Raw genomic sequence first — 71298 nt, 5'->3', positions numbered from 1 at the left:
TCTATTTTTTACGTACATATATTTAATAGTGTATTGAAAATACTAATAAAAATTGATTAGTGTTGATTAAATGTAAAAGAAATAGATGATTTTTGTTGTTTATAATTTTAGAAATGATGTGTGTGAATTGGTTGGAACACAGGCAGAGGATGGGTGCCAGCTGAATACGGTGGATGAAATAGCTGCTGCTGTGAATCAACTATTATGCGCAGTTCAACAAGAGGCATCATCTTTCAACGAAATTAATTAGAATTCCAAGTTCATATTTGCCCTCTTTTTCTTTATTTCTATTTTTGAAAAAAGAATCTCTATTTCTCTAATTTGTGAGTAATTTGGGATATATATGACTATGTCCATTGCGGTGTTGGATGCATGTTTATATGTCTTTGCTCTTTATTTTTGTTCACCCTAGCTAGCAATTGTGCAAAACTACCTTATTAATGTACTCCTTTTTTCTATTGTTTATTTTTTTTAAAAATATTTGGTAACCAAAGAAAATTAGCTAAAAACAACCATAATTTGTCTTATTTAGTATTTATTAATTGTTACGACAATTAATAAATGCTAAATAAGACAAGTTCTGACTTTTTTTTTTCTCTCTAACATTACCCATTTTTTTTAGGAGACGGGGACGTTATTATTGCTTTTTAAAAAATTATCTTTTAAAAACTAACTTTGATAAGATATATTTTAAAAAATAAAAATTTTATCAAACCAGCTTTTTAAAGATCGTGTTAATAATGATATTGAAAGATCTGTCTAAATTTTAATTTGTTCATTCTATAGTGTTAGGACTTAGGAGGCAGTATTTTTGTTAAATTATAGCCAGTACTTAACCATAAAAAAGAAATTGAATAATTCTACATCATTAAATGTAATTTTACATTATTAAAAATATCATTGATGACTAATTAATGACTAAAAATCACAAAATCTACTGACTTCCTAGACATTCTCTAATCGAAATTTATCTCATTTTTTAAATTTTTTTTAAAAAAAATTGGATGTAGTTAATATATTGAAATGAAAATAAAAGATTTTAGCTAAACATTTTCTTTTATACTAACATGATTCATAAAATAACTGAATTTAATTAGCTGAGGAAACTGTTGCTCATGTGGCTCATTTTAAACAACATAAGTTTCATGCATTAATTTCTTGAAAAAACAAATTCTACGGAGAATTTCTTGTATGTTCTAAATACTCTTGTGAATTGGTCTAACATTAGTTTTCATTTTACTAATTAAAAAAAAAACTAAATTAAAAAAATAGACTTATACAAAATTTAATTAAAAAATAAAAATAATAAAAAATTATCAGAATTTATTATTTATTATTATTATTTTTAACTATTAACTCAAATTTTTTAATTTAATAATCTAATAATATATTTTATCATACATTTTTAAAAGTTGATGATTAATTAATAATTAAAAATAATTAATTTTAATAAAATTTTAATATTTCTTTTAAAAAATTATAACAAGAGCACTTAAACACCACAAAATTTCTCAACTGGATGCATATGTATATCTTCCAGAACAGAACAACACGCATTTTGAGAAGTCATACATATTGGTTGGTTGCCTTGCAATTCTAGGACAAAAATTTGTTTACTTTACTGTATTAGTCACGAGCAGCTATCATTAGGGTGGCAATAGATAAAATAAGGAAATGTTTAAATTCAATCTTAATTTTATTTGTGGTTAAAATTTTTATATAAATTCAATTTTATTCCATGAACAGGTTGATAATATCTCAACCTTCTTCTCACTCGTTCTTAACTTGCAAGTGTTTGATTCTATTTACGGATTACCAAAAAGATATAATATTATTATATATAATTTGATGATAATTTAAAATAGAACTGATTTTTATATAAAAAATATATTAAATTATCAATTAATAATTTTTTCTTAATAACTAAAAATTTTTTGTATTTAGTGAGAAATCTTTAGTTCAATATCCAGTTAAAACATATTTTTATATAAATATATAGTATATACATATATAAAGTGCGAGTTAGTCGGGTAGGATTGAGACTCAACTTGCACCCTACCCATACCCCCATTCTACCCGCTATGAATCGGAATCCATGCCCTACTCAACCCGCACGAAAATCATATCCACATCCTACCCTACCGCTACGAATCGAATTGGATATTCGCGAGAAGGATATATATTACTACCCCTAGCTATCATAGCATTTTTCATTTATAATTATATATATATCATGTGCAAATTGCAATTATCCATTTTTGTAGTCAAGCATTCAAGCTGGTTTTCTATATGTATGTACCGTACCATTCCTTCTCAACATTATTTCTTTTAGTAAAACCATGCTAGAGAGACAACAAAACTGTTTCTAAAGAATAACACTGATACGATGAGTGGCGGATCCAAAAAATTTATGTTGTGGGGGCAAAAATAATATACATTACTATTATAAGATATATTAATCTAAATTAAAAAAAATACACATTAATTATTCGAATAAAAAAAAAGCCAAAAATCACATATAATAAAATAAAACGAAAGATATTTTTTAAAATATTTTTCTATTATTATTTGTATAAATAAAAAATATATATTTTAAATTAGTAAATTGATCGATTGATTTTAGAAATTTATATGCAACATAATTACATATAATAAAATAGAACGAAAGATAAACAAATAAATAATAAGGATTACTAAATTGAGAATAAAATAAAATATATAAATTTATAAAGAGAATAAAAAATTAGATTAATACCTAAATTATAATTGCTTGAATTATAATTTGTAATTGAAAATATCAAAAAGAGAAACAATGAAATTGAAAGATACATAGAGTCATAAAGAGTTATATTAAAAAAAATAGAAAACTTAAAATTTACCTTTTGATGAAGAAAAGATGACCACTAGAAAAGAAATAGAAAAATAAGGTTAAAACTAAGAAGAGGATTTAAGAGAATAAAAGAGTGATGACGGCTGAGATTTGAGAATGAGAGAAGACTAAATTTAATTAGGTTAACTAATAATCAAAATGATAGAAAGATAAAATAGATTTGAGGCTTTAAATAATTAGGCTAAATTTATTTGTAATGGAATCATTTAAAATTTAAAATAGGACAATATTATATATGTATATATTTAAAAAAAAAAAGAAGAGTGGGGGCAAATGCCCCCCTATCTCACTACTTGGGTCCGTCCCTGGATACGATGATTTGTGATTAATTAGTATAACTTAATTAGTAACTAATCTTCCAGTATGCAATTAATTATATTAAATTACTTTTTTACTCTAATTTATGATAACAATAAAAAAATTTTTACACCAGTCTATAAATTCAGTCTAATAAAATATATAAATTTTGTTATAATTTCAATTTATATATTTAATTTTATTTTTATAATTTATTAATAAAAAAAATATAACAAAACTTTTTTTATTTTTGCATATTCTTTAAATTTTATTAAAATTACTCGACTCTTTTATTATTATTCAAATAACCTCTTCATATCGCGTGGCTATAGCTTTTACTTCAAATGGCCGAAAAGTAAATTATATACATATATACATATATGGAACAAAATAGGAGTCAAACCTACTATATATATGCTTACCATTATAATTATTAGCAGTATAAATAATCAAGTACCCTGCAGAACCATAAAGAAAACATAGAATTTTCCTATTGATTCATAAAATATATTATGTTATTTATATTTTTATATATTTTGGTACTATTATACTAACTATATATAGGAAGAGTTTCTAGTATAACTGGAACATCGCTGTTTCAATTGTTTTAACCGTTTATTTAAATTATATATATATATATATATATATATATATATGCAGCTTCATCAAATCCATATGTGTCGTCTTTCACGTGTGAATATTCTTTTTAACACTTTTTCTACCTCTGTCTACTTCCTCTTCGCGATTTCACCATGCAACTATATATAATAATGATGGCTATATATGGTAGATAGGAATCGTGAAAAAGGAGGTGGTGATTTTCTGCTGCGTCCATTGGAATAATTGGTAACAATGATATTTTTCTCGATCAACCAACCTTCACAAGAAGCAGAACATGGCACAAAACCCTTGCAAATGCAAAAGGAAAATAATAACTATGCCCTAAGAGTCAACGGTCATCATTAAGGATCTAGTTGCATTGTGGGTTCTCCATGACATTGGCATTGCTAAGAAATTCAAAAGTTCTAAAATTGGTTGTTTAGATCATCACCAATTTCATTTAATTTCCTCCAATCACACGCAGAGACAACCTTGATATATATCGTTCATAATTTCAACGAAATATGCTAAATATATAGTATGCCTAACGAAAATACTATTTTTCACTAAAATTAGTCAGCAAATTAAAATTAATCACTATGTATTTTGTATATAAATATATTGTTATTTAATTTATTTTTAATATATATTTTATAGTTTAACATATATGTTATACTAATAATTAATTTTAATAACTTATTTTAATGATGATTATATTCCTAAATACCCTAAGCTAATCAATATCCTTTCCTATATATATCACAAACAAATAATATTTTAGTTTAAAACTTGAGGAATGTCAAAATAAGTGGGTTATTTATAAAAAAGGTGGAAACTCAGGTGCAGTTGACTTCATATGAAGTTGATATCTAAGAGCTGTGAGATGATTTGATTAATTTGACTAAATTTTTATCTAACGACTCTCAAATATTAACTTCCCGTGAAGTCGACTTCACCTGAATTTTCACCTTACAAAAATAGTATTTCTTTTTCCTTTTACTAATAATCTTGTATTAGATATTAAGGATATAGTGCAAGTGAGAAGAGAAGAGATAAGTGAAATCTCGGTGTGTATGCATATATAGTAGTAAATATGATTTTGTATATTGAACATATAAAGCACGCATTCACATCGAATGGAAAATATGATGATTACTCATGTAAATTTGTCTTCGTATTTTTATGGAAAATTGATAACTAAATACAAATACATATTATGTTAAATAGTTTAGTTAATTATAAGGTGGATTCTACTTAATTTTTTTAAAATAATATGTAAGTTATTCTTTATAATGTGTCACATTTTAATTGGTTATTATTTTAACTATAGTTAGGTTATTTTTTAATTTATTATTTAAGATGGATATTAATATAATTTCCTAAAATATTAAAACCCCACTCCCATTAATAATTAAAGTATCTTCGTCACGTAACTTCGGTCCTTACAAGCATCGCCGTCGTCGTCGCCGTCGTGACAAGAAGCGTCAACCGTCGTCATCTATTGCCTCTCAGACAATCTCATCCCTTAACGTCGTTGTTAAATTTCTGTCGTCAGTAGCTTTACCGTCCTATCCAATATAGTCAGCGCCGACGTCATTGCTATCTCTTGTCCTCTCACTCGATTCCTCTTTTTACCGTGGATCACCCGTTACCAACATAAGTAATGTTTAGTTTGGTTATTAAATTTTTTCATTAAAACAACCTATCTTTATTTAATTACATGATAGAACATATATTCATATGTAAAATATAATATAATAAAATAAATCTATTCATAATACTTAAAAGTATAATTAAAATCAGGAACATACAAATATAATAGTAAAATTTATACTCTAAACAATTAAACATATCTTTTATCATATATAAATTATTTTAAAAAATAAATAAATTGTTAAAATTAATAACACAAGTTTAAAATGATAAAATCTAGCTTTCATAGAAGTATTTTTTATAGTATTTTTATTCTTTTAATTTTTAATTTATTCGTATTTTATTATTTAATTAATGATTAAACAAATTATTTTTATGAGAAATCATTTTTTGTATTATCTTAAAGAAGAGACCAATATAACAGTTTAAAAAATATTGTAAAAATAATATTTTAAATAAAAAATAGATAATATTAAAATTTTTAAATAAAAAAGTAAATTGTATAGATAGATATTTAAGAAATAAATATGAAATATATGTCTAAAATAAATAAAATAGACAAAAATAATTTTTCTATTTTTCAAGAGTACTCCCATTTTATCTGTTTGATTTATTTTAGGCATGTATTTCATATTTATTTCTTAAATATTTATACAATTTATTTTTGTATTTAAAAATTTTAATATTAAATATTTTATTTAAAATATTATTTTTAAGTTATTTTTTAAACTATTATATTGGTCTCTTCTTTAAGATAATACAAAAAATAATTTCTCATAAAAATAATTTGTTTAATTATTAATTAAATAATAAAATACTAATAAATTAAAAATTAAAAGAATAAAAATACTTTAAAAAATAAGATAAGAAAGTTGAATTTTATCATTTTAATTTTGTGTTATTAATTTTAATAATATATTTATTTTTTAAATAATATATGTATAATAAAAAATATTTTTATTTGTTTGGAATACAGATTTTATTATTATATTTGTATGTTCATTATTTTAGTTATACTTTTAAATACTCTGAACAGATTTATTTTATTATATTATATTTTACATATGAATATATGTTTCATCATATAAATAAATAAAGATATATTTTTTTAATAAAAAATTTAATAACCAAATTAACCATTAATTATGTGGGTAAGCAGTGACCATGGCAAAAAGAGGGCGCTGGCTATACTGAAAAGGACAGCAAAATTACGGGCAACGAGAATTCAACCATATCGTTAAGGGATGATGCACCGAAGAAAGAGAGATGGCATGAGAAGCAGTAGATGATGACGACGTCGGCGCTTCTTGTCACGATTTGAAATGACAGAATCTACGTGACGAAGTGATAAAGAAAGAATGGAGGCGTAGAAATGTGCTTCAATTAGCGGGAGTGGGGTTTTGATATTTTAAAAAATTATACCATTACCAATCTCAAATAATAAAGTATAAAATAACTCAACTATGGTTAAGATAATGACCAATTAAAATATGGCACATGGTAAAGAATTCGATGGTCCCGGAATGTTTGGACCATTAAATGGTCCCATAACAAAACATGTTTTTTTAAGTTTTTTAATAACTGTTAAATAGTTCTTATTTAATTTTAATTATAAATTAGTCTTTTATATATTATTTAATTATAAAATTTATTTTTTATTTTATAAATTATTTTTTTATCATTCATCTATCATGTTTATTGAGAATCAAAAACTAAAACAATAATAAATTAGATCTTCATTAATCGTAATAAATATTTTACTATCTTAATCGATTATAATTTTATTATTGATCCAATTACATACGTATTGGATTGGAAAAATCGTTTTTATTAAAAATTCAATCGATTGGATGCACAAACCAATCGATTGAAATTCAGGCTTCCCAAACTTCAATCGATTGGAATTGATACACAATCGATTGAATTTTGCAAGGCATGTGAGATTTTTCTTATTCAATCGATTTGTCATATTACCCAATCGATTGAAATCATCAAAGCAATGAGTTTAGTTAATTCAATCGATTGGTTTTGTCACCCCTCAATAAATTATTATTTTCGAAAACCCCATTTTTAAATTTAATTCTCCAAATACGAGTTTTTTTTATGCAAAGCAAGTTCGCCGCACTATAATTTTTATAGAGTTTGCCTAACCCCGACGAACTTCACTTCAAATTCTAAAAAAAATGGCTAACTCAAGTTCTTAAATTTCACAATAGACAATGATAACAATTATCATCGTCTCCAGAATATATAGGAGTACACAAGAATATTGGGGAAATAATAGATTTTTTTTAATTTATAATAAGAAAAAATCCTGGTTAAATGTGCCTTATTCCCGTGTATCTATGTATTTCTGGAAACGATGATAATGGTTGCCATTAATGTTGAAAAAGCCATGCTTGTTATAGGTATATTTTTGTGTACTCCTATGTACTCTTGTAGACGATGATAATGGCTTAAAAATTTGAGTTTTGTTGGTTTTGAAAAAAATTCGAGTGAAATTCGTCGGGGTTAGACAAACTCTATAAAAATTATAGAGTTCGAAAGGTCACTATAAAAAAAATAACAGAGGGAGGTTAACTCACCCTAAATAAAAAAAAAATCGTATTTGAAAAATGGAATTTTGGAAAATGATATTTTTTTTAAATGATAAGTAAAAATGATTTTAGTGTTATAGGAAGTGTATTGGAATTTTTTTCATTGGTAAATTTTAAAGATGTCAGTATATTTACGGATATTGAGATGGATGAATAATAGTATGAGAACGATGACATTAACCAAGAAGAGTTAATATGTGACAAAGATATGATGGATAAATAATATGAATATGAACAAGATTTTGGAGATGAATTTATTGAGGGAATAACAGAACCAATCGATTGAATTAACTAAACCAGATTGCTTTGATGATTTCAATCTATTGGTAATATGATTAATCGATTGAATAAGAAAAATTCGGCATGCCTTGCAAAATTCAATCGATTGAAGTTTGGGAAGACCGAATTTCAATCGATTGGGTAGTATAAGTAATCCATTGAATTTTAAAAATCCAACATTTTAGCCATTGTTCAATAGATTGAGTAATATGACCAATCGATTGATTTTTGCGAAAACCATGCTGCCTTGCAATTTTCAATCGATTGTTTTGTGATAACCTGTAGTCTAATCGATTGAGTTATGGGAAACCTGAAATTCAATCTATTGTTTTGATAATCCAATCGATTGATTTTTAAAGAAACACGATCTCAGGACGAACGTCACGAATCAAATATAAACTTTTAATCGATTAGAATGACCAAAAAATTTATTACGATCAATGAAATATCTAATTTGTTATTTTTTTTATTTTGATTGTTAATAAACATAATAGATGAATGATAAAATAATAATTTATAAAATAAAAATATTTTTTATAATTAAATAAAATATATGAGGTTAATTTGTAATTAAAATTAGAAAATGACTATTTAGCAGTTGTCAAAAAAACTTAAAAAACATGTTTTGTTATGGGACCATTTAATGGTCCAAATATTCTGGGAACATGAATCCAATGCCATGACACATTATGAAAGGTAATTTACATGTTATTTTAGAGAAAATTGAATAGAATTCATCTAACTATAATTATTTATTTAATAAATTTTAATTATTATTTTTGCATAAATACACGTGATGAGTAGTCACTAAACTGATAATAGTTTTGTAGTCTACCTAAAAAAAGATAATTAAGTCTCTTATATATAATATAAAATAAATTATTTTATGACAAAGCTATTAAAGAAGTATGTATTCTCTCTCTTAAAGTGATGATAAAGAAAACTTTACCGATTTAATTATTAATTATATATTGATTAAAGGACAATAAAAATCAATTTAAAGTAATTTATTTAGATATTTTTTATTTTATATTTATTAATTATTATCTGAAATAAATTATTTTAGATGTAATAAAAATGTAATTATAAATATTACATACATAAATTATAGGGTAAAAAACAGAAATAAGCCAAGGGAGAAAATAATTTACGTGAATAAGCCAAAACAAAAACTGCTTCATGAATCTACCAACGCACATATATATATGTAGTTCGAACCAGCTTGGTTCGAACTCCATTACTATATAATTCGAACCAACTTGGTTCGAATTATACACAAAGACATGCACACACATAATTCGAACCAGCTTGGTTCGAATTACACACAAACACACGCACACACTAATTCGAACTAGTTTGGTTCGAATTACACATACAATAATTCATGGTATAATTCGAATTATGCGGTTAAAAAATTAATAATTTATTAAAAAAATTTTATTAAAAATTTATTAAAAAATTAATAATTTAAAAATTAAAAATATATATATTTTATTTCATACGTTAAAAAAAAGCTAACAAAATATTTAATTACGAGACTTCTTTAAAATATTAATGAGCTATCAATTCGAATTCCATACAATACTTTTCTGTCCATTTTTAATAGTTCATGAATATTTTTTAATAAATTTTTTTAATAAATTTTTTTAAATTATACTACAAAAAATATTTTATCCTATGCAAAATAATTTAAAAAAAATTGCTTAAAAAATATTAAGAGTACTATAAAAATTTGTAATGTTATAATAACTTAGGTAAATACATGCATGTACTCAAATTTTAAATAAAATATTCTACATAGTCAATAATAATTTAGAAATGAAAGAAAATATTTTATTCTATACAAAATAATTAAAAAATATATTTTATTCTATACAAAATAATTTTAAAAAATGGCTTAAAAGATGTTATGAGTACTATAAAAGTTTGTAATATTCTAGTCATTTGGGTAAATACATGATAAAAATATTTTTTCTTTAATTTCTAAATTATTAGTGACTATGTGGAGTATTTCTTTAATGTCCTAAATCATTAAGACATTGCAAATTTTTATAGTACTTCTAACATCTTTTAAGCCATTTTTTAAATTATTTTGCATAGAATAAAATATTTTTGTGTGGTTTAATTTAAATAAATTTATTAAAAAATATTCATGAGCTATCAAGAATGGGCAGAAGAGTATTGTATAGAATTCGAATTGCTCACCATATAATTTGAATCAGAGTAATTCGAACTTCCATATGCGTAATTCGAATCATGTAATATCTCACCATATAATTTAAATAATTTTATTAAAAAATTATCATGAATATTTGTTAATAAATTTATTTAAATTATACCATAAAAAATATTTTATTCTATGCAAAATAATTTAAAAAATGGCTTAAAAGATGTTAGAAGTACTATAAAAATTTGTAATGTCCTAATGACTTAAGACATTAAGGAAATACTCCACATAGTCACTAATAATTTAGAAATTAAAAAAAAATATTTTTATCATGTATTTACCTAAATCACTAGAATATTACAAATTTTTATAGTACTCATAACATCTTTTAAGCCAATTTTTAAAATTATTTTGTATAGAATAAAATATATTTTTTAATTATTTTGTATGGAATAAAATATTTTCTTTCATTTCTAAATTATTATTGACTATGTAGAGTATTTTATTTAAAATTTGAGTACATGCATGTATTTACCTAAGTTATTATAACATTACAAATTTTTATAGTACTCCTAACATTTTTTAAGCAATTTTTTTAAATTATTTTGCATAGGATAAAATATTTTTTGTAGTATAATTTAAAAAAATTTATTAAAAAAATTTATTAAAAAATATTCATGAACTATTAAAAATGGACAGAAAAGTATTGTATGGAATTCGAATTGATAACTCATTAATATTTTAAAGAAGTCTCGTAATTAAATATTTTGTTAGCTTTTTTTTAACGTATGAAATAAAATATATATTTTTAATTTTTAAATTATTAATTTTTTTAATAAATTTTTTAATAAATTTTTTTAATAAATTATTAATTTTTTAACCGCATAATTCGAATTATACCATGAATTATTGTGTGTGTAATTCGAACCAAGCTAGTTCGAATTAGTGTGTGCGTGTGTTTGTGTGTAATTCGAACCAAGCTGGTTCGAATTATGTGTGTGCATGTGTTTGTGTATAATTCGAACCAAGCTGGTTCGAATTATATAGAAATGGAGTTCGAACCAAGTTGGTTCGAACTACATATATATGTGCGTTGGTGGATTCATGAAGCAATTTTCGTTTTGGCTTATTCACGTAAATTATTTTCTCCCTTAGCTTATTTTTGTTTTTTACCCTAAATTATAGATATTAAATTAAATAAGATAACTTTATATTATTATCTTTTTAATATTATTTAAAATAATTAGTTAATTACCTAAACTTTCTCAATATCTTTGGCATCGATATTGTTTACAATTAAAAATCGAAAATTATTCACTTAATAGTTGGAAAATTGATGACTGGATGCATGGTTCCTGAAGAAGCAAAAATACCATTAAATAGCTTGGTTTTTTTTGCATGTTTTGCTAATGATAGAATAATATATAATGTGAGATAATAAAATAATCTGAATATTTTTCTTTCATTTTCACTATGAATAATGCAATGTGCCACCGCTACATATATATGACTAGATACAAATCACCAGTGAACTACTGTGTCTTTGTCATGCTAATTAATATGTGACAAGTTCAAGAGAATGTCGTGATTGCTGCTGTGGTAATTTTCTTTACTTGTAGACAAATTTCACTGTCATGAAGATTGAATAGGGTATTGGACAAGTTTATATGTATGATTATTTATTTATGAAAAAGCATAGGTAACCAACAAGATTTTTGAATAATGTGTAAACAATGTGAATTAATAGGATTAAAAAAGTAAATTTAATTAGTAGCATTAAATTAGAATGTAGTGTATTTTCATTTGATTGGTGGTTATTCATGTTGTTCAAAATTTTAATTATTCCCCTAGTATTCCCCTTTATTTATATATGGTACCTACTATATGGGTCTTTAATTTCTAATATATTGGTTGTCCTTTAATTTCGGCGTAAACTGTAATAATGCTACAACCAAAACAAATTACACGGATGATGATGTCTATTAACCAATTTAATAAACTTTCACATCGAAGTCGTGAAGGATCCATTAGATTTTGTTGTCACTTCAGGGAAAAAAAAAAAGAAGAGAACTAGTAAGAGTAAAGAGGCCCCCACTATTTGCCTTAAGAACCTTTCTAAGAGGCGACTTCACTTCTTCTTGATTAACCTTATTATATTCGAATTCAATAATACTACATACCTAGTAGCAGCTTAATTTGAGTGTACTAATAATGTTGGTGATACCCGGCTTGTTAAGCATAAGTTCATTTTATCAACTTTCTTATTTTAAGTATAAAAATCTTTTGCATGTATTTTTACTATTTTCTAAGTGAGAACGTCAAAAATCTACATATCAGTAAAAAAATCAAAACTTTCAATTAAAAGTGTTTGGACCTCAAGTTTAAATCCAAACCTAATTCGATTTTAAGTAGTGCTTCAGAATAAACGCAAACAAATTATTAGGATAAAATATATTTTTTATTTTAATTTTATCTCAAAAATTAATTTTTAATTTACATCAAATATATTTATAATAACTCATTTTTTAAAAAATTTATAGCCAATTCAGTAACAATTTTATAAGAATAACTATCAATATAGACAAATCGAAAAATTTTAGGATAAATTAAAATAAAATAAAATTTAAAAATAAAAAATATAATTTATCTTTTATTTTATTATATTGTTATTCTAATTGCAACTAGTTTGGCAACAGTAGTGATAATAAATTTCTATATTGTCTTGATCATTTTGAACCTTCGAGGGTCCCATATATATATAGTTGCTGAATCCTGACGTCTTTATGTTTAATTTTCCATTTGCAACACAAAATTGCTAGCTTGTTGAGATGAGAGTGTGGAATAATGATTTAAGCTTCCATTGGAAATTTGGAGGGTATATTTGCAAGACAGGAGTGACTGTCGAACTAAAAAGTATACCTAGGTAGGTTATTGTCGGAACGAGTAATAAAATTAAAATATAGTATTTGTCACGCATATATTTCTGCCATGTGTAATATGCGTTATTTAATTTAAGGAGTTTGCTAGATAAACAATAATTTATATAAATAATAGATTCTAAAATTTGCCTAATAAAATAAAAATACACTATATTATTAAATTATTCACCTAAATCTTAATATTAGAATAGTTATCTGTACACCTAATAAATTAAATATCTAATATATCTATTGTTCATATTATTTAATATTTTTATTGTCTATATATACTTTTCTTTAATTTAATAATTTCTCATGACGCTCTATATATTATGTGGGCTGTGACAGGAAGATTCCTTTACTTTAAGGTGGTTACTTGTACAACTTTTATTATGACGACTAACATTGAAAATTTTTCTCTAACGAAATGATGAATATTCTAAATCATTAAAAGGTTGAAGAATCTTAGAACAGCTTCCAAGGAGTAGCTAGTATCATATCTTAAAAGAGATATCATTAAATTAATTGTTAGTAATATCTATGGAAAATTTTGGAAAATTGGTCGGACTCAGGAGGGAGAGCGCTCTTCAAAGTTTTTATTGTTATATATCTATAATTGGGCCTTTAAAAAAGTGGCAAGCACAATAATGAAGAGTGGAATAGATGGCCCATTTTGTCCATGAACCCATGAGAGCCCACCAAAAAAGAAAATTCACCTTTCAAGTTAGTCAGACGAATTTAAATTCTTTAAATTTTATATTTTTATTTAAAAAATTAAAGTGTAATTTCTTATTTTTTGAATATTTTTTTATTTAAAGTAAAATCCAAAATTTTAAAAAATTAAATCCTAGCCAGCGATATAAAAAAAGTGGTCCCAACGGCTAGAATTTTCAATTTGAATGGAGTGAGAGAAACAATGTCAGAGATAGAAAGAGTTTGATTCTCCGATCACACCCAAGGGTTGTTGCTTTTTCAACATCAGTTTCTTCAACGTCTCTTTGAAAGTTCGTCTCTCACATTGAGAGAAACCCTAGAATTTGGGGCTTTGGTGTTCTTCGTTCTTCTCCTTTCTATTCTCTCGTTTGAATCATCGGCACACTGATTTTCAAATTCCAGAAAGAAGAAGAATGGATCTTCCGCGAGAGGTAGATGATTACATCAAAGAAACCATAGATGATTTCTTGGGTCTACCGATTTCGTCGAAAACCCTAGTAACAAAGCTCCGAGCATCGCGAGAGTCTGAACGGCGACTCCAAGAACAGAACCTTTATCTTCTCTCCAAATTGAAGCAGAAAGACGAACTCGTCGAACGAACTAAGGTTTCACTTTCATTATCTTCTCTCCAAATAAAATAAGTTTTACTGTTTTCTATTTTTTACTTATTTCTTGGTTTGGAGCAGTGTGAATCGAGTATGAATGCTCAAGCCCTGAAGAAGTTCGTTGAGGAGAATCAGAGGTTGGCCATGGAGTGTGAGAATTTGCTGGCCAAATGCCAGAATTTGGAGAATGAGTGTGTACTGTTTGAGCACGACAGAGAGGCGTTGATGGAATTTGGGAACGATGCCGATGGAAGGGCGAGGGAGGCTCAGTCACGTGTCCTAGATTTAGAGCGGGAGCTGCTGTTGTTGCAGGAAGAATTTAGGAAATACAAGACTTACCATGAATTGGTACTTAATACTTTTCTCTTCTATATATATATATATATAGAATTTTTTTGTTGAATCTGTCAGCCATTGGTATGCTTTTTTCCTTCTAACAATCCTAATCAAGAAAATATTTTAATGCTAATTAACGGGACTGTAGGGGATTTCAGTGCTGAACAACATTTTTTTCTTTCAATCATAGCAGCTGTGACTTTATGAGATGTGAGTATAATTGTGTGTATGGTTCCTTAAATTTCTGATGTGGTTGGTGGCTAGATGATCATTCATTCATAGTTGGGTTGCTGCAATGATACAATCTTGTGATCAATGTGCTTTATCAGTGTGTTATACAACCTATGTGTACTAGTCAATCTTACTGTAAATCAGTTAATTTTCTTGTTCTTAAATGGTGAAACTCTAGTACCTTCTGCAAATTGCTAGTTCTAGTTCCTTTGGTTGGCAATGTTAACCCTGTATATTTGCTTTTCCCATGAAGGCTGATACTTCTTCTACATTCACACTTGAGGAAGAGAATCTACTTGACTCTCTTTTTGCAACTATTAGTAGTGGAGATGATTACTGTACATACACATTTTTGGAAGCAAATTCTAAGGATGAATACTGTAAGAAGTTGCTGACTATGTGGGACTGGTGAGCCCCAAACCTCTACACATTCTTCTCTGATATGTGTTCCCTTTTTTTTTCTCATAATTCTTTAGTCATTAATCTCTGTAGCCAGTTTTAACTGTTATATCGTGGCTCGTTCTAGTAATACATGCAGCATAAATAGTATTGGAATATTGGACTCACATACTGTTGAAGTTATCTTTTCATTTTTGCAAATTCAGTTTTTTGAGCTTGATTTTTTTACTATGGATTTGGTAGCTTAAAGCCCTCAACCCAGAAAGTTTTGTCACTAGTTGCCAAAGTCAAATCACTTGAGAAAGATAAGGAGCATCTGACAACCAATCTTCTCAAAGCTGAGGAGGAGGTAATGATTGGTTGACCTTTTGTAATTGTTGGATGTTTATCATTCATTAGTATCTAACCTAGCTTTGTATGCACAGGTCAAATTACTTTTTAATGAAAATAACACCTTGGAGAAAGAGAACAAAGTGCTATTGAAGTATTACAAGGAAAGAAACCATCCAAGTTCTGGTGAGAAACATACCAGCAGTGCATCTGCAAAGGTAATACATTAATAAATTCAGTCTTATTCATTTTCACTATACTTGTGATATGCACTATATGATTGACCTAATTATCTCTCTTTTAACTCTTGTTTTCAGTCAAACAAGAGGAAGTCTAGTCCCAGAACAAGTAACCCGATAGACAGGAAGCTTGATTTTGATGATATAGATTCAACACGACAACCATTGTCGCCCTTGCGAATGAACTCGCCAGATTGTAGAATGCATAAGAAATAACAAAATAGACCATTGTAGTGATTTGCCAGTTGTATGTGTCGGTCTTGGGTTTGGTATGTAATACTAATAGTCACTATGCAGGCGGGGAGAAAGATTTCTTTCATTCTTGCCATTGAAGTTTTAAAAAGGAATTTACTAACATAATTGGTCAGAGAAAAGAAAGCATGAAAATATTTTATTGCTTCTCTTGGAAAGCTAAGTGGACTATTCGTTGTGTTAAAAAAAATGACTTCTCTCTTAATATTACTATTTTTTTTTTATCACATTTCTATAAAATAAATACTTTTAGAAATAAAAATCTAAATATAAAATAACTTATTTATAAGTTACTTTTAATAGAACCATTTATTGTTGGTGGCTACTCCAATGAAGATTTTATCATTGTCACCATGTGAAGATATTTCATTTTAACCATTGGATGATAAATTGTGGGCTTGATTTTCAGGGCTTGATTTTCATATGTTATAAAAGTGGGACTTTTATTTAAAGTGTGGCCAAACAAATAAATTACACTTTTTAAACAAAGATCATCATAAAAAGATGTTTTTGACATTTTCATTGGAATAGTTGCCTTTGTTGTTTAAGCTATTTTTTTAAAAGAAGTTTAATTAAAATGTTTATCCAAATTGGGTCAGTATTTTCATTCTTGCTTATGTTGTGGTTGTTTTGGTACTTTTGTCAGTTGAGTTAATGTTGACGTTGCATTTTTTATGTGTGTGTTTTGATTGTTTTATGCAAAAAAACAGCAAAACCTTATGCTTGCCCTTAATTATTAGTCTACCTAGCATTACCCTTTCTATTTATACGTGTTTTAGTATGAAAATGCGAGACTTGTATTGTGACAGGAGCATGAGAAGGAATTTTTACTTAAAGACTTGACAGTAGAAAATCTGGTTGGCGGCGATAGAAGATTAGGTGAGAGGTTTGTTCAAAGAGAGTGTATAGAATTCTAATGGCTGGTTTCTTTTCGCGTCAATCATAAAGCGTAATAGAGCTTTCTAATCTTTTGGGTAATGCTAGGTAGACAAAAAATACAGCCAGAACTTGCCTTATTTAGCATTAATTAATTGTCGCAACAATTAATGAATGCTAAATAAGGCAAGTTATGGTTGTTTTTGGCTGATTTTCTTTGATTACTAAACATTTCCAAAATAAAAAAAGGACAACAAACGAAACATACTGATTTGCTTGGATCCATAAAAACGCTTAACAAGGACTTCCAAAGCTTTTAAGTTTTAACCTATTCATAGAAGCCAAAGTGATGAACATGATAATATAACTGAATGATTATCATGTAGTTACTAAGATGAGGTTCTTAGCACTGTAAAAAGATGTAAAAATCACTCACCACAACGATTTCTTTATTACATTACGATCAACATTGTCCTTTGGAACAAAGGCTCCATTTGCACTCACAGATAATCGAGTTAACTTCTTTCTGCAGTTAAATCAACAAATAACCAGCATTTTAATTCCTCTTTTTTTGGGGGGTGTTTGGGGTGGAAAAGAAGAAGGGGTGCGTGTAACTGTATTTCTAAAGAACAATAGGATAAACTGATAAAGCACCTAAATTGACAAGATGCCAGGCTGCCTGTCAAGCCAACAACATGTTCAGCCAGTTCAACCTCATCCACACACTGCCTGGAATGAACTTTGGTGAAATGAGTTGCTAATTTTGCAAGCACCTCCAAGGTAATTTAACACAAAAAATGTAGATGTTCAAACAAGGATCATTGGTGAAGATTCAAAATAAGACTTTATTTCTGGTGAAAGGTCAGTTCCTCAACCTCCTCAACAGGCGGACGCCACCAACTGCTATATTTATCAGGATTCTTGTACTTTTTCTGTTCCCTAAAAGATCATGCAATCAATGTTATTGGGTGCCAGAGTAATAGGACAAACAGAATAATGCAACTAAAATTTAAAGATGAGAAAGGGGATGAAACTGATCACAATAATTTATCTGTAGACAATTTTAAAAATATTATGACTATGTGAAAAATTACAAATTTTTAATTATAAGAAAAAAATTATAACACACTTTTATATGTGTATAAAATAACACATGCACTCACTAAAAATGTATTACACTCACCAATTCACTTTAGTTACACACACTCACCTTCTGACAAATACACACACCTCACTATTATACACACACACACACTCTTTTATACTTGTTGCTCACTCGTTTTTATTCTTAATTCTTGTGCACACACAATAATTTATTCTTAAATATGGGGACAATAATACATCCTTCTTTCATACCTCTACCATCCAAAAAAGAGATAGAAATATGATAGAGAAATTAAAGGATTCTACAGAAAATTGGGTGCGTGGGAAAAGGGATATTCTCAAGCTTGTAGCAGGTCACTTTCAGAATCTTTTTAAAGTTTCAGAGAATTTAGATATGAATATTTGCATAAGCCATATTCCTGTTAAATTGACTGAGGATATGAATGGGGAGCTCATGGAGGAGGTTACTAATAAGAAAATCAAAGAGACTACTTTCAGTCTGGAAAGTCTTAAGGCACCAGGACCAAACGGTCTAAATAGTCTCTTCTTTCAAAAGTACTGGACAACTATTGTTAAAGAGGTATGTGATGTTGTTAAGAGTTTTTTTATGACGGGAATTTACCAAGCAGCTTTGGGAAAACTTTTATAGTTTTGGTTCCTAAGACTAATCACTCAGAAACTCTTAATCAGCTTAAGCCGATTAGTTGCTGCAACTTTATTTATAAATTATTTCTAGGGTGTTGGTTATTAGGCTTAGAAAAATAATAAATAAGATCATATCCCCTATTCAAAGTGCTTTTGTGGGAGGACGCCTGATTCAAGATAACTTGGTAATAGTGGAGGAAATGTTCCATGATTTGAATAGAAAAGGGACGAATGCTTTCAAGAACTTAGCCATTAAGATTGATATGAATAAAGCTTATGATAGGATGGAGTGGTCATTCCTAGAAGCAACTCTAAGGACATTTGGGTTTAACCCGCATTGGATAAGATTAAGATTAATGGACTTTTGTCGACGACCATTGAGCCGCAGAGGGGACTTAGGCAGGAGGATCCCCTATCGCCGTACCTTTTTATCATAGCGGCTGAGGTTTTCACCATCCTTATGGATAAGGCTAGAGAAGAGGACAGAATTTCGGGAGTTAAAATCGTCCCTACTGCACCAGCTATTTCACACCTCCTTTTTGCGGATGATTGTATAATTTTTTCAAAAGATAGTGAGGAGGAAATTTATCAGCTCGTTACTATTTTGAACATGTACACCGAAGCCTCAGGACAGAGAATTAACTTGGACAAGTTTGGGATCACGTTTGGAAACCAGATTCCTATTAGGAATAGAGTAGAAATAGAAGAGATTTTGGGTTTGTCAGCTTAGGATAAACCAGGTAAGTATCTTGAGTTTTTGGCTCACTAGGGAAGATCAAAGAATAGAGCTCTCAGTTGGATTGAGGACAGAGTGGTGGATAAGCTAGGAGGTTGGAAACAAAAACTCCTTAATCAATCTGGGAAGGAGGTCCTCATCAAATCAATAGTTCAAGACTGCCTATACTATGAATGTGGTTCTTTTTCCTAAAGGGTTTTGTCAACGGCTTAGTAAGAGAATAGCCAAATTTTGGTGGGCGTCTTCAGGTAAGGAAAGAGGTATCCATTGGAAGAGTTGGGATAAGATATGTGCCAGTAAAAAGGATGGAGATATTGGGTTTAAAGATTTATATAGTCAGAATATAGCACATTTGGCAAAACAAGCGTGGAGAATTTTGGAAAATCCTAAAGCAATTTGGGTTCAGGTACTAAAAGCTATTTACTTTCCAAAGGAGGATTTTGAAGATGCTAAGGCAGGAAGGGCAGCATCATGGATGTGAAAAAGTATTGTACATAGTAGGGATTTTCTTTTGAGAAATAGAAGATGGTTGACAGGGAATGGAGAGAGAGCTAGAATCCTGGAAGATAAGTGGATAATGAACATGGATAAGAATCTTGTGGTTAGAAATCTTGATATTAAGTTTGTGAAGGATCTAGTTGTTGAGGGAGAGGGGTGGAATATGGATAAGTTAAAGATGTATTTTGATGGAACTTCGGTCGATAAAATCATTAGAACCCCAGTAAGTATTTTTGGAAGGGAGGATAGATTTAGCTGGCCTTTCAGAATGGATGGCAATTACACTATCAAGACGGGATATCATGTTGCTAGGAATGAAAGGAGCTTCGGTAATAATAATAGCCCATCTACCAATGAAGACTTAAAGTATTTGTGGCAGGAGATTTAGAAATTAAGAGTTCCTCAAAAAATCATAACCTTTTTATGGCGAGCTTCGCATAACATATTACCTGTTTTTGGAAATCTTTTTAATAAAAGAATAACTATATGTCCTATTTGTTTGCAGGAATCAGAGACCACTGAGCATGCTTTGCTGCTATGTCCCTGGACAAGGGCAGCTTGGTATGGAGCCCAAATTCAATGCTACCCTACGACGCTAACAGTTTTTTCTTTTAGAAAGTGGATGATGGATCTTCTAGGAAAAATGAAGCTGAATACAGGGGCTAACTATGATCTTTGCAGCAGTAAGGTTGGTTTTCTAGTTTGGGAGGTGTGAAAAGCAAGAAAGCAGTATATCAGAAGACTAATCCTAATCCTATAACGGTGATTTGCAAAGCTAAACTAATGGAACTAGAATTTGCAGAAATGACAGAGGAACCAACAAAGAATTCAACTAATGCAAGAAGAACAGGCAGCAGGATTACCTGGAGACCGCCACTGGTAGGATGGATCAAATGCAATGTTGATGCAGCGTTTGTTGAAGCACACTCTGCAGGAGCTACTACAGTGGTATTTAGAGACCATAACGAAACCCTTCTCTCAGGAATTAACTCCACAATAGTCGCCACTTCGCCATTAGCTGCGGAGGCATTAGCGGTTAGGGCAGCTTTAATTATGTCACAAAATTTTCAAATGGAGAAAGTTATCATAGATTCAGATAATCAAATACTCATTTAGCACTAAAATCACATGCATCAATTGCAGAAATTCAAGTTATACTAGAAGACATATTGTATTTAGTAAGAGGCATTCCAAATTGTGGCTTCACTTGGGTGCCCAGAGAAGCAAACTCATTAGCGCATGAAGTGGTGAAGTTCACAGGTCAGGTACTCTCCACTAGAATTGGATCATGTTTAAGCCATTGTCCATCAGAAACATTCTCCGAAAGGATCATTTTGCCATCTCAAGATTGGCAAACAGATCGTGACTGACGACAGAAGCTATTTGGGAGCTGAGGAGTTCTAATTAGGTTGCTGTGGAGGACAACTCGATGCTCTAGGTCACAGTGCGGATAACAGAGGCAAAGCTTGGAGATGAGGTAGAGGGGGCTAGGAGGGTTGCTGCATTGATGGAGGAGTTTGCAAAGGTGGGCTCATTGACATTAATCTAGGGTTTTGAGATTGTGTTATTGGTAGAATGACGAGGTTGTGTCTGATGCATGTGCGGACAACTACACCGAAGGGAATGAACGCAACTGGAAGGATGTGATGAGGCGTTGTAGACGAAGTGACTGCGGTTAAAGAGACGGTGAGTTAACAAGATGTGCACTGCCGCTGCTGGAAGACGGGGGGTTGTCGATGACGGCGTTGAAGATGCAGTATGGCTGGTGCTAAGAAGACGAGACTGTTGGGGTGATGGACTAGAGACGAACGACCTTCAACGATGTCACTAGTGCTTCAAGTTCCGTTCACTGCGTCACAATGCTGAAGTGTTGAAGCTGCTGCGATGGCCACCAAGTCTCTCGCGCAAAGGGGGTGGGGAGCGTGGGTGGGTTTTGGGTCTTTTTTTTTTTTGGTCTTGGGCTAAGCCCTTCAACCTTACCCAAACCCAACAACCCACCCACCCCAAATTCAGATCCCCTTTTTTACATAGATAGTTAGACTTTAATAACTTAATTCCTGTGGAAGTTGAAAGTAGTGAAGTTGAAAAACAATGCACCCATGACCTCCTTTTCATACCGGTCTTCTTCTCTTCAACATCTTCTTTTTTTTTTCTTTTTTTTTTTGAGATCTGAATTCGATGCTTGGATGATTGTGCCGGTTTGTTCAGGTCTCCTCCGCTGGCAGCGCCCTTGATAGAAGCTCTGTTGCAAAGGGTGAAGGAACCCACAATTTCTCACTGGGAGTTCCTCTCTACTAAATTGCTCGATTCCGATGTATAATCCTTGTTTCGGATTAAGCTTGAAAGGTAAGTTGATTGTCTTTCTCGTTTTTCTTGCCGTATTTCTGTCTTTTTTAATTTTGTACCAGTTTGTGACTGTCTTCTGGTTTAAACACATGTTGCTCCTCTGTCCGCTACCCCCCTCCGGTTCCTTCCCTGACTTCAATGACCACCTGATTGGGTACTGTTAAAACCCGGTTTTTATTTTGCTCGATTGCACCTTCGTGATGTATAGGTCTTCCTCCAATTCTTCTAACTTTCTCTGCTTCTCTTCTCAATTGGGTTTCAATTATCACTGGTAATCTCACTGACCAATTGCTTGAAAGTGTACCTGCTGCTCTTTGTGTTGCTATGAGATGCGCTAAATGATTTCCCTCCCTTGGAGTCCAGATTATCCCGGCATCTGGTAAATCTTTCAAAAGATGTACTATGTCCTTTAAATAAGCTAGTATTTCGCCTATATGAGATTTTGACTTTATTGATTGTATTAATTTTAAATTATCTGACTCTAGTAAAACTTTTTTCAACTGCAGATTTTTTGCCATTATCAATGCTTCCCTGAGTGCTAATGCTTCAGCTTCAAGACTGGAGAAAGCCTTGATTTCTGTTGCTGATCTTGTGATAAATTTTCCTTGCCAATCTCTAAGAACTGTTGCAGTTGCTCCCTTCTTATTAGATTTTCTGAAGCTTGCATCCATATTGATTTTCAACCAATCATTTGGTGGAGCCCTCCAGGTAACGTTTCTCATCCTCCTATTTTCTGCTCTTTTGTGCTTCATTTTTACCTGTTCGATTGCCGATAAAAATTTAATTTGCATTACCTTTGCTGCTTGAATTGTTCTGTTTGGACTGATTTCTTTTCCTTGAAAAATATGATTATTCCTTTGTTTCCAAATAGCCCAGCACATGAATCCTAAACTTCCTATCCGTTGTTCCTGCATTTCTCTGCCTTCCTGTTTTATTTTGTTGATTATTTTCAGCATCCATTGAGCAAATGTTCGAATTGAATTATTCACCGGTATTGCCTGAATTTGTGCTCTGAACTAAGTAGGTCTTGTCCATGGACATAATAGGATAGCATGCTCCACTGATTCTTCACCATCCCTGCATATCCTCCATATTGGACTGTTAGTAATTTTTCTTTTTCAAAGATTATAATTAACTGCAATAATATTGTGTGAGGCCTTCCATAAGAACAGCTTTATTTTATTTGGTATTTGCATCTTTCATATCTCACTCCATATTTTCTTTATATTATCACTAGAAGATGTTCAATTATCCTCACCAACTCTCTCTTCATATTTGGTAATGTAATATCCTGATTTTATAGTATAATTTTCATCTAATCTGTGTGGCCAGAAGAAGCCATCTTCCTTATTGAAGAGACTTATAGGTATGCTTAGGATCTTTTCTTTTATATTAGGGGGAAACACCTGTCGTAATAACTCTTCATTTCATCCTCCCCCTTTCACCAATAAGTCTTTAACCAATGATATTCTATCATCCCGGTAAATCTTTAAACTCCCACATTCAATAATCTAATTGTCTTTTCATATATCAATATTACTTCCATCTCCAATGCTCCATCTTCCATTCCTTCTAATAAAGTCTGTTCCTTCCACTAAATTTCTCAAAACCCAAGAGTCTCCATTTTTTGCCTTTGCCTCCCAAAAATTTTCATCCAAAAAATATATTTCTTTTAAATTTTTTGCCCATATTGCCTCAGGATTCTTTACAAGTCTCCAAGCCTACTTAGCCAAATATGCCATATTTTAATTCTCTAAATTTTTGAATCCCATCCCTCCATCCTTCTTACTATTAGTCATTCTTTTTCAACATATCCAATGTGTTCCTCTTTCTTTCCCTGATCCATCCCACCAAATTTTTGCTATTTTGCTTTCTAATCTCTTGCAAAAACTCTTTGGCAGCTTTACCACATTCATGACGTATGACGGTATAACTTGAATCACTGCTTTAATTAGGATTTCTTTCCCAACTTGATTAAGGAGTTTCTCTTTCCATCCCTCAATTTTCTTATTAACCTTTTCCTCTATTCATTCTAGCGCTTTTATCTTAGATCTTCCCCATTTCGCAAGTAGGCCCAAATATTTTTCTGGATTATCCCAAGTAGATATTCCAAGAATTTCTTCAATCTGTACTCTTATATTTATAGAAACTTGATTCCCAAATATTATTCCAGATTTATCCAAATTTATTCTTTGACCGGAGGCTTCTGTGTAAGCATTTAAGATTTGAATAAGTTGATACATATCCTCTTCTCTAGCTTTCGAGAAAATGATGCAATCATCAGCAAACAAAAGACGGGTTAAATTCGAAACATTTGGAGATAATTTCATACCAGTAATATCTCCTTCTCTCTCTGCTTTATTTATCAAGATAGTAAATACTTCAGCTGCAATAATGAACAAATAGGGTAAAAGCAGATCCCCTTACCTTAAACCCCTCTGTGGTTTAGTTTTTTTTGTTAGTTTTCCATTCACTTTAAACCTGTAATTAGCTCCTGTAACACAACTCATAATCATCTTCACCCATTTTTAACAAAATCCAAAGGTCTTTAATACCTCTTTCAAAAAGTCTCATTCAAGCCTATCATATGCCTTATTCATATCCAATTTTATTGCTAAATCCTCCATCCCCTCTCTTCCTTTTTTTATAATTTTATGAAACGCTTCTTGGACAATAACGATATTATCCTATATCATTCTCCCTCCCACAAAAGCACTTTGAATTGGGGACACAATAATATCCAAAATCCTTTTTAGCCTGATTACTAAAATCCTATATATTATCTTATAAATAAAATTGCAACAACTTATCGGTCTGAGATGATTCAAATTTTTTGGATTATCCACCTTAGGTATGAGAATCACTGTGATTTCATTAATATCTTCTGGAATTGTCCCATCTTACACCACTGCTAAAACATCCTTTTGAATAATATGCCAATATTTCTGATAAAATAAACCATTTAAACCATCTGGTCCTGGGGCCTTTAAGCTTCTCATGCTAAACACGGCCTCCTTAATTTCTTGCATATTTATCTCCTTGTTTAGTTCTTCATTCATATCATCTGTAACCTTTCTTGGTATTCCTTTAATGCACTTTTCAAAATTTCTTCTTCCCACCGTAGTGAACAGCTCTCTAAAGTGATTTTCGATTAAATTTAAAATATTTGTTTCTCTATGAATCCATTCTCCTGTTCTTCAACCTTTCAACTCTATTTCTATCCCTTCTCTGAATGGTTGTAGCATGAAAAAATGCCGTGTTTTTATCTTCCCATCTCAGCTATTTAAACCTAGACCTTTGTCTCCAATATTTTTCCTCTCTTTTTGTTTGGGGAATGGATCTTCTGTTCTAGATCCGGGCTAGGCTGTTGGTCCGAGTCCCCATCCAAAAAAAAAATGAGGTTATTCATAATAATGATATATAAGATATACAGTATTCAAGAATTTGAAAAAAATAAAAGACAACAAAAAAATAATTCAACAATATAAAATTTTATTTTGGATTTTGTAATTGTTATTAAAATAATTAAATAACAATAAATATTTTATACATAAAATTATAAATATTAAATAAAATAAAATAATTTAATCAAATATGAATATATTGCAGTGAAGCATTGTGAGCAAATAAAAATGATGGTTGGGAAAAAGCAAAACCCCTTATCTTTCCAGTTTCCCTGGCATTGGTGAGTGAGTAGTAATGGCGCTACTCTCTAGTCTTTGCATTCCTTCAACGACTCACCTCTCTACGCACAACCATTCTTTCTCATCATCCTCCAACATTCACATCCATTCCATCACCACCATCAATCCATTCTCTTCCTTTCAACCCCTGCAATTATCACTTCCTCATCACACCCCAACACTCCTCACAACCAAACAAAACCCTAATTTCACTCTCAGATTTTCCCAACAGGCTCAGGCTGAGGCTGAAGCAGCACCTAGTGTCTCCACCGACGAACATGCAGCGCAAGAGGTTTCCCAGACGAGGTTGCTCGCCCAGAACGTGCCATGGACAAGCACCCCTGAAGACATTCGTTCTTTGTTCGAGAGATATGGAAAAGTGCTCCAAGTTGAGGTTTGATTTCTTCTCCCTTTTCTCTATTTAGGGTGTGATGGAGGAGTGTTTTATGCTTATTTTTATGGTGTGTGTGTGTGTTGTGTTCTTTAAGCTCTCAATGTATAACAAGACGAAGAACAGGGGTTTGGCATTTGTGGAAATGAGTTCACCAGAAGAGGCTCGTGCCGCTCTCCAGAATCTCGAATCGTATGTAAGCAGCTGCTATGCCCTTTACACTCTTCTCTTTTCAAATTTTTATTGTTTGGTTTGGTAATGTTTTTCCATGAACCAGAGTTAGATACAGTTCATTTCGTTTAAGCTATGATTTGGTTGAAAATTTCAGATACAGAAATGTTTGTGTGGCTAATTATTATGAAACTCATTTGTGCTTATCATCATAGGGTTATTATGGTTATGGAGTGGTAAGTTAAAGAAAAATAAGTATTCATATAGCCAAAAAAATTATCTAAACTGCTTTATATAATTAAAAAAAAACATTAAAAAAAGGTTTGCACTTTAGTATCAATAAAATATCAACATATTATAATCTATATAAAAAATTCTATACGCACACACACACATGTCCTTCTGTCTAACAAAAGTTGACATTAGCACGACCGTGTGTCCTGTTGTGTCGTGTCTCATGTCCGTGCTTCATAGCTATTACTACTCATTTAGTTTTGGTGGGATAAGATAACTAAATGACTTGCAGCCAGTGTTTGTTGGTTATGAAGATTGAAGGAGGGGAAGAAAGAGATTGGAAGGGCTTCAGGTGTTTAGTCTAGTTCATCTTACACTCCAATCCCTTCCCTTCCCTTTCCATTCCCCCTAAAACCAAAACTTACAAACACTTTGGTATGAGCAGGGAGTTCTTCAATTAACATAGTTTATGTTTAGTCATTGAATTTACTTTAGAATTTGCATTTGCTGTTTTATCTTTTAAGAGACCTTTACTTGATGTACGTTTCTTTTCTCTGATTACTGTTTAGGAGTTTGATGGCCGGATATTAAAACTCAATTACGCTCATATAAAGAAGAAGAAAACTCCACCACCCGTGAAACCAAAGCCTGTGACATTTAACTTGTTTGTTGCAAACTTGCACTATGAAGCAAGGTCTAAAGATCTCAAGGAATTTTTTGATGATGGAAGTGGTAGCATTGTTTCTGCAGCAGTTATATTTCATGATAACCCTAGAAGGTCATCTGGCTATGGTTTTGTGGCCTTCAAATCCAAGAAACAAGCTGATTCAGCACTTAATGAGTTCCAAGGAAAGGTAACTCTCAAGGTTTTGTACTTCACTTTATTTACTTGAATTAGGATTCTGAATATTGGTAGTGCTCATTCTTGTGATTTTTTTTAGTTATCGTCTTGATTCTTGAACTCGTTTTAATTGGAGTGTTGTGGGAAATATTTGTTCTTATGCAGATCTTTATGGGAAGACCAATCAGGGTAGCTCGTGGTAGGCAATTTGTTAAAGAACGAGCAAAGGAGAGTGAAACATCCGAAGATACGGCTTCTGAGTTGAATGGTGAAGAAGCTGACAAGGCTGATTGATACCATGGTGTCCCTGCAAGATATCAATATTGTGAGTGATGGTATTCCCTTGTTTGCTCATTCTTTCAGCTCATGCTAAATCTTGATTGATTTAAAGTCGTTTACAAGTGGTTTACTTACACCTTTATAGACTAGAGGTTCAAGGGATACAAGAAACCAAGAGGTGTAAGCATATTCATGAATGGATTGTCATCGTAAATGAACGAGTCATTTGCATCTCTGTCGAATCAAGATATCTTCATTGCCCGATGTAAACATTTGTTGGAAATACCTTCAAACAGCAACAAACATATCAGTATTAGTGATACATTTTGCAATGCGTCCATTCTTTTGGTTATGAATGTGGTCTATGTAAACATTTCTTCTGTAACATTTGGGGAGACTCAGAAGAAGACTATTTAAAGAAGGGGAAGACAAAAACTCAGAACATAAATGTAGATTGACATGCTCAATATATAAATAAGTACATAGGTGTGTTCTGTGGCTTGCTGCTAATGCATCCCCTTCTACATTGAGATGTCAATGTGTCTAATTAATCATTATGTATTGCTTCTTCGTGAAGAATCTCACTCGAAGTTTCTTGTGCATTTTTGTGCTCTTCAGCATAGTTGTAAAAGCTATTATTTGTAGTATTATGTTATTCAGTTACTTAAAACCTTTTCTGGTTGCAAGTGCATTATATTTAACCTTTAATTATGATTGCTTTCCAGTACCATCCATTATATGTTATGCATTAAAATTTACAAAATTAGTAATAACATGGTATACACTCTGCAAAAGTGACACAAGGGATGAAATATATCTTCTTTTCCTTCATAAGTCTAGCCTAATCGTTTTGGGGATTCTGGGTGGTTGGGAAACAATCTAAGACATTGATCTGCTAGCAACTTCACTCTAGTATATGCAAAAACCATGTTATATGTGAAATTGGTTTTACCCTAAGCTTAATTTAATTTGGGGCTATGTAATGTTATGCTTCTATTCAAGCATTGTTTCCTTGACTGATGACTGTTCCCATGACATACATCTAGATTCTAGAACCACTGTAGTAGTTGGCCAGAAAGCAGGGGACCCAACAACCTCAACAATATAAACTTTATTCTCTGTTACACAAATGGAATGATATAATATATATGCTTTTTAATGAACAAGATGAGGCCTGGGCTGGTTGTTTCAATCGTGTTATTGTGTTTGGTATGCAGTTAGGATCAAATATTTCGTATGTCACATTTTTCCCTAAACTCCAAGGAAATTGCCGCGTTAGCCACATTTTTTCTCTGCTGTCTTCTATTTACTTACCTCTAAAGGGATCTTAGAAAAGGACTAAGCTTTTGCCAAATGATACTCGAACCTTTTCTCCACTTCCTCGGTCTTTCTCATAAATATTGTTATATTTGTATTTTGTTTTTTAAATATATATTATTTTACTCATAATGTGATTACTAGTTTTATGATTTTTTTATTTTTCCTCAAAATGGTTCACATCAAGGGAAGGAAGATCTCCTCCGTCCACGTACATGTTCAAAAGAAGATTAATGCATATTTTAAGGATAATAACAAAGAACTACGCAATTATATCCTTCATGCACATGACAATGTTTAGTTAATTATGAGTTAAACCACTATGGCACGGCAAATATTATTTGGAAAGTCGTTGATTCATGGTAAAGGATTCAATATTTTCTATTAAGAGCTACTTTCCTATATGCACCACAATGAGTAGGTTCTAAGTAATCATTCTTCATTATCATGATTCATGTTATGTAATTATGCATGATATTGAGGGACCCCAATACATACACCCTTTCCAACTATATAATCGGATAGAATAGTCTCACAATTAGAAACATGTGTTTTAAGTTGTATTATTTAGACTTACTTTTTCTTAGCCAAGTAACTTTTATAAGTGAACAAAACATGATTTGGATGTAATTATAACCAAACATTATCGTCACTTTATTGAAGAGAAACTCGTTCTTTTCTAGGTTTAAAATTTGGGAGTCACTCAAATAAAGACGTTGAAAACGTTTTTTTATGAAGATGTTTTTTAATAATTAAAATTTAACACATATAATCGATTAAATCGTGTTATTTTTGTCAAAATTAGGTTAAATAAATTGATCTGACTGAAAAATAGTTAATCAAATCTTAAACTGGTCTAAATTAATATTATTTTTTTTATAAAAAATGACTATAATACCCTATTATAAAAAATGACTAAAATAATTCTATTATATATATTAATTTTGAGAATCCTAAATTTCAGTCCTTTATTTTTCTATCATAGGGTTAGGATTTAGAATTTTTAAAAATATATATATATTTTAATCATTCTCTATAATATAATAAGAATATTATAGTCATTTTTTATAAAAAAAATAATATTAATTTAGATCAGTTCAAGATTTAATTCACTATTTTTTTGGTTAAATCAAATTGTCTAGCCTAATTTTGACAAAAATAACATGATTTAATTGATTATATATGTTAAATTTTAATTACTAAAAAACATCTTTAAAAAAAGACGTTTTAGGCGTCTTTACCTGAGTGGCTCCCTTAAAATTTTACAAGTCGCATTTTTTTATGTCTATTTTAAATACTACTTTTATTATTTTATATTTATACAAGAATTTGTTATTTTCAAACATCAAATCTAAACTTCTCATATGTTATCTAATCTAATAGTAAGAGAATTTAAAAAAATGTACTAGCATAAATTTTTTTTCATATGTTTCCATAAAACAAAAGACAATAGAATTGAATATTAGGCAGCGAAATGAGAGGGATATAAAACTAACATTCCCTTCAGTTTTCATCATTAACAGTTCATTATAGCACCCATCGTCTTACTTAAGCTGTTAATTAAAAGTGAAGTCTTATTGACATATTTTGTCAACGGCATTGTAATTTTCAATATAATAATTCCATCAACCACTACTCTTTTCACCTCATCAAATAATTTGGAGTAGGAAAGAACACAAAAGTGAAAAGACCCCACTTCTTTTTTTTTTCTGGTGATTAGGTATGAAGTGTAACTCAAGCCATCTTCATGCAAGAACAGAACAAAATGGGACCAAACTCTAACAACTCCAATTTCCTTTTCCAAAATTATATATAAAGCCAAACCCCATTTCCCAAACTGCATTATCAAAACCAAAGCATAACTCTTTAATCTGTTTTCCTTACTTTTTCCTTCCCTTGTCATTTTTTCTTTCTCTTCAAAATGGTTTTCTCTAAAGCATTGGTTTTGGCACTCTTTCTAGCAATGAACATGGCCTTGCCAACCATTGCAACTGTTTACACTGTAGGAGATACCTCAGGTTGGGCCACTGGTGGTGATTATAGCACTTGGGCTAGTGGCAAGAACTTTGTAGTTGGTGATAGCCTTGGTAAGAAACTAAGAACTATGGAGAAAACTAGAAAAGTCCTTTTGTTTTTTTGTTTGTAATTGAGCAACTATTTAGAGATAATTAAACACATTTTACTTGCTTTTGTATAATTTATGTCTCTATAGTTTCTCTTAATTTCAATATTCAAGCATAATTTTTTTTAGGGCAATTTACGTATATAAATTGAATGGACGAATTGTTTACCCAAATACAACAATACAGATTTCATTACTTATATGTCCTGAAACAAGTTTATGTAATCTGTGGAACCCTCCCACGTCCCACGTTTTATGAAGGAATCAAACTACAGGGAAATCGTGGTTCCCTGCCACGGATTATGAAAAAGGGAGCTTGAGCATAGTTCTTAGTTTCTTACCAAAACAAGGTTTATGCTCAAGCTCCCTTTTTCATAATCCGTGGTAGGGAACCACGATTTTCCTGTAGTTTGATTTCTTCATAAAACGTGGGAGGCTTTCCTGGTTTATATACAATTTGTAAAATGTGGGAGGGTTCCACGGATTACATAAACTTGTTCCAGGACACATACGTAATGAAATCTGTATTGTTGCATTTGGGTAAACAATTCGTCCATTCAATTTATATACGTAAATTGCCCTTTTTTTAATAAACAAAAGTTTAGGTGAATTCGACACAGATATGATCAGACAATGCTGATAATAATATTGATGAATATTTTTGTTGATATGGGATAGTTTTTAACTACGGATCCGGGCACACGGTGGACGAGGTGAAAGAAAGCGACTACAAATCATGCAGCATAGGGAATTCCATTAGCACAGATAGCAGTGGCGCCACCACCATACCTCTCAAGACTTCAGGCACACATTACTTCATTTGTAGTGTTCCTGGACACTGTTCTAGTGGAATGAAGCTTGCAGTTACTGTCAAGGATGGAAAATCATCATCATCATCATCCACTACTCCTTCTTCTTCTTCTTCTTCTGGGAAGGGTTCACCACCTTCCTCAACAACAGCCACACCAAAAGCCAATGCATCTTCTTCAGTGAGTAGGGTCACTCCAATTGTTGTGTTGATTGTTTCTTTGATCTCATACTGTGTTTTGAATATGGTATGAGTGTGTGAGTGCTTAGAGATCTATAGCCAGGTCAGAGGCAGTGCTTTCCATGGTTACTTTCTTGTTTTCTTGTGTTATTCATTGTTATTCTGTTTTTTGTTTGATCTATTCTGGTTTAATTCTCTGATTATATTGTGATCTATTCAGGTTCTTGTAGTGTTATAGTTATATATAGTAGGAAGTCTTGTTTGTTATTCTTGTTTATAGTTTTGGTTTAGTATATTGAACATTACTCCTTAGTAGTTAGTACTATTATTTATTATATATAAATTCTTATCTTATAAGCATTACCTAACATTTTAGAGGACATTATTTACCAATTTGGCTATCTAGCTATTCATGTTGACCTGTTAGTTTAAATACTTATTAGATAATCCTAATTGTCTTTGAATGCAGGTTTCCACCTTAATAAGTTGATAGTGTATTTATTTGCATACTCAAATTTTAATGTATATTATATACTTAAAATTAAATTAGATTCCTTGATTGCCCTGCTTTTGCATGGCAGTCATCTTAAATATAATAGCAGCTCATTTGGAGGATGATGAAGTTACAAGAAAATATAATAGCAGCTCGAAGACTTAAGCCCAGTTTGGGTAAACAACTTAATTAAGTTACTTTTGAAGAAATAGCTTAAACAATAAATGCTTATATTAAAAGTAGCTTATAAATAAGTAATTTTGTGTTTGATTTTTTAGTTCTAAAAGTACTTATTTTAAGAGAAAAGTGATAAAAAAACTTTTTATTAAGAGAGAAGACATTTTTTTTAATTTCTCCTTAAACACCTAAATAACTTTTTAGAAAGTTGTAATTTTGTTTTGAAAATTGTACCAGACATTAATACTACACCTTTTCATAAGTTAAAAGTTAAAAAAAAGTCACTTATGAACCTATCCAAACGGATCCTTAGTTTATTTAAATTTTAACTGATACAGAATTTGTATTTGATAATTTTACGGTGGGTATTATTTCGATGGATTTGGTAGTTATGAAATTTTGCCATTAATTAAAAGGTGTGGCTAAAAAAAGGTGAAAATAAATTCAACAAATCTTAGTTAGAAGTCAGATAGAGAAAATCGAAATTTTACGTGAAATTGAAAAAGTAAATTAAAAAACGTAAAACAGAAAATCTTAATAAGATTTAAATGGTAAAACCATTAGAGTTAGTACAAATTTTGTAAAATTAATAGATTTTATTTATTCATTCTTGAGGACATATTATGGGTATTTATTTGGTCTGGGGGAAGGGGGAGGAGACAACATGCAAAGAAACTGGAAGCTCTTCTTTTTCCTTTTTTTTTTTTTTCTGAGTCTGTAACTGTGGAAATTCTAAGAGAATCATCCACCAAATAACACGAGTCACAACCATGTCACGCAGCAACATCAAAAAGAATAAGAAATGAAAAGCAAAAGAAACCGTCACCATTCACCAACTATGCAAGCCTTGAAAATGAGGTTAAGAAGAAAGCCAAGTGGCTGAAATTCCAAGGGATGCTCATATTGCAATTTCATGTTGGATAACATCAATTCCCATCATCACCACTAATGGATTGATTTCGCAGAAGTTGATCATGGTTCTATTTCGGAAGTATAATTATGAAAAAGAAGAAGTCAAAAAGTCATGAGGAAAAAGGAAAATAAAATTTTTATAAAAAAAGAAAATAAGAACCATTTATATTGACTTAACACTTTTAGCCAGCATTACAATATCTTTAATTTAGCAATCTAACATGATTCTTTTACCTACCACTTTTAAATATTATTGATTAATTACTGAAAAAAAAATTATATAGCATTGTTTATTTTTATTTATCTAAGTAGTTCAAAATAATTAACACTAATATATTATATATAAGCTCTTCAAATTCCACGCATAGGATTCCCCCTCTTATCTCTCTCCTACTCCAACTACCCTCACATGTATATGCCTAACCCTAAAGGGAATTTTAATCACGGACTTGGGAAATAAAATTTTCTACCCGGGCTTTAAAAACATAGGATACACTACTTTTCCCAATCAACCCATTCAAGTAATAAGGAGTAAATTCCACTAGAATATAATAATTGTGTATTAGACAAACCATATAATTGATTTTGGAATTAATTTGGTTTTGTATCTTTTTTAACTCCCAAGGCTAGGTGCCTAGGTCTAACTTACTTATGCAGTTAGCTATTTCTATCTCCAACCCACAAAATAAGAGAGTAAAGTGCATTTAAAATTCCACAAATAAATAGATAAAAAGAAAAGCCATAACCATTCTGAGCAAAAAAAATAGTCATATCATTTCATATTTATATTATTCTAGTATCGGTCGCAAAGCACATGCTTCCGTGACACAGCAAGGCCCTTAACAGTTGTTTCCATGTGACACCTGTTCCACCTTTTCCCTTCATCCAACAGCATCTCAAGACCCACCTTTTGCCCAACTCTTCTTTTTTCCAATTCATTAACACTCTCATACACTTTAAAAAAAGTTCACTAAAAAATTTGCATTAATAAATAAAAAAATAAAAGCAGAGCAAAATTTAACAAAAAAGAAAGAAAAAGGAAATTGGTAAAGCCAGCTGTGGATGGCCCGTGTTAACAGAGCCACAAAACACGACAAGAATTTGTTGCTTCCTTTCTTCATTAGTTGCTACCTCTTCCTTTGTTTACTCAGATCAGATCCTCTGTGTCTCGCGCACGCACTCACTCCTATATACTAAAAACAATAAATCTCTCTATCTTCCGATAATGAAGGATTTTATTTGCGACCATCGGAACAGATCGGTAACACAAATTAAATTAGGTATGTAAATAATAGAATAATATATAATAACGACGATCCACCATGAATAAAATGCTAATAATAATAATAATAATAGTCTAAAGTGAATGAAGCTATCCAAATCATTCAAACCCTAAAACAGAAGATCTCGAACATATCACTGTCATCAACGTCCATGACTAAACACAAATCATAATCAAAATATTAAATACTAAAAAAATATTTAAAAAAAAACTAATGTCCAATAATAATGTATCTAAATCGAACTGAACATAATCTCGAACTGAATAACAGTAACACTAAGAAGAACCATGCCCTAACCATACACAGAAACTAAGGTTTCAGATCTACATCACAAGCATGACAACTGCAGCGGCGACCACAGATCCGGCGACGGAGACTGTGCGGAGTGGAGCGGCGTTCTTAGTAGTGGAAGAACCGGGGCCGGAAGCCGGTGGAAGGCCAATGGAGGGGCCGTTAGCTGCGGTGGGGACAGTGGCGGCGCCGGGAGAGGCGGAGGGAGAGGTTGGAGGAGCTGGAGGTGACTCGGTAGGGGAGGCGGTGGGAGAGGCGGTGGTGGGAGCTGAGGCCGGCGGGGAAGCGAGCTGAGGTGAAGGAGCGGTGGAGGTGGCGGTGGGAGGAGCAGCCTTGGGAGACGGAGAGGTTTTAGGGGTGGCGCGTGGAGCGTGAGCGGGTGCTTGTGATGGGGCTTGACCAACACAGACGGTAGCCAGTAAGGCGGCGAGGAGGAAGAAAGCAAGGCGAGACATTATTAAAGTAAGCTGAGAGAACAATAATAACAAGAAAGAATTGAGAGAGAGAAACAAGGTTTGAAGGGTTTAGAGTGTGAAGAAGAAAAGAGAGAGTTGGTGGGAGGGGGTATATATATGTGAGATGAGAGAGTGAAAGAAAGGGCCTTTGGAGTTTGGACTTGGAACACTAGCAAGCAAGCAAGAGAGTGCAAGACTCTTGCCTCTTCATGTTTGGTGTGTGGCTACAATTTTATTTTTCTTCGGTCTTAACCGTGTCAACCTTGATTAGCTGAAAGTCCAAAAAAGTCTCGGTCAAATTCTCAATCCTAATCAAATCAAACTCGTGTTTCAATTTATTTCAATTTTGAAAAATGGATTCTCTTCGCTTTTAATTTTCTTGTCAAATAATATTATTTTTAAGTGTGAATTTTTATTGCATATCTTTTTAGTAAAATAAGAAATATGTAAAAAAAGTATTGTACAATAAAAAATTAGTCTTGACAATATTAATCAAAATGAAATATTGAAAAGATCAAATCCCTTATAAATGCGTTGGACGTATAAGATTTTAATTTATAGTTGACTAGTTGTCATGGCATGAGTATTTATATGGTATGTGGTTAAATATGTATTATTATTAGAGTTATGTTAAATGTATATTAAAATCAATTATCAAAGTCAGTTATTTATATAAAATATATAATAAAATATAAATATACATTAAAAATAAATTAAATTACACATGTATTTAATATAAATATATTAGTAGTTAATTTTGATGTATAAATAATATTTTTGATATTATTAATTAAAATTATTTCTCTTTAAAACTTTAAAAAATTGAAAAGGAATTTCAAATAATTGATTAGATCAATCTGTGATACTTGAAAATGAAAAAATATAGGAGAACAATGTATATAATGAACAATGTGAACAACAGTTTAAAAGAAGAAGATAAATTTAAAATTGAAAATCAAATTTTTAATTAATTAAATAATTATTATCAAATTTTAAAATTTAAAAACATTAGGATTAACACCTAAACCATTACGTACCGTTATACATTTATGTATTATACGTTTTGCACCTCATCCCTCTCAATGCAACTATCATTGTTGTCGTCGCAAAGGTCTTGACATCGCCGCCCCCTTACTGCCGCAGTAGGTTCTCTTCCAACCCGAATAATGATGCTTGTTTGCACCCCTTACCGTCGTCGATCTCTTCCATTTCCGCCAACTCTTTCTCATTGGATGGCACCATATTGTGATAGAAATTCGTGGTGTTGCGGCAGTACCAACATTTTTTCGACAAGACCACACGGCACATGTTTCGCCGCTGGATTGGTTCTTTGATCATCGCTTGTATCTACATTTTGCGCGTATACTTGATCCAAGGCTTCTACATCGTTTCCTACGACTTTGGAATTTATATGTTCAATCTCCTCATCGATTTTCTTTCTCTTTAGGTTGATCTCAAAATTTAGAAATTTTACGACTCTTCTCACCAGAAGTTCCAACGAGAAGTTAAAAATTATTTTATAATAAAATAAGACTAAAATAAAATTTTTAAGAGAATTGAACTAAATTTTATATATAATTTATATAAAAAAAATTGAAATTTAGGGGATCATTGCCCTCCTTTCTCACCGTGAGAGTCTGTTCCTGTAGATAAACTCATAAAACAATAAAACAATAAAAAAATATATTATTAGTCAATTTAAATTAAATTAAATTTATCCATAATTTATTCAAATAAACAACTTCTAATTTATATTTTAGTGATAGAATTTTAAATTACTTATTTAAAATAGTAAGGGTGTCGTAGTCTGCAAATCCAAGATAGTTATACTTTATGAAATATTTTTATTTAGTGAACTATGTTTGAAATTTTATTTTTTATAAACAAAAGATAAAGCTTTATCATATTTAATCAACCAACTCATTCTTGCCAGCCACCTTTCTTGGGGATGATGATGTCGTAAATATCCCCCTAAAGCTTACTAAATATTTCCACCATCTTAGCATTGTAAATTAAATCCGTATAACTCCAATGGGAAACAGTCCAATATTTCTAAATTGCTGCCAAGAGAATTATTAAAATTGTCTCTAATATTTCATTAAAAGGTATTAATTGATAGATAATAGAACAAGGAAGGAATTAAGTTCGGAACATTTTTTAGCTTTAGCGTCGTGGACGGGGAACTTAGACTACCTTAAATAAAAGAATGAATCTTATTTAATTTAACTCGAGTCAATCTCGCAAATCGCAATATAAATATACGCAAGAAAATAGATATAGATTGATAACAACATTTATTGAACTCGATCATCTGAACATCTTAACATCTTAACCTGACTTTCTATTATAACCTGACTCTATATAATGCTAAATCCTGTAAATCATATTAGTTCAGGATTTGCAGTCTTATTACTATTCTTCGTCTTTTCTTTTCTTCTCTTTTTCTTTTTCTTTTTCTCGGGTGCCTATACATCCGGCCTTTATATAATACAAAATATAAATCTCAGATCAAGCTTATGAACCATTTCAGTATCTGAGATACGTCTATGTTAATCACATTTTATTGTACAATTGTGAGAGGGGGATTCTCCAATGAAAACTTGGCCTCAAGAAGAATGGAGGAGTATGGTGCAATGTTGTAGGTGTTTCCTTTGCAGGGGAGACCATCAAGGTTAAAGTCATCGGGAGAGACAAGATTAGTATCCACCTGCATTCGCGTCAAGAATTCAACTTAACATGAGTATAAAATTTATAAGGAAACAATTTGCTGGCAATGGCATCCTCTAAAAAAAGTTGATGTTAGTGCTTAACACAAATTTCATGCTAAAATCTTTATTTGGATGGGTACTAAAAGGAGGAGAATTGAAACTTACCACACGAAACCAGCTCCTCTTAGTTGGAGGTGTTGGAAGCATAACCTCAACAAAGAAGTCATGAGCATTAAATGCCAAATAGATGTCTCCTCCATTGTTGTCATGAAGACTGTATACACACGCAATGCACAGAGAAAATGCAAAGCAATTAATGTCAGGTCATTCAGTCATTGTCTTTTTTAGTATTAGATTCGAAGTACATTCCAAGACCAAAATGTAGTTTGCAGCAACACTGTTTAGATTCATTGTGTAAAAGCACTACAAAAAATTCTTCCAGGATTTACCAAACCCAATTCCTTATCAAAGATGTACATATATTCTTACGTGAATGCAAGAAATTTGCTTTCATAGTTGTCCCAATTGTGTTCATGCCACGTGATATCAGTCTGCCAAGAAAAAAGAGTTCCATAAGCACAAATGAGGGTGTGTGCTACCATAAGATTTGCAGTATTAGTTTACATAATGTGAAGCAAACAGATCACCTTGCTGAGAAAATTTTCATGACTGAATACTTTATGTGCATGCCGGTACTCTATAACTTTGGAGAAAAACCTAAAGTGGTCATTCTTCCGTGCATCCAACTATTGAAAAAGAATATTATGCTGTCAGTAAATAGTCAGTAAGAAACTGTCAAAAGTGAAATCGGCAGGTTATAGACTTGCCTGACCCCACAAGAAATTATTAATAGAAGAATCATGCCCATAACTATTGTTATTTCCATAGCGAGTGTGGCCATATTCGTCTCCCATTAGCATCATAGGTGTGCCCTGCAGTCATTTCAAAATTCTAATTCCTACTTTGCCTTGAGTGGTAGCATAATGCAAATCAATAAAATCATACCACATCATCTCGAATTTTACTTTATAAAACAAAATAAGTTGAAAAGGTGATATAGTGCTATGGCCTGAAATCCTGAATTGCATATACTGTCTGAGAAACCCATGGTTTACATTTGGTGATTAACCTGTTTAAACACTTTTACATTTGGCACAATGCCCTAATTAACAAAATTGAAGGCAGGTTATTGCATTTTATATCTCTCTAGTTTATATGTATATCAAGACATGCAACTGGGAAAGATGTGGAAATTTGGGAAAGAGCTCCTCTAAAGTAGGTTTGTCTTTTAAGACTTACGTGAGAGAATATTCACTTTCTTCCTTTAAAGACAATGCTGACTTCAGAAGAGTTATATACAAACAAAATGATTACAGAATTTCAAGCACTATTTTCTGCTAATAAACAACTGAAATATGACTAACTAGTTGGTATGTGAACCTGAGATATCATCAATGCCAAATGGAAGTTTTTCATTTGTCGTGAACGTAAAGCTTTTATGCTAGCATCATCAGTTTCCCCTGTCAAACAAATAGTTTTTTTCCAGTAAAATGATAATAATTAAATAGGCAGAATTATACAGCAAACCGAATATTGCTCACTTATCAGAATTCAATTCCTTTCTCAAAAATGTCTACACAAAATGAGAAAGAAATAGGGAAGAGAAGCAATCCCAAAACAAATCAATGAGATAATCAGTTTGGTACTCAAAATGTGTGTGTGATGACGAACAAAATACAAGTCCCAACAATTGCTACCAATGACTGCAACATGGTTGCATATCAAGGACATCCATGCTTCAGAAAACAATTAAAATAACACTGCATTTTACAAACTAGTGATGATAAAATATGAAGCCTGTTGTGTCATAGTTGGATAAACTTCATTGATTTTTTTAGGTGGGGAGTTACAAGGAGAGCCAAAGGCCCAGAAAAACAAAAATCTAGGAACCATGGATCACACGGGGTGAACTTCAGTCATTATGGTATGCACTACTTGTGACTCGTAAGTGTTCTTCAGACATCCAGATTGTAGTACTATTATTAGTCTTGGGTTTCATGTTATACAATTATATCATTCTATATGCTGGAATAATTAATCTAAAAGAAAAAAGGCCATTGTAAAAGAAAGAAGCAAAGGTAAACAGTGTAGTGCAAGAAGCTACCTTCAAAACCACAGTTCCAACTAAAATTGTCATTGCTTCCATCCATTCCACCTTCGCCATTGGCTTCATTGTGCTATGAAACCAACAACCAAGTAAGGTGCCAAAATTTTGATAAACAGTGGATATTTGACCAGAATTAGGAGTGGTGGTACCTTGCAATTGTATGACACAAGATCATACAAGGTAAACCCATCGTGTGCAATAACAAAGTTAATACTATGATATGGTCTACGGTTGTTCACCTGTAAGATAAACAAATGCAGATGGGAACATTATTATAGAATTATTCATATAGCAATTTTAGAAACTGAAGTGCTGGATATGGTAGTTTGACTGTTTAATAAGGATGCTAAGATATTAAACTCGATGAAGATAGTTTACATGGTGACAAAACAAACGACTTCAATGGAGCAATTAGTTTGATGAGTGCAAGAAAAATCCTTAAGTTTGATGACCCTTGTGATGAGCATGTGAAAAATGGCCAACTTAGGGACTCAGGGTACATGTGTTAATGTAAACTACTGTGAGTCAAAAGTAATTCCCATTAGTTTAATCTAATATTCTGCCACATAAGTTCAACTTCATAAGTTAGAGATATAATACCATTCCCAAAACACTCTCAATAGCATAAGCTTTAGAAGAGTTGGTCTTTGACAGGGAATATAGTAGTGATGCTTACTTTATAAAGATCAGAAGATCCAGCAACCCGAGTTGCAAAACTCCCCTTCATACCAGCATCACCCTAGAACATTTTCAAAGGAAGAAAATAAATTAGCAATAAATTAAACAGTTCATAAGTCAAATCATAGAATATAGCAAAGACAAGCAGTAGTCCCATCTGATTATTTACGTAGTTTCTTGTTTCTCATATAACATTATAGAATGGGTAGTTCTGTTTGCCTAAACTACCTATTGCAAATCATACCATTAAAGGTCAGGTAATTTGAGGGTCTAAATTAGGTTTCTTTTTTCTTTCCCTCTTAAAAATTACCTTGAAAAATTTCCGCAAATCATCACGGTATTTCCCATTCCATTCAGCCCATCTATGTCAAAGAAAAATAGTCAATAGAGGAAACAGGTTTTCTATTTTAACAATAAATGAATCTCTCTAGAGCAGAACCCCGTTCCAAGAATGTATGTGGATATCGTCCTTGAAATACTCTTTTGTGTTCTAAACAAAACCATATTTATGCAGTTCAGATGAAGATTTTGGCCATTGGAACAGATTACATAATGCTGAAGTGATCATTTCATGCTGAAGGGTAGAACTTAAAACAACTAACATGTCATGCAACCGTTGGTGAATTCAATTGCAGAATCAGAATAACCCAATTATCATGTTAATTTTTGTCACAAAACTAGCAAAGTTGATACTTGTCAGGGGGTGAAAGCCGGAATCAAAAAGCAAAAAAAAAAAAAAAATCTCAAATATCATTATAGCAAGCCACTGAATTCAATATCAATAATTAAACTAGAAACCTAAACACAATGTCAAGATTAAAAAAAAAAAAAAAGTCATGAAGGCTTCATATGTGGAATGTTGTGTATTGTTTGCTTCCAACTATAAAAACATGAGTGAAATTGATATTTATTTATGAAACAGTAGAGCCAACCTCCTTACAACAGAAGAGGTCGACCTCTGAGATTCTTCAAAACAAATAATTATGAAAAACATACTACAGGACAATGGGAGACCTGTGGCCTCCCTCTCTAATTCTCACTTAGTACTTGTTGTCTACCTCCACACTTCCTCTTTCCACTTTTACATTCACATTTCACACCCCAAGTTCCATCCCTAGCGAAATCAACATTCAATGATGCTTCTTAGGCATGAATCTTCCAGTTACTTTCACATTATGTCCTCCTTATTCTCATGCGAAAATCCTCCATCACATCCCTTTTTTGTAGCATAAGCATTATAAATGGAAGTCTAAAATCACCCAAGCATGTAGTTCATCAACTTTCATGATTTGTGGATTGTATTAAAGAGTATTCTTAGAATGATCATACGTACTTAAACAGTAAAAGTTCTAAGAAAATAAATTACCGATCCCAATTTGGGAAACTTCCAACAAGATAAAGACCTCCACAGTCCCAAGGCTCTGCGATAATTTTACATCTCGATAAGACTGCATCTTTAGCAATTGCCTGCAAAAGAATAAAACTGATAGGATCAATTAATTATAAAATAAAATTTGGGCCAGTTTCCTAGCTGAGATAGAGAATAACTAGCACTCAATGATGTCTTCAAATTTAGAAACTGTAGAAGTGTTTAAAACCAAAGTACCAAACCAACAAAACTAATCAAGAACTTCTGAAACTCAACTACATCCAACTATGTCTCTCAGTTTCGGTTGGTAGCTCAGCTCCCATTGGTTTCTAATTTCTAAACAATTCATTCAATTAGACCGGGTTTTGAAATAATCTGGAGGTCTTCTTTTCTACCTGTTTACAAGTTTAGCATGATAAAGAGGTGAAATCATGCTCAAATCCTTACCCAACTTTTTTATATAGTGCTCTTCATGCCTGTACCCAAATCCCAGTAACAGATTCTAAGCGGGTAAAGCTGCAAATTCGTCTGGCATTGAATTAACAGTCTTTCCTGCTATTGCTTTGAATGTTATTAATGTGTTGTGACAAAATCTGAAGTCTTAATTTATCATTTGAATAACCATTAACCAAAGAGGTTATCTGTTTATACTTACATAAGCTACGGGAACTCTTTATATGCCTAAAATCCCTTGAACCAGACCGATCTAAATTGACTGTTACGGTTTAGATTCATTCAATTAGATACAACATGTGAGTTTAGTTTCATCAGCCCTGTAGTTTGCTAATTACATTGGTTCAACGCTAAGAATCATGTACCCTGACAGGAAACTACAACATTGGCAAATCTAGTATGTCCAGAATTTTGTGTTGCTTTTATGTCTTTAACAAAATGTCCATAGCTTGTCAGGCATCCTTTTCAGATAATATGTGAAATAGTGAAATGGTTGAACCAAATTTATGAACTTCATACCAGCATTCAAGAAAATGCCCATCATATCTATATCCTAGGATATAAATTTACCCTAATCAGAGGGGGAGCGTTAAGGGGGGAACCATCAGTTCCTCGACAAAGGACACTTGCAAGATCAAATCGAAATCCATCCACATGATATTCAGTGACCCTACAATAAAGTGAAACCCAAAAAAAGAATTGATGATGCTAATTAGTTACATAAGCAAACAGAATAAATAGAATTTACAGAACAGAAAATAATGCTTCCACAAATAGAAAATTAAAAAGAAAAATTATGACTAGTTTTGAATTATTAGTACTGCTAATGGCATCACAAAAGATGAGTTGTTAATATAGGTACTATTGCCTATAATGTAGGTTTAGCAATTTTAGGACCATCAATGATTGGGGAACATGGATCCATTGGCAACTCCTTTGGAAAAATTGTGGAATAGTATTTCTTTCCTGTATTTCAAATACTCTCATTGTGTAAATATTCCATTCGAAAAAGAGAAAATTCAAAACAATTGGGAATTTTCAGGAATTGGATGCAGTTATTAGTTCATGATATGAGTAAAAGCACCAAAACTGCTCAAAAAATTTTAAAGCACTAAAGATAGGTAAACATTACAAGATTCCCATAGAGGCAAACTGATGTTATGGATTAATGCTTGGCTAGAAAAGAATCATGGCAAAAGCATAAGGGAAAACAAGTATAACGTTAATGTTTTATAGAACATCATGAGCAACTGAACATGTAATGGATTAAGAAACCACAAAAATTTTATATTCTAAAGTATCAAGCCTGTTTGAGATAAATGAATAGGGAGTTGTTCTTAGATGAAATGAACTAAATTGATCAAGATATACACAACTGGCCATTGTATAAATATCATATTTTATGCAAGTAGTCCATACCAGTGTCTTAGGCTGTCAAGGATGAGCTCCATGACCACAGGATGGTTACAATTCAATGTATTTCCTGAAGAAAAATATTTACTCCAAGTGAGAGTACTTATATTGATATAGGTCTAGTATTACTAGATGAGATCACCTACATAAACCAAATGATGCATACTAAAATTTAGCTGCTAGCAATTAAATCAAAGGGAGCTGTTTATTCTCAAAATAGTGAAAAGAGAAAAAGTATTGCATAACAAATATCCTCAACACTCGAGAAAAATGTGGAACAGGTAATACATTGAATTGTTGATATAAAATTTTGATAGTAAGACAAAGATAAACTTACCACAGCCAGAGTAGTTCAGTAGTTGACCATCATTGTCCAACATGTAGTAAACCTGTAGAAAAGAAGAAATTTTAGAAGAGTAAAAGCAAATCAACAATCTAATATAACTAAACAAACATAGGCTGATTAGTGAATAGATAATACCAACGACAAAAGGACAACTTGAGAAGGAAACTAAGCAGGAAATGCCTTTGTAATTTGTAGCAATGTAAATTGTAGTTCTAAGATCGTGCAGAACTACTACATTTCAAAGGCCACTAAATCCATGTATTGCTTATGTCAAGAATTTGAATCAACCGGATACCTTACCTCCTAACTGTGTCGCATGGATGGTATTAAACACATTATCTGATATTATTACTTACACGGATCTTATTGTCACCACTACATTTTTCATTAATATACATAATGCTACATTTCTAGATCATTTCTTTTCTTGTATACACCTTGTTTTCAACCTGTGTACAATTCTTACACTATGCTATTTGGAGTCTTATAAAGTAAACTTCCTTAGTTCCTTTTCCTTTATCCCAAAAAATAAAAGATGATTAAAAAAAAAAAAAAGGAAAGCCAAATTTATAAGAACGCCTGACCATAATGTATGGTATTGCAAGTATTGAAGTATACCAATGCACAAATAACACACTTTGCCAAAAAAATAGAATTACCTTATTATCTATACCACGAAATGAAGTAGTGTAAGGATTAGGATCATCTGCCTCATTAGTATGATTATAGACAACATCCAAAATAACCTAAGTGTGCATAAGATTTATTGCAAGTGAGATATGAGATATCAGATGTTATAAAATAAGGTAGAAAAGCAAAACAATATAAAGTAGGTTACACTCCAAACTAAAATCAGTGGAATTCAAAGTTACCTCTATGCCAGCAGAATGTAAAGCTTTAACCATTAACTTGAATTCCCGGGAAGCATTAACTGGTCCTCCACCAGCACTAGCATAGCGACTCATAGGGGAAAAGAAATTTATTGTTGAATAACCCCATGTATTGATCTTGAAAATAAAAAAAACAACAATGAACTGTCAGTACAACTGTATAAGCCACATAATATGTCAAATTCATATACACTGTCACTTAACATATCACAAACCCTATTTGCTTTTCAGATTTCTGCACCAGCTGAATGAGAATGAAAACATAGTTATTCTACCTACATGTGTGTTTATGCTATTACATATTTCTTCAGAATTCGTGGGTAGACTACCAGACAGAAGAGTGTTATTTGTTTACTGGGACTCAAAAATACACTGTAAATAATGAAGAGATTCCACACAAAACTATGCCGCAAATAATAGATCATGATACTTTATATTACCATGTGATCTCTGGGGTTCGGTCGCCTTTGGAACTCCAATTCGTCAAACTCAAAGACAGGTAGCAACTCCACTGCATTGATACCAAGCTCTAGAAGGTGTGGGATCTTAGAGATGAGAAAAAGATCAAGTTAAAATGACAAGGAAATAAATATTTTTACAAAGGATATAATAAAGCATAAGCAGCATTATTTCCTAAACTTGGAGACACCAGGTAACAATATAGGTCTAGTTTCAAATTTGAGCTTGTTTTAAATTTCAAGCAATTTTAAATTTGGACAGAGAAAATAATATAGGTCTAGTTTCATCACAATTCTTTGTATCGCAATTTAAGTGTTAAAAACAACTGCCTTTCACTCGTTTAATAAAAGGCTGAACAGAACTCTAGGATCTAAGTTATTCACATTTTTCAATACGCAGACATTTTCATATATGGTGTTTAAATATTTGTTGAACCATGGGTTGTACAAAATATTGGCTAAATAACAAGAATTTATTATGATGTCATTATAACTCTCTTTAGGAACTTTCAACTGAAAATCTTAAAAGGGGAACTCTGCCTTCTATTACTTTAAAGCTGCTACATAACTTCCACATTTCATTGGAAAATTAATATGTTGCCTATATTCAAATCCACACCATTGTCGGTGACATTTTCTAGAGGACCCAAAGGAGAACTTCCCACAGATTTAATCATACTATGTACAACATAAATACGTTGTTAGTGTATACTGGAAACCAAGCAATGAGCACTAAAATTAAGGGCGAGTCTAGTAATATGAAAAAACACGTTTAATATGTGTCCATTTTTAACACTACACTATAGCAAATGCTATGTGAGCCAAGCTTCTTGTTACAAATATATTCAACCCAGATCCTCCAAGTATGTAACTCTTAACACTTCTTATATTTTTTTGACACTAGGTTTCATTTGGTCAAACTTGAGGGCGGGCTTTACTTACAGAAATGGAATATTTTAAAACATATGAACATAGTATTGCGTCAAATTCACCTTAAGAATATAAAGAATAACACAAATATTACCTTCTCAATCACGCCAAGATAGCTACCACGAATGTTATTTTCCAGCCCACTAGATTCATCACTTGTAAATGCACGGACATTCATCTCATATATAACAAGATCTTTCTGCAAGTGCATCAGTGAAGCATATTGAGAATCAAAGCAAACATTATACATCATTCAACCAGGAAGACAAAATGAGCAGTAAAATTTAAAGTACTAGACAACAGCTTTAAAAGCGTATATATACAATAAACATAAACCAGCTTATATGAAGCCTTAATACAAGGACAATAATGTGATAAGTATCGTTTAGGAGCAACAATAGACATTTATGCAGTCAAAAGACCCAAAAGACCAAACCTCAGGAATATTTGGAAGCTTGTAATTTTCTCCCCAGTCAAAAGGTAAGCTGTCAAAATCATATGTGCCGAGAAACTTAAACAACTTCATGCTAATGTCCCCAAAATATCGCCGACCTTCTATTAGTTTTGCATAAGGATCAACAAGCACAATGTTGCTGTCAAATCGATGCCCCTTACCCCAGTCTTGAGGCCCATCTATGCGATATCCATACAGAACATTGCTCCGAGGCAGATCCTGAGCATTGAAAAGAAAAAAAATATATATTAAAATCAAAATTGAACTTTGGTAAAACGGAAGAAATAAAAATGTATATCACGCAGCTAGCAGCAACAATAGTCCAATAAAATCCAATGGCCTTATCTCATTTAGTTAGGATTTGTACGGGTAAATTAGAAAGTGTTAGGTACATTTTTGTTCCAAGGATGTTTGATGAAATTATCGCAAAATGAGTGTCCAAAAAAAAAAAAAAAAACCCAAAATGCATCACCATTCAACACCAACATATATCACACACAAACCAGCCGATGTCAGCATCCAAACATAAAAGCCATTTAATTCCCTACATCACAGTCAACACTTTGTGAGGAAACAGTGCAGTTATAATAAATTTCAGACTTGTCTGTTTAATCTGACATTTCAGCCACAAAAGTAAAACACTGTAACAGGGAAAATATTGCATATTAGTACAATATTAGGAATACTATTTTCATTATTGCATTATTGCTATATTTTTAAGGTTGCGATTTTAACCAAAAACAAGGCAAAGCTGAGTTTAGCTTCTCAGGCAGTTGCTAGAAGATTTACCTCAATGCAAATGTGCCAAACGTCCCCTGTTTTGTTTAAACGAGGATCCAAAGCCAATTCTATCATGCTACCATCCAGTGCATCCATGCTTCCACTAAAAATTAAAATAATAAAAAAGCATGTAAGACAACTATATGTTTCATGACTATATTAACCCTTTGCATAGATTGGTAAATTGAATAGATGGTATGAAGGATGAGAAAGACAGCCTCTACTCGTAAAAAATTTACAGATCTTGAATGACAGGGATCTTTGTCAAAATTTGACATAAAAGACAAGGAACTAAAACTACATTTGACTGAGAGCAAGAAAAAATGAATTGTACAGAAATGGTCAATGAGCTATCACACCTTGTGAATACACTTGATCCAGAAGCCTAAAACTCTGACAAGAATAATATTAGGTTTTAGCATTCACTTATGTTGCTCCTCATCATAAGGATCTAACCCAAGAAACAATGTGAAACCGTTCTCAAGATATATCTCAGTCTAGAATTCACAGCTCAAGAGCTTGCAGCTTTCAAAATTGATGTGAAAATCAGTGCAAGTCTTGAATCCTTATTAATAAGGTTCTTTCTTCACGTTTTATTTTTTGAGCAGATTTAGAAAGTCGCTAATCATTGAAACAAATTGCAGTCTGAGAAAAGAAAGACTCCTGAGAATAATCTGTAAATGTGAATTAAATCAAATTGAACAAAGTACATTTTTTATTTTTAAATTTGATTCATGCACTGGGAAGAGTGAACTAATGATGCAAAAAGAATCTAATTTACCTCTCAGGAGGGACTAAACAAAGTGTGACAGCAGTTGCATTCTGTGAAAAAATAGCAAAATTGATCCCATTGTCAACTTCTGATACACCCAATGGAAATGCCTGGCCTGGAAAGGTTTTCCATGATGGTCTGCTCTCAATCACTTGTAAGGCTTCTTCCTGAAATTGCAAAGTGAAGCATTTTGATGACATTAATCACAGTAAATCTATATTACACCATAACAGTGGCATAGTTTATTTCTCTTTTTTTATGTTGGTAGGGGTTGGGTTGGGACTAGGGAGTGGAGGAGTAAGTAAGAAAACGTAAAATCTTGTTGATCTTGTTGATGATGGTGATTTTTCTTTTTGATATTTTTTCGTCTGCACCATGGTAGGGCAACTTTGCAGGCATTTCTCCCATCATTGGATTTCTCCTTTACAGCAGGGGACTTGAGTTTAACAACAAACAACTATATTACTAAACTCCAGGTTATTTGCACTGCAGTTGCAATAGATAGCAAACAACTTCATCTCAAAAGCCATTACCGTTTCATTCTCCAGATATGACAATAAATTGCATATCCAATAATTTGTTTGAAAATAAAAAACTCACTAGTTCATGAAGAGACAATAAATAAAATTCCTTGCAGTTGCACAACCTAGCATCTTAATTGCTAACCATCTAAGTTTTCATTTTGTTTTCTCTTTTAATTAATATTTTCTCCCCTCATATCTGATGTTAAAAGAGCCCTGTTGGTGATGATCACCAATCATATACCAAAAGTGGTAGTCTGTATGTATGGCTCTAGGTATCATAGATTTTTTTTTTTTTTTTTTCAGGTTTCATTCGATGAGGATTCAGATTAAATGGGGAAAATATATCCAGGTTAGCTCCAAGACTTCACAATTGAAGACAAATCAATGAATGCTAGCAAACCAGCATTTGATAGTGTATAGTGATATTGAGTTGCATGACCTACTAATATATCAGTTTGCATTCCATGTTTATCCAATTGTTATTACAATCATTCTGTTCGTTTTTGTAAGAACCAGAAACTCTTTAATCTTTTATAAAAAGCCTGTAACGCAAAAAGGCGCACACACCTCAGTTACACCCTCTGTTGCACGAGCACCGTGAACATTACTTGTCCTAAGTTTGCCACTGTTCCTTCCCTAACCAATGCCAAAGTTCCAATCAAAATTCCACAAACAGCTATCTATATATGATGAGAAATTGAGAACACACACACACACACATAGCAGTGGAATACTTGATCGCATTACCTCGTTGAAAACTCCACGAGTTTTATTTGATTTGCTTCCCGAAGCTTGCGTGTTCAATTTCAATCTAATCAGATCCACGAGCAATGAATAAATAAATAAATAGAAAAATGTTAATCCAGGAACAAAAGCATAAGAATAATTAACATGTGCAATAGTACCCGAAGTGACCGGGGAAGGAGTTTCCGGCGAATGAAGTGCGGGAGGCGTTGATGCCGCCAGAAAGTGAGGAAGCGAAGAGTGTGGAGTGAGCGGTGGTGGCAGCTCTTGAGCCGCAGAGCAAAGGCTGGTGAAGCATCGAGGTGATGATTGAGAGAGAGAGAGAGTGATTGGAATTGTTTCGGTGTTATTCTATTTATTATTGTAGAAATAAATCTAAATTTATAAAAAATAATGGTGATGAGGAATTGGGAGTGGAGAGTGGAAGAGGAGCTTGGGACTGTGTTGCATCTGCATATTTTAAAAGCAGTTAGCGAGGCAGCTGGTTCAAGGGGATGGGACAAATGGACAATCATATATTCATATTCATCAAATCAAGCCTTTCATTAATTACAGGACAACTTCATTTTTGTGCAATTTTTGGCTGCTTTCAACAAGTGTTGATTGGATTTCTTATGTAATTTTCCTTCTCTTCTTTCATCATTAGGACTAATTATTATGTTTTTATGCGTGTTTTCCTCTCTTCTTCCAAAATTATGATAAGATTAAAAAAAGCAGCACTGCGAATTTCATGTACGTCACGTGTACTTGGATTAATTTGTAAACAAAAGTAATTATTTATTTTCTTTCTTGAAAAATAAATGAAGGATCTAAACGTCATTTTGGATCCCCAAAAAATAAAAAAAAAAAAAGGCCTGATTCAGGAACCCGCCACAGTGTCACTTCTTCTCCCTCACTCCAGCATTTCTCTTCTCAGTCTGCCGCCGCCGCTGTTCTTCCCTTCCTCGTGCCGGCCGTCGTGTGGTTTCCTACCCTACGCCGTCCCTTCACTGGTTCGTATTCTTCTCTTTTTTGTTCCTGTCTGTTATTTTTTTTTTACCTTTTCTTTTTCTTTTCCCCATTTTTCTGCTTGTTAGTTGCTTTTGTTCCTTGCTTCTGTATTTTTTTTCTTTTGTTGCTTCTGTTAATTTTGGTCTCTTCACTGCGAACTTTTGCTTCCGTTTCCGTTCCTTCTAATGCTCCTGTAACTTAGCTTCTGTTGCTTCTATAGTTATGTTATTTCATTGGTGGTTGCTTCTGCTATGTTGTGGCTTATGAATTATGAAATTCTTGATTTGGTATGTTAATTCTTGTTGATGTCATGTTATGAGCTTATGGATTTGGTATGGTTGCTGCTAATGGTGTTATTACTGTGTTAATGACCTTGGTTGATGGTTTTGAATTTTTGTCTGAGAGCATGTTTGTGTTTTTGTGTGTTTATTCATGATTTTATATGTTATTTTAAAAAAATACAAATTCTTAACTAGGGGAAAATAAACTCTCAATGTGAATTGTGCAGCTCCCCAACAGGGACAAAACAAGAGTTTGAGTTGTTCCCAATCTCAGGTATGTATTTTTCTCTGTTTTGTTCTGCTATTCCTTGTGTATGCAATTATCTCATTCATGTGTTATCTTCATTATTGAAGAGGAGAAGAAAAGATGCCTCTAGGGCTGATCCTAGGCATAGGAAGAGCTTTTCGAAGGAAGAGGACTTCTTCATTGGATATTCTGTCATCAAAACGTGCTCCACGAGGTTACTACAAGGGCAAGAACTGCAAGCCTACTGGTTTCCATACCCGTAAAGGTACAGTTGACTTTAAAATTTTCTTAATTTCGTCTTAGCCTTTATAAATGTTATCTTTTGTCCACGTCCACGGATGTCAGAATCGACAATATGGGTTCCTGCTCTCCGAAGCCATTTTGATTTATTCTTCCTTCATTTCAATTGACATTGTTTGTTCTTCTAAAAAATTTATGAATTAGATGACCCAGATTTGTGTTATTTTGTTTCTTAATCCTTTTCACTCTCTTCAGTCTCATAAGAATCGCTATACCTTCCCTTTGCTGTTATTTTTTGTTTATACAATTTGAAAGCTTCTTAATTCTTGTGAAATGAATGAATTTAAATGTTTATGTTGTATGAAATTTTTTCCTTTCTTTGATATTGATGTATAACTTGGGAACCTTTTTTTCATTTTTTATCATAATTTTATGTTTCTATGACTTTGATTTGCTGATGGCTGCCATGAAATAATGCTCAATTCTTCACGTGATAGTTTGAGAGATTGTAGTTTACTCAGCTGCCAGCTCAGTCAGTTAGAATTAGAAGTAGTTAGAAGCTGTTTAGTTAGTTATACTAGATGAATATTTAGACTTAGCTAAGTGTAACTCATACATGTATATTAGCATAACCTGATAATACAGTGACTGTGCATTGATTCATTTTATCGTTTTTACCCTTCTTGTCACTCTTAGCTTGCTTTCTCTCTCGTTCTCTAACTTTATCACAAGCTTTCGTGATACCTATACTGCATTTAGAAAGTTTGGCTCTGTCACGACTCTAGATTCATTACTGAACTTTTAGTTGGAGAGATCAGTCATATATTTATTAGTATCCATCAATTTTTTTGGTTTTCTTTTTTCATAAATATATTTGCTACTTTCTACAGTTATTGTCAATAGTTCATTTTTTTCCTTTTTGCCTGTCAAGTTGAATGTAAATTTGCACTTTGTTGCAGGTGGGTATGTGGTGGTGCAAGAAAAATTGCCAAACTATATAGTCCCTGATTTGACAGATTTTAAGGTTTGAATTGTACACCCAGTTTGCATTGTTCACTGGTGTTTTGTTAATCCGTTTGTTTTCAACATGATTACAAATTTGCAATGCTGAGATAAGTTCCCATGGAAAATTTTGTGCCAAGAGATGGTTCTCCTGGTGGCTATGAGGGAAAAGAAAATGAAGATATCTGGGGAAGGAAGGGTAAAGGAAGGAGGGGGTTAGAGAATTTCATTTCATTGATTAGGGAGTTTAAAACCCTCATTGTTGGGGAACTCCAAAGTAGCATTTGTTTCTTATCTTAGGACAAAAAGGATGGAGACTGAGGTAGCTGTAAAGGAAGGAACACTAGAGATGCATATTTGCCTTCCATTCGTTCGGGTAGTACAGAAATTTGCTTAAAAACTGCCCGCGAGTCAAGACATGTCTCGTGTCTCTATTTTAAAGTATACAAGTTATCTTAAAATTTGTCTTGACACAGGGACAACATTAAGCTTTTGTCAAGACATGTATTTGTCCCCAATATTTTTTTATCACCTCTGTTTTTATGACAAGAACCAAATGCTACTTAAATATAAGTATGGTTTATAAAGGGGTTAGTAAAAGCTCGCTCTAAAGTGCCTGTTAGCGTTTTCACTCTAATAAATCTCGGAAACAAGGATAAGTGCTCTTGAAGTCTCTTCCTTTTCTCCCTTCCCCCTCAAAAGCATAACTCTCAAACAGTCAAACAAGTACTAGTAGATAATTTGACATTGTTTCTTTGTTAAGCTCTTTAATTCTTCTATCTTTTAAGCTTTTCTAGTATATCATTATTTATGTTTCTTCAGCTTCCTTCGCCCTTAGCTTAGGTGCATCCCGATACGTAGTAGCTTTGTGTGAGTGGCTTTAATAGTTAATAGTTTTGGGACTAACATGGAACAGTTGGTCAAACAATGGCTGGTTGAGCCTAATAGTAATATTATAGGCAACATTAGGATCCACAATGGCAATAAGTATTCTTGTGATGTGGTTATACCATTAAATTGTGTTGTGTGATCTCTTTTATCATAGTAGTACATTTTTTACTTCCATAGACATTGTCCAGCTTAAAATGTCTGCTATGGTGATCTAAAGGGGTGCAAAAGTCATAATCCCTTTTATGAATGATCAAAGTCATAATCCCTCACTGATGAATTTTAGTCCATAACTGTCAGTGCTGATTAGCATCATTCTTTCTTTTATGCAGCTCAAACCATATGTATCTCAGTGTCCTAGAGATGTCAAGACCTCAGAGGCTTCTGCATTGATTAAGTAAACCAAATGGAGTAGTGTAAGGTGTTTTCTTTGTAACACTGCAGACTATTTCTTTGGAGAAGAGTTGGTAGAAATAGTCCTTCGTTTGAATGGTCATGCTTTTGTGATTATTACATTTGCCGTATTGACTGGCCCAAAATATCTCTGTTATGTGACAATGATACTACACGACTTAGACTATCAAAACCATTAATAAATTTTTGCTGTTATTTTCCTATGGTTTCTTTAGTATTACTGTACTTCTGGGTAAAAGCGAATCAAATAAACTCAGCATGGCAACGCATGAATTTATATATTGCATTTATATGGATTTGAATTTCCACAAAGCCAGAAAATTGAGACCCATGGAGAGATAATGACTCGTAAAAGGTCAAGAAGCAAATTTTACCAGACCATAAAAAATATAAAAAAGCAAACTCCCAAAACAACTAGAGCAAAGTACCTTTTTTTTCCCCCCAAACATCACAAGGATGTTTCTTTTTTTTTTTTTTTGTCATCCCCTGTTATGTCATAAATATTCTGAAAGTGATTTAATGTTATTCTTTATCTTTAAATTTGTCAAAAGTTTTGATAACGTTCTGAGTGCTTTTTAAATTAATGGATAATCAAATTAAAATTAACAATAAGGGCAGAAAAAACACATTTAAAATGAGACTTTTAAAGGTGAAAACTAAGGCTATAGATAAAGTATTTCATAAGAAATCGTGATTATGATGTATTTTATTAATTTAAATATAGTCATACTATTATTATTATCTTATTTCTCTAACAAATTCATTTTACAAAAAGATATACCACAAAAAGTTTTAGCTAATTAATATTTTTTATATTTAACTGATTTTTTTTTTAATTAAAAATACTTATCTCTAACATTTTTCGTGTACGGAGTCCTTGAAGCGTGACCGGTCAACAATAAGAAATTAAGAATTGCTTAGAGGTTAGCTTGGTGGATTCGAGTGCTGTTATTGTTTAAGAGCTTTTTGGTGGAAAGCAATATATATCATATTGACAATAAAATACGGTTGATATATTTAATAAATAAAGTTACGCCTTAATTTTAAAGTTTATCCAATTTACCAGAAAGAAATAAACAATAAAAGCTTATCTTTTCATAATTAAGGTGTTAAATACATTATTGACAAACGTTCAATAAATTTCAGAATGTTTTGATTTTGATACACCAATAATTATTAAACTCGTCTAAATTTCAACATAATAACAAAAATGAAAAATAATAACACATTTTTTAAGTATATTTGATGTGTTAAAAAAAGAACAAATTAAAATTCTAAAAATTGCGTATTAAATTAAATTAATTAATTAATAATTTTTAAAAAAATCAAAGAATATACAATTAGTTTTCATGGAATTAGGAAAGTTAACAGAATCTTATTGGTTGAAGAAAGTACAGTTATCACATATCACAGAATGTATAAGACATGGCAACGTACCATTGGTTGTACTGAAAGTAACCAGTGAACCACTCTTCCCAGCCAGTACCACTGTCTCAGTGGGCCCCAAGCAAACTTATTCTTTATATTTAAAAAAAAAAAAAGACGGAGAGATTAATAAAATAAATAAATAAATAACCTCAGAAGCCAAAATCTATTGTCTTTCCTTTTTATCCGCAATAGTCAACAACATTACAAATTTACACTCACCACCAAAATACAAAACGACTACGTTTCAGTCGTTTACCAGCACGGTTGCTTTGATTTTGTCCACGCCGCCCAAGCCTTTTGCGTTTTCCACATACTCAACAATCAGCGCATCAAAACCGTCCACTTAAAACACGTGTCCTAATCCAAACCGTCCAATTAATTCCAAGTCCATTTTTTTTAGTCCTGTCAAAAAGAACTATTTTGGAGGAAGCTCCCATGAACTATCATGGAAAGTGAAACACACCATCACCACCACCAGCACCACCACATTCATTCATGTATAAAAATGTAGGAAGAGCGATGAAGCTTTTGTTGCAAAAATGGCGAGCTTCAACCTCAAAAGAGTACTTACCAATAACAAGCAGAAGAAGAAGAACAATAATAACGAACGAGATGATTTTGGAAGATTCAAACCAGGTGGTGGTGGTTGCAAGAAGCATCCGAAACACCACCAATCCCCCGGCGTGTGCTCTCTCTGTTTAAACGATAGGCTTCTTCAACTTTCTTCTTCTTCTTCTTCTAGCACTTCTGTTATTGGCGGCGGTTCTTCTTGTTCTTCTTCTGTTTCTTCTTTGTCCTCGTATTATTCTTCTTCTTCAGCTTCTTCCTGTGCTTCTCCCGTATCGCATCATTTTCCTCTTAATTCTGAAGGAAAACGAAGCTCTACGCTTTCGATCTTTCTGTTGAGTGGTGCCAAGCATAACAATAATAACGGACTTCTCAAGAGTAGGTCAATGGCGGTTGATCAAGATTATCATCGTCGTAGCAAGAAGAAGAGTGGATTTTGGTCCAAGTTGCTTCCTTCTAAGAGCAAGAGAATAAACACAATGGAGGAAAAAGACGCTAACAAGGTGGTGGTGCTTCGTTCTAGCTCTATGAGAGAAACAACGGTCACCGTAGCTAGCTCATGAACATTATTATTATTCTTTTTTTTTTTTCTTTTATGAATTTTCGGTAGATTTTTCATTTTTGGTTTTTTTATTCTTAGGTTTTCAAATTTCTTCTACTTTTCTTTCTTTAATTTCCTTCCAAACAAAAAGGAAATAGAGATCAGATCTTGTATTGCATGCATTATAAGCAATCAGCTGAGCATGTGTATTATAATTATATTCGATCTGTACATAACTATATTCGATCTGTTAGAATATAATTATGATCAATTAAAATTATTTAGTATATCTGAATATTTATTATAAAATATTTTGTTTTTATAAATATTTTATAAATAATTTTTTATATTGTATCATTTCACACAACTTGATTATATACTCAATAATACACAAAGAAAAAGTCTAGGGCCAGCAATTTTTGTATTTTTTTGTCAGCACTTAACCATCAAAATAAAAATGAGTGATTTCCGACCATTAGATGTAATCTTACACCATTAAAAATACTATTGATGGCCAATTGATAGTTACAAAACACCAAAATTACTGGCCTCTTAGCATTCCTCATACACAAATTCTTTTTTCAATCTAATCTCTTATTTCTAACACGATATACCTTTCTTTAATTTAGTCTCTTATTTCTAACCGATCTACCTATTTTTGAAAGAGAAAACAAAAAGAGAAAGTACATATACATATAATATTTGTTTGTAGTTTTGTACAATTAGAGGTACGTATAGTTTCACGGATATTCAATATGCCAGGGTCGTCGTTATTCAGGAGGGGATAATAATAATAATATAAGAATAGTGATATATGACGAATATTAATTTTTAAATATTAAATTATTTTAAATTTTAATAATATAAAAATAAAAATTAGTCAAAAATATTAATTAATATTAATAAAAAATATTAACCTCTAATATTTTTCATAATTATTTAACTCATTATTATTCCATTTAGATTATTTGATTCTTCTATTATTTTTATTTGCTTGTGATAATTGAATATTGTTGTGGCGGTTATATTTACACATACATAAGAGAGAGAGGTCATCAAAGAATAATAGAATATTATTTAGAAGGCGCAGATCAGAGGTATATATATATACTGGCATGCCTTGGCTGTATGTATGTATGTATAGATATGGCTGTAAGTCTGTAACAACTAACAACCAGCTAAGGCTGGTCTCATAAATTTATAACATATAGTATGCTAATTTAATGAAAATTTCTCTTGGTAGGTTACAAATTTCAATGAAGTGGTACGACTTTGAATTTTCTTATACATTTTATCGAATAATGTTAGAACTTAAAACATCGTCAGAATTTATTATTTTGATCAAATAATTCATCTTTTAACATTTCTTCATTTATTTGATTTTACGTGATTTCTATATTTGGTCTTTAGTCCTTTGCACATGCGGAGATTAGTGGTATTACGAGCGAGGAGTAATGTTATTTGATTATCCCAAAATAAATATCATTATAACATAATTTGAGAATACAAGAAAAGAATTTTATTGTTAAATTGACTTAAAAGAAGAACGAAACATGCTTCATAAATATATGAATATCGCTTTTATTTTGCAATGCATTTTAAAATTGTGAGAAAAGATCATTAAAACGAAAAATATCATTACAATTTACAAACAAATTAATTGGAATATCAACGTACCAACCAAGACCTCTCCCTAGCTATTAGGGGTGTAGTCGTAGACAAGGTGAAAACCAGGTGAAGTTAACTTTACGAGAAGTTGATATCTAAAACCGTTAGATGAAAATTTAGTCAAATTAATTAAATTATCTAACCGCTCTCAGGTATCAATTTTACGTGAAGTCAACTGCACCTGAATTTTCACCCGTAGACAATACCTCTCTTTTGTGACACAATGAATAGGTATCTATATGAAAAAAATAAAAATTAAAAAAATAAAAACTCAAGTACAATCAACTTTATACGAAGTTTATAACTAAAAATGATTAAATAATTTAACTGATTTAACTAAATTTTTATCTAACGATTCTTAATTATCAACTGTACCTGTTCACACAAAAAAATAACAAATCATGGAATTAAATGAAAAAAAAAATTGCGTAGAAAATGCATAACCCTAGTTGTACTTGACAGCATAATATAGTTGATATCCGTGGGGCATACACGTTATTCCTGGAAATTTCGTTTGCATGCGTTGTAAAGTAGAAACAGCTGAAAGTTAATGTCTTCTATCTCGTGTCTGGAACAAGCAATTAAAAATTCAGCGAAAGCAGAAAGAAGACCCAGATCCAATCTTCACGCCAGTTTCCAAGACCACAAATGCAATTCTTGTTTGAATACTCTATTCTTTGTTCTTTATTATGCAAAAGAAATTAAATCACTTTCACATATATAACCACACATTAACAAGAGTTTATAAAATGAATAATTAATATAAATTATTGTAAATCCATCAAGCTCGTTTAATTTAATTTGTTTTCTTCTAAAACTTAAATTTAAACTATTGATTATTGTGTGTAAATTATTGAATATACATATATATTATGGCTGGATATTGTTTGACTTTTCTACCAATACAAACGGAAAATTGGTATTCTATTTCTGGACTAATTTTTTAAAGAAAAATGAAAAATTATTACCAGTGGTATGTATATGTATATACAATTGTATACTAATGTTTTGGAATAATGTTTTGAAAGATATTGAGGCACTCGATCGTTGATGGATGAGAGGTTGGGTTATTTGTCTTCGATTTTACTAATCAGATAATACCATAAGTTATAGTTTAAATGTCATAATTTTTTTATAATTTTATTATATTTTTTCTACAAACTACTGTATTAATATTCCACGTCATATATAAACATATATTGGATGTCATCAGAGGATAACTTAATGATAATAATAAAAAAAATCTTTTTGTTAATATACTTAATTTTCTAAAAATATTAGAGGATTAACATTTTTAGTAAAAAAAATTGGTTTTAACTGTAAAATGCAAGACGAAAACAAGAGTCGCCTATTTTTTTTTACTATCTTACCATTTTCAATGTACATATTAACATATTATATTATTATCTTTCCTTTGCCAAAATTTTGAAAGCACTACACATTAATGCATAATACTAATAGTAATGTTGGTCGTTGGATTTGCCATCTTTTACAGTAATCGTGAATGGCTACGGTGCAAACCAAAATTTTTGCACCAATATAAAACTCAGTTGGAAGCCCACTTAGTCAAAACAATCCAGAGAACTAACGCCTTTAATTTCGTCCTCCACTTAAGCCCACTTTTGTTTAATTGGGCTCCTCACATACCAAAACCAAAAATGGAACGCCCTTCGCCCTTCTTCAGTATGATGAAAGGTTCAAAAACCAAAAAGGTTTAAAAACAAAAAACTAACTTGGTTGTTCGAGCTCATTCGTCCACTTAAAAAGTAGCCTGTGGCAATCATATTGCCTGTTAATCAAGCTACACCAAATTCAAACTCCAGCTGAGACTGAAATGAGATTTGAAAAAATTTCAAAGTGTGGGTGTGTGGGTGTATGAGTAGTGTAATGACCAAAAATAAAAAAAAATAAGTGTTTGAAGTTCGAATTTCGCCTTGTAAATGCATCAACGCATTTTAAGGTCACTTCTATGGTACAATGATATATTAGATGGCTTAGCTAAATAGGAATAAAGTATTATTTTAATTTTTAATTTTTAATATTTAAATTAAATTTTAATTTAATTTTTAATGTTTTATATATTTTATTTAAATTCTAAAATGTTTTAACTATAATTAATATTATTTTATAGTTAAATTTAACTAGAATAATTAACGAAAAAAATTATATCTTAGTAATTATTGATAGATTAAATATATTTACATACTAAAATTAAATATTATATTAATTCTTAAATATATTAATTATTTGTGTCAAATGTGAATTAATGTTAAAATAATTTAAAATTTTTTAAAATTAAAATAAAATATTTAAAATATTAAAACATAAATTAAGATTGGATATAAATATTGGAGACTTAAATAATATTTTACCCATTAATTAGTGGTTGCTTATATTTACGGTGCGCATCATAATTCCTTCACCATAGGCGTATTGATCGCTTATTAGGGCCTTTCCATTCGTTCAAGACCAAAATGTTTCAGCCACTAAAATTGCCCAGGCAATGATTATAGGTTTGGCCCAAAATCAGGAGAAAACGACACCGTTTCTTACCTACTACCAACTCACTTTGTGAATGCATCACCCAAGCTTTGCACTTGGAAGGATAGCTGGCCTCATGTTAGGCCTTGATGCTATTGGGTGTTAAAGACTCTACAAACATAAGAATTAAGAAAAAGGAAAAAAAAATATAACAACCATTAGAAGATAAACACGCTTAAAACACTTTTTTTTTAGATATTTTTTAATAATTAAAATTTTATATATATAATTAATTAAATTATAATTAAAATTTTATATATATAATCGATTAAATCGTATTATTTCTATTATAATTAGATTGGACAAATCAATTTAAATAAAAAATTAATAAACAAAATTTTAAATTGGTCTAAATTAATATTTTTAATATAAAAAATTACTATAATATTCAAATATAAAAAATGACTATATATATTTATATTTATTGAGAATTCTAAATTCTAACCCTATTATTTTCACTGTGCCGTCACGAGGTTAAGATTTAGGATTTTTAACATATATATATATATATAATAAGAGTATTTTGTCATTTTTCTATAATAAGGATATTGTAGTTATTTTCTATAAAAAAAATATTAATTTACACCGGTTTAAGATTTAGTTCATCGAATTTTTGGTCAAATTAATTTGTCTGATCTAATTTTAAAAAAATAACACGGTTTAATCAGTTATATGTATTGAATTTTAATTATTAGAAAACATCTTTAAAAAAATATTTTAAACGTCTTTATTTGAGTGACTCCCAAAAAATATTACTAGTGTACTATTGTCATATTTTTGTATTTTTTATTTTAAAATATTTATCTTATTATTATAGTATTTTATTTTATAATAATTATTGTATGAATTCCAATTATATTTTTTTAGATTTTATTTTGAATTATTTTATGTAGAACTGCACACGGATTGAATTGGATACAATATCTACATTTTTTAGGTTCGGATCCGGATCGAATATAGGATATATCCCGTTAAAAAAATTTAAAAATTCAAAAGATAAATAAAATAATTTTACCACAAGACAAATTGTAACACCCTACTACACAGAGCTTTACGCTTAAGGCATAAAACAGAGGTGGTGTGGTATTACGACCTCTAAAATAAAATATGTACATATAATAGTAAAAAGAATATAATAAACTAGGAGCCTTAAAAAAACAGGTGAAACAAAATCGCGAAAATAAAAGCGCAACGCTCAGGAAACAGGATTATTTGCGGACTAAGAAACCTAAAGATCATAGGTGTAAGTAAACAGAAAGTGAGATTAGAGAGTCAAGGATACAGAATAACTAGCTCCTGACACAGCCTACGAAGCCAAGGTTGGCCGGAGGATATTTACATATATATACATGTCCAAAATCCAGATTTACATAAACAAAACCCTATTTCTCCATAGACCATAAGCCTCTAAGAGGATCAAAAGAACAGGTTGTCCAGAGAGGAAACTAAGTACATATATACATAAATATACATCAAAAGGAAACCCAGTAACCACTCTGCTTCAGAAGTCCAGACGCCTAGCGAGGTGCCTCTCAACCTGCATCTGAAAAACAACATAGTATGGGATGAGAACCAGAGGTTCTCAGCATGGTAAAGATGCCACGCATATAAGATATAAGGTCCTGGGAATACAGAGGCAATCCTAGAACGCCGACACTCAGATGTAAAGCTTAAGGAACTAAAAACAGAAGCCATAAATAGGTGGTCATCTAAAGGTTCTCAACCTAACTAAACTTAACCTATATATTGAACTTTTTCCACCTTTCCTCTGTACCTCCATCTCCCATGTTTGCACAGACAAACAAGCAAAACAAGGCAAACGCAAGTAGTTCACAAGTAGTACAGATAACAGTTATAACAAATAGCAGGCTATAGTCACATAGGCAATCCCACATAGTTCATAAACAAGCAAATCAGACAATATGCACATGATGCATGTCTGTCCTATGGCTGATGAGTCTCATCTGTCGGTTATCAAGCCAACCTGTCAAGTCCGGTTTGCTAAACCCTTGGACTATCCCCCGTCGCGCATCCCCATGAGTCTATGCATAGCTTTTTCTCTTTTATTCATAAATCATACATTCATTTTTACTCAATGGGGGTTACCATTCCCGGGAATTTATACGTGTCCGGTCACCCTTATGACGTAGGGTCAACAGAGTATCGAGTTTCAACCTGAAACACGTGGTGGTAAGCCACGGTACTTTACCCAGAAAAACTCGTATCTCAGATAATTTGAATGCTTAAGCCAAATATTATACATAATCATTTATAACGTTGCATACTCAATTCATCACCTTTTTAGCTTTACTTCACCTCCAAGTTATCTCCATTTCTTAACTTCATCTAATTACCAGACTCATTACTATTATTTATGACTGGAAGAATGAAAATAGAGGTTTAGAAGTTCTAAATAATTCTGAAATTACAAAAATATATGTAGTGAGAAGCAGCGTGTGCGCGTATGCACACATGTGTGCGTGCGCACACTTGCATATTTGTATGCGTACGCACACTGGTGTACGTGCGCACATCTGCCGAGAACCCCATAGTGTGCGTGCGCATCAGAGTGTGCGTACGCACGTTTTCTGAAAATCATAGTGTGTGCATGCGCACAAGAGTGTGCGTACGCACAAGTGAAAATTTGGCCCTGCTCAGAGCGCGCACACATACCAGAAATTCTTGTTTTTGCCAGAACTAAAAAAAAAACAACTTTTTGTTCAAATTTTCTGACGCCCATAACTTTTTCGTTTTAAAACATTTTTCATCCATTCTTCGAACGACGTAAACTTCGCGGATCCAATTTTAATATAAAATAAGTTTGATATCATTTGGGGGTTCGGAAGCTAAGTTATCGCTCGCCGAAGTTCGGCCAAAAACTAATTTTTCACAAAACTTCAAAACCTCCACTTTCCAACAAATATTCTTTCAAAATCAAATTGTATCATGAAAATTTAGCCCTAACTCGTACAATATTATTTCCCTCACTCCACATTCAATCACCATCCATGAACCCCAATTTTAACAATTCTAGTACATTAATTTCCTACCTACAACAACATAATCATCCATACAAGACCATCACCATCAGTTTGCCAATCATTATTAACACATAATCCAACATTCGTTCTTCCATACCCAATGTCAAACAACAATCAACTTCTAACTTAATTCACAATTATTCTCAAGGCACTAAACAATTTAACATACATATGCATTCAAATCCTATCATATGGTCATCTAGCCTAAATTTTCACAGAACATTATATATTATATATATGAAACCTAAACCATACTTTGGCCGATTTTCGCATATTGTCCAAGGCAAAATCACCAAACCAACACAGCCCTAAAGTCCAAAATTCACCAAAACACTAAAATTCCAACATCCACAATTTCAAGCTCCAACTACTTTTACACAACCTAACACATGTACACAACACATGTACACCCAAATTCATATATCCATATATAAAATTCAATACTCATACACCAATTCAATGAATTAACTTAGGATTAATAATCCTTACCATACCCATGGACAAAATCATCCAAGTCCGACAAGCTCCGCAAGCTAAATCGAACCTAAAATACCAAAATCAATAAAATCTCAACATAGGTATTCATAATTTTTGAAATTAAGGGGGTAGAAGAACTAGAATGATAGAGTGGCTTACCAATAAAATTGTTCCGGTAAATTCGTAGAGCTCGACGCGATGAACGTGTGGTCACAAACGATGCGGAGATCGGAGCTCGGAGCAAGAAGTTACGGTGGATTGATTTGTGGCGTTAGGTTGAAAAGCTTTCCCTCTTCTTCCCTGATTGTGCAGCGTGAATGAAGAGGAAGAAGAGAGGGGAAGCTGGCTTCATTAATGATATGTGGGCTGAGTTGGGCTCACAGGCCCGATTTGGACCCGGTTCAACCGGTTCGGCCCGTTCTGCCAAATCTTGGGCCAAATTCTTTAAAATTAGTGTCAAAATTCTCGTTTTAATGAGCTCTATCCTAATTTAATATAATATTGACATTTTTAATTTTCTTTATTAAAATTAATTTATTGACTAATTATTCGCTAATTTTAATGGGATTTACACAAACCCTAAAGCAAATAGTTTCTAATTTAACTAGAATAAAACCATAATAAAATTTGAATCATAAAAAAAAACAATCAAAAGAGGGATATAACAAAAAAATTGTAGAACACAAAAAATTATTGGTATTTAATTTTTTTTAAAATTATCTTTTCAAAGCCTCTATCCGTTGCTTTGTTAATCGTCGTCGTCATTATTCTTCTGGTTGCCATTCCAGTTGTAGATCTACTTCACTTTTGCAACTTTGATTCAAAGGAAGAAAAGAGGAACGACAAGAACAGAGGCACGGTTCAGTAAGGCAGCGCGACAGCGATGGATGAAGCAGAGAGAACCACGATGAACCACGATGGACGAGGCAGAGAGGAGCGTAAGGAACGGAGGAAGAGAGGAGTTCGAGTAACGTTGAAGAGGATTAAAAAAGGAAATAGACGTGGTCCGAAGAGGCGATAGAGGAGACATGACAATGAACGAGATGCCGGTGACGAAGGAGAGCGGTGGTGATGGATGAGGTCAGAAGTGAGTTTTGAGAAAGGGAGAAGCTCTGAGCCTGATTGAATAAGAGAGGCGAATTTGGGAGTGGGTGAGAGAAGAGAGCAGCGCTGCGTATAGATTTAGAATTACTGAATTGGGGTTTGCATTTTTTAACTTTGGTATTTATATTATTCAGTCATATATACTTAATTATTAAATCTGCGAATCTACGGATCGGATATGCGGATATAAACCCAATATCCGCTATCCGATCCTATCAGAATGCAGATTAGATCGTATCTGATCTGATGACTCTGCGGATCAGATATTATCTGTAAAATACGAATCAGATGCAGATAAATATGACAGAGTTGTGGATAAATTATTTAATCCATGCGCAGCCCTAGTTTTATCCAAACTAGTAAAGCAAATTGAGTTTGAATAGGTGATTTATATATTCTTAATTGCTTCTTTGTGTGCTTCTAAAATAGTAGCTTAAGGTATCTATATGAAATTTTAATGTCATAATCAAACGTTAATTTTTACAAAATATAATTGAAATTAGATTAACAAATTACCTGAGTTAAGGTGATATTTATAGAGATAATAGTGTGGTTGATTATTTCAGAATAGGAATTTAGCTACAAGCCTGCAACTTAGGTAACGATTATTTCCCTCATTGTTTGGGCAGTTTAGCATAGTGAGAGGTTACTCCACCTGTATACGCGGGATCTGGTAATGAAGAGCTTTAGTCTTTAGAGATGTCCCAAATTAGATTGTCTATCGAGTCTAAGTGATCCAAGTTAAATCCAGTCGCGTGTGGGAGACCCTCTTTGTTCATTGGGTTAGGTCGAATCAAGATGAATTTGAGCTATTCTTAATTGAACTCCCTTGGAGTATGCTTTGGGGTTAATTCCAGTTAAAAATTATTTTGCCTATTAACTCCCAAATTAAATATAGTTAAATATAATAAAATAAAATATGAATATAAAAGAATGCGTCAAATGATAAGATTGTCTTTCCAAATCTGTCCTACACAAAAATTTTACCATTTTTATTTATGAATGTCTAAAATGCTAACAAAATTATTTATAAAAATGACATATTCAAAATGACATATTTCACATCGTTGTTTCATCTTCCTTCTTTTCCTTTCATCACTAGATATACTCCTTATTCATTTTAATTACTCTGTTAGTCCCTATAGTTTCGTGAAATTTTCAATTAGGTCCCTATAATTTTTTTCTTATTAATTGGGTCCCTGTACAAATTTTTTTTTTCAATTAAGTCCCTCTTAGTAGTAATTGGCTTAATTTTATAGGGACCTAACTAAAAAAAAAAAAAACTGGTACAGGGACCTAAATAAAAGGAAAAAAAAAGTGTAAGGACCCAATTAAAAAAAATTTGGTGCAAGGACTCAATTAAAAGAAAAAAAAGTATAGGGACCTAATTGAAAATTTTGCGAAACTATAGGGACCAGCAGAATAATTAAACCTTTCATTACATCATGTTCTTCTGTTTTATTTTTTTATAATTCTATTTATTTCCTAGGTTTTGAATTTTTTGGCCTTCAATTTTTTTATGATTTTTGTTTTAGTGTCTTTTTTAGGCTTGATTTTTTTTAATTTATTTTTGGGGCTTGATTTTTTTCAATGTTTTTTTTTTTTTGAGGATTTTCAGAGGATCATCTTCTACCACTACTGCTTTTGGAGTGAACATAGAAGAATAAATTAAATCACTGAAGGTTTGTGGGGCACCAAAGATGACGTTAAAGTGGAGCATTTGAAGGAGGGTTATTGATGTAGTCTTCTTGTAACTGCTAGGATGTTTTGAAAACATTAGACTGCATTCTTAGGCTATGACCACGAGAGCTTTTTTCTTTGTAGTGCTACTCCCCACAGGCTCCACGCTACAGGACAAGAGAAGAATAAATGATAAACGGTTTTCGGGGCAGCTGCATAAAATACACAGCTTTCCATCTCCTTCAAAAGTAGGCCACACTTGCTAAGTTTCTCTCTTGTGTTCAATTTTTCCTGTAAAACAAACCAAACTAGAATTTCTACATGCGGTGGAACTAAGTTTTTCCATACATGATTTATAATATTGGACATGTGTTGCTTTTTGGCTCTCGCAATGCTCTTTTGTATTGTTTCTATGAGGGACATCACTGTAAACTCTCCAGACCTTTTGTAATACCCCGTTATCCTAAGCCTTACCTCTAGCCGTAAAGCAAAGGATAATAAAGTGCCACGACAGTCCTAAAACTTATAATATATAATATATATCCAAGAATTTATATAACTAGAAGCCCAATGAAGGAATAAAAGCTCAAAGTTGCATAAAGCAGAATTACGAAATGCGAAGCGTTCACACACGGTAACTAAACGCGTAGGTACGAACAGAACAAGACATAATACATATAAAACCTTGTAGATAGCTCCAGGATACACAAGGTAGTAATTAAATTAACAAGATATATATATATATACCAAAAAGATGACTAGTCATAGCCTGCGGAGTTTAGGCCGGCTAGTCAAACTGAAATACAAAAGAGTTTCGGAAGTTTAAAACAACTTATACAACTTATCTCTCAAAATCAAACCTCTAAGGCCAAAAATCTAAAATAAAAAGGTGAGAGAAAGTACTACAACAAGAGTAAAGTGAAATAAAACATAAAGAATATCATACTCCGCTCTGTCACCACATTCGCAAACTCACCATGGTAGGTTGTGACCTGCATATGAAAAATAACAACAATATATAGTATGAGAATCGAAAGTTCTTAATATGGTAATAGTGCCCAATATGTAAGATATAAGGTTCTGGGATGCTAAAGGCAATCCTAGAACTTCACATCAAAAACAGATATTCAAACTTAACGAAAATAAATAACTAAAACCATAAGCCATAAACAGGATTATCTAGACTTAGGAGATTTCTAACTAAAACTAGTCACACCGCTGTATCCCACAGCCTTCGCCAACCTAACCTCCATGCGATCTCATCGCCACCGCCTTCCGTTCCTCCTCAACGCCAGACAATCACAAGTATATGCAAACAAGTAATACACAGGTACTATTCATGTATAGCAAGTAATTAAAGAAGCAGGTAGGCATATTATACAATTAGGCAAACTACAAGTAATCAAAGCAAACAAGCACATAAGAGATGCATATGATGAATGCCTGTCCTATTGGCTATGATATCACATGTCGGTTATAGTGTCAAACCCGACACAAAATCCGATCGGCAACTCTCGGATTAGTCTCTCTGTTGTGCATACTCAGGAGGAATAATTCCAAGGGATGAGTGCCCTACCAACTTCCTCTGGATATCGCATGTCAACATAGATGGGAGACTGCCACAGACCCTACGCTGGCACCATTACCGCGACAAGCGGGAGACTGCCACAGCCCTTGCCCGAGGCGTATAGTGACTTACCAAAACAATGCATGTCACGTGAGTGGAAGACTACCACACCCCTCACATCCGAACGTAGGCGGGAGACTGCCACAGTCCCTAGGACGGAGAACAATGCATGTCACAATCACATAATCCATCTCAGAGGCCACTGCTCATAGCACACTTTCGTTCATACTCATTCCATTAATCGTAATCATTCATTTTCAACTTCCAATATCATCATCTCTTATCAATATCTCAAGTTCCTCAAATACAACATAATCATTCCAAATCTCAATCTCGTCAAAGAAATATCTCACCACACCACATTAACTAATCTCTTCCACAAACATTCCAAAGTCTAAGTCACCGGCTCTAAACTCATATCAAAGAAAATCACCAATTCAAATTAATTATCCCATCTTCACTAGTCTTAGAGTCTAATTACTAGCCATAACTTTTAAGAAAAAGTTATGGAAGTTTGGAAAGCTAGAGAACCCCTAAAAGCATAGAAAAAACACATTTTCAGCAAAATAGGGGTTGTGCGTACGCACACCCCTATCGTGTCTACGCACATGTTGAAAAAGGTACGTCTGTGTATGCATTCAATACGTCATTGGGCCGTTTCGGGTACGCATACCTGGGCTGCGTACGCGAGAAGGCTTGGCAGAGACGCACGTCCATGTATAAAGGTGCCCGCGTACGCATGTTTCTCAGATTGCAGAAAAATGTCAAGTTTTACTAAACATTGAAACTTTTACTAAACTGGTTTATTCTAAACATTGAAACTTTTACTAAACTGGTTTGTTCTTCAAAAACAAAAATGATATTCCAAATCAAATTTTTCAAACAATCAAATTTTTACTAAACTGGTTTATTCTAATTTCCTATTATATTGACAAAGATGGCTTAAAATATCGGGTACAAGATGCTACCCTAAACTGAACTATATCACCCAGACGATGAAACATACCTAACTAAATAAAGACTTCGATAGCCTTACTGTTGATCAAACCCTTACTATTATTCTCTCTGTCTCCCATTTTTCAGATCAGTCTAAAAAATATTTGATCCTAGAGAAGCAATCAAGTGAAAGCACTAACTAGAACAACTACTACAACAAAGAACCAAAGATAACACCACCGTCTTCTTCCAACAAAGCTATCTACGCCAGTGTCCTTTCTTGTGTGCATTGATAGAGCTTTTCTTTGATCAGCCAGTTGCCATTGTCTATTTTTTTTTCCGGGATCAACAACACAGTCCTCTTTGACATGGCCGTTAGCACCGCACTTTTCACATTGTAAGTTTTGTGATTCATCTTTAGGTACCGCGGGAAATGGCAGTCCATTATCGTCAAGTACATAAATATTTATGGCATGTGTCCCGCCCGAATTATCTTTGGCAAGGTTATAATGAACTTCTGTAGAAACCGCAAGAATACGATTATCAAGTTGATCTTCTCCGAAAAAGGGAAGATGGTCCCTGTTGTCATAG

At 32.0% G+C, this 71298-nt stretch overlaps 9 protein-coding genes across 14 annotated transcripts in view; 6 read left to right on the top strand and 3 right to left on the bottom strand.

Moving 5' to 3' along the window:
* The window catches only part of LOC107606174 (transcription factor bHLH96), a 2312-nt gene extending 1939 nt beyond the window's left edge, over window positions 1-373 (top strand). For both annotated transcript variants that reach the window (XM_088493582.1, XM_088493583.1), the window contains exon 4: window positions 143-373. In XM_088493582.1, the coding sequence (XP_088349708.1) occupies window positions 143-250 (108 nt within the window). In that variant the 3' untranslated portion in view covers window positions 251-373. The remainder of the gene's footprint in view (window positions 1-142) is intronic.
* A 13848-nt stretch (window positions 374-14221) lies between these two features.
* Window positions 14222-16633, top strand: LOC107606173 (uncharacterized). Its single transcript, XM_016308176.3, has 6 exons — window positions 14222-14720; window positions 14802-15068; window positions 15541-15695; window positions 15930-16035; window positions 16112-16234; window positions 16334-16633. The coding sequence occupies exons 1-6, from the start codon at window positions 14529-14531 to the stop codon at window positions 16469-16471; spliced, it is 981 nt and encodes a 326-aa protein (XP_016163662.1). The 5' UTR covers window positions 14222-14528; the 3' UTR covers window positions 16472-16633.
* A 6186-nt stretch (window positions 16634-22819) lies between these two features.
* Window positions 22820-23464, bottom strand: LOC148554319 (uncharacterized). The gene has a single exon (XM_088495101.1). The coding sequence runs from the start codon at window positions 23462-23464 to the stop codon at window positions 22820-22822; it is 645 nt and encodes a 214-aa protein (XP_088351227.1).
* A 2881-nt stretch (window positions 23465-26345) lies between these two features.
* Window positions 26346-28997, top strand: LOC107606172 (RNA-binding (RRM/RBD/RNP motifs) family protein). Of its 5 annotated transcripts, none has more exons than XR_001612634.3 (6): window positions 26346-26789; window positions 26884-26982; window positions 27761-28045; window positions 28198-28357; window positions 28457-28677; window positions 28714-28997. XR_001612634.3 is itself a non-coding variant. In XM_016308174.3 (5 exons), the coding sequence occupies exons 1-4, from the start codon at window positions 26412-26414 to the stop codon at window positions 28324-28326; spliced, it is 891 nt and encodes a 296-aa protein (XP_016163660.1). In that variant the 5' UTR covers window positions 26346-26411; the 3' UTR covers window positions 28327-28357; window positions 28457-28997. The 5 variants fall into 5 exon arrangements, 2 of the variants coding, with proteins under 2 accessions (XP_016163660.1, XP_016163659.1); XR_001612635.3 differs by having other exon boundaries at window positions 28198-28367; XR_001612633.3 differs by having other exon boundaries at window positions 28198-28677.
* A 2460-nt stretch (window positions 28998-31457) lies between these two features.
* LOC107606171 (blue copper protein) lies at window positions 31458-32941 on the top strand. The gene is made up of 2 exons (XM_016308172.3): window positions 31458-31715; window positions 32429-32941. The coding sequence occupies exons 1-2, from the start codon at window positions 31550-31552 to the stop codon at window positions 32809-32811; spliced, it is 549 nt and encodes a 182-aa protein (XP_016163658.1). The 5' UTR covers window positions 31458-31549; the 3' UTR covers window positions 32812-32941.
* A 2681-nt stretch (window positions 32942-35622) lies between these two features.
* Window positions 35623-36572, bottom strand: LOC107606170 (uncharacterized). Its single transcript, XM_016308171.3, has one exon. It carries the CDS (start codon window positions 36347-36349, stop codon window positions 35927-35929), a length of 423 nt encoding a protein of 140 aa, XP_016163657.1. The 5' UTR covers window positions 36350-36572; the 3' UTR covers window positions 35623-35926.
* Window positions 36573-38626: 2054 nt separating this feature from the next.
* ISA3 (isoamylase 3) lies at window positions 38627-51732 on the bottom strand. Its single transcript, XM_016308170.3, has 24 exons — window positions 51197-51732; window positions 51039-51102; window positions 50859-50927; window positions 49777-49934; window positions 49005-49098; window positions 48198-48434; window positions 47856-47960; window positions 46814-46918; window positions 46356-46490; window positions 46143-46229; window positions 45475-45526; window positions 45144-45207; window positions 44295-44394; window positions 43269-43369; window positions 42213-42264; window positions 41901-41963; window positions 41374-41463; window positions 41222-41294; window positions 40498-40577; window positions 39885-39989; window positions 39705-39803; window positions 39547-39608; window positions 39223-39331; window positions 38627-39056 (listed from the first exon to the last, which is right to left on the bottom strand). The coding sequence occupies exons 1-24, from the start codon at window positions 51331-51333 to the stop codon at window positions 38910-38912; spliced, it is 2388 nt and encodes a 795-aa protein (XP_016163656.1). The 5' UTR covers window positions 51334-51732; the 3' UTR covers window positions 38627-38909.
* Window positions 51733-51841: 109 nt separating this feature from the next.
* Window positions 51842-55300, top strand: LOC107606169 (uncharacterized). Its single transcript, XM_088494207.1, has 5 exons — window positions 51842-52027; window positions 52534-52580; window positions 52661-52818; window positions 53753-53817; window positions 55016-55300. The coding sequence occupies exons 3-5, from the start codon at window positions 52674-52676 to the stop codon at window positions 55082-55084; spliced, it is 279 nt and encodes a 92-aa protein (XP_088350333.1). The 5' UTR covers window positions 51842-52027; window positions 52534-52580; window positions 52661-52673; the 3' UTR covers window positions 55085-55300.
* A 1649-nt stretch (window positions 55301-56949) lies between these two features.
* Window positions 56950-57942, top strand: LOC107608451 (uncharacterized). Its single transcript, XM_016310241.3, has one exon. It carries the CDS (start codon window positions 57065-57067, stop codon window positions 57653-57655), a length of 591 nt encoding a protein of 196 aa, XP_016165727.1. The 5' UTR covers window positions 56950-57064; the 3' UTR covers window positions 57656-57942.
* The last annotated feature ends 13356 nt before the right edge of the window (window positions 57943-71298 follow it).

This window comes from Arachis ipaensis, chromosome B7 (genome assembly GCF_059453495.1).
Source record: "Arachis ipaensis isolate K30076 ecotype BB chromosome B7, ASM5945349v1, whole genome shotgun sequence".
In the NCBI taxonomy this organism is placed as follows: domain Eukaryota; kingdom Viridiplantae; phylum Streptophyta; class Magnoliopsida; order Fabales; family Fabaceae; genus Arachis; species Arachis ipaensis.
The sequence above is the reverse complement of the archived record's forward strand: the minus strand, read 5'-3'. Positions and strand labels throughout refer to the sequence as shown.

What these genes read in the sequence shown, in the direction of transcription:
- LOC107606172 (XM_016308174.3), top strand. Translation starts at nt 26,412, where the DNA reads ATGGCGCTACTCTCTAGTCTTTGCATTCCTTCAACGACTCACCTCTCT. An exon ending in GAAAAGTGCTCCAAGTTGAG is followed by an intron (nt 26,790 to 26,883) that starts GTTTGATTTCTT and finishes GTGTTCTTTAAG; the next exon opens with CTCTCAATGTATAACAAGAC. An exon ending in TTAATGAGTTCCAAGGAAAG is followed by an intron (nt 28,046 to 28,197) that starts GTAACTCTCAAG and finishes GTTCTTATGCAG; the next exon opens with ATCTTTATGGGAAGACCAAT.
- LOC107606169 (XM_088494207.1), top strand. Translation starts at nt 52,674, where the DNA reads ATGCCTCTAGGGCTGATCCTAGGCATAGGAAGAGCTTTTCGAAGGAAG. An exon ending in TGGTTTCCATACCCGTAAAG is followed by an intron (nt 52,819 to 53,752) that starts GTACAGTTGACT and finishes ACTTTGTTGCAG; the next exon opens with GTGGGTATGTGGTGGTGCAA. An exon ending in CTGATTTGACAGATTTTAAG is followed by an intron (nt 53,818 to 55,015) that starts GTTTGAATTGTA and finishes TCTTTTATGCAG; the next exon opens with CTCAAACCATATGTATCTCA.
- LOC107606171 (XM_016308172.3), top strand. Translation starts at nt 31,550, where the DNA reads ATGGTTTTCTCTAAAGCATTGGTTTTGGCACTCTTTCTAGCAATGAAC. An exon ending in TGTAGTTGGTGATAGCCTTG is followed by an intron (nt 31,716 to 32,428) that starts GTAAGAAACTAA and finishes GATATGGGATAG; the next exon opens with TTTTTAACTACGGATCCGGG.
- LOC148554319 (XM_088495101.1), bottom strand. Translation starts at nt 23,464, where the DNA reads ATGAAGCACAAAAGAGCAGAAAATAGGAGGATGAGAAACGTTACCTGG.
- LOC107606173 (XM_016308176.3), top strand. Translation starts at nt 14,529, where the DNA reads ATGGATCTTCCGCGAGAGGTAGATGATTACATCAAAGAAACCATAGAT. An exon ending in AACTCGTCGAACGAACTAAG is followed by an intron (nt 14,721 to 14,801) that starts GTTTCACTTTCA and finishes GGTTTGGAGCAG; the next exon opens with TGTGAATCGAGTATGAATGC. An exon ending in CCAGCAGTGCATCTGCAAAG is followed by an intron (nt 16,235 to 16,333) that starts GTAATACATTAA and finishes TCTTGTTTTCAG; the next exon opens with TCAAACAAGAGGAAGTCTAG.
- LOC107608451 (XM_016310241.3), top strand. Translation starts at nt 57,065, where the DNA reads ATGGCGAGCTTCAACCTCAAAAGAGTACTTACCAATAACAAGCAGAAG.
- ISA3 (XM_016308170.3), bottom strand. Translation starts at nt 51,333, where the DNA reads ATGCTTCACCAGCCTTTGCTCTGCGGCTCAAGAGCTGCCACCACCGCT. An exon ending in GATCTTCTGATCTTTATAAA is followed by an intron (nt 41,464 to 41,900) that starts GTAAGCATCACT and finishes TTTATCTTACAG; the next exon opens with GTGAACAACCGTAGACCATA. An exon ending in AGCAAATTTCTTGCATTCAC is followed by an intron (nt 39,332 to 39,546) that starts GTAAGAATATAT and finishes GTGTGTATACAG; the next exon opens with TCTTCATGACAACAATGGAG.
- LOC107606170 (XM_016308171.3), bottom strand. Translation starts at nt 36,349, where the DNA reads ATGTCTCGCCTTGCTTTCTTCCTCCTCGCCGCCTTACTGGCTACCGTC.